General features: G+C 49.1%; 4 protein-coding genes across 4 annotated transcripts; 3 read left to right on the top strand and 1 right to left on the bottom strand.

The window, feature by feature from the left end:
- Positions 1-40,939: 40,939 nt before the first annotated feature.
- On the top strand, positions 40,940-42,315 carry LOC120701454 (putative pentatricopeptide repeat-containing protein At5g08310, mitochondrial). The gene has a single exon (XM_039985490.1). The coding sequence runs from the start codon at positions 41,025-41,027 to the stop codon at positions 42,291-42,293; it is 1,269 nt and encodes a 422-aa protein (XP_039841424.1). The 5' UTR covers positions 40,940-41,024; the 3' UTR covers positions 42,294-42,315.
- Positions 42,316-43,708: 1,393 nt separating this feature from the next.
- Positions 43,709-45,062, top strand: LOC120700909 (putative pentatricopeptide repeat-containing protein At5g08310, mitochondrial). The gene is made up of 6 exons (XM_039985108.1): positions 43,709-43,854; positions 44,030-44,082; positions 44,197-44,502; positions 44,617-44,783; positions 44,924-44,975; positions 45,043-45,062. The coding sequence occupies exons 1-6, from the start codon at positions 43,709-43,711 to the stop codon at positions 45,060-45,062; spliced, it is 744 nt and encodes a 247-aa protein (XP_039841042.1).
- Positions 45,063-46,400: 1,338 nt separating this feature from the next.
- On the bottom strand, positions 46,401-46,808 carry LOC120700908 (cuticle protein 38-like). The gene has a single exon (XM_039985107.1). The coding sequence runs from the start codon at positions 46,806-46,808 to the stop codon at positions 46,401-46,403; it is 408 nt and encodes a 135-aa protein (XP_039841041.1).
- Positions 46,809-69,195: 22,387 nt separating this feature from the next.
- On the top strand, positions 69,196-69,924 carry LOC120700907. Its single transcript, XM_039985105.1, has one exon. It carries the CDS (start codon positions 69,196-69,198, stop codon positions 69,922-69,924), a length of 729 nt encoding a protein of 242 aa, XP_039841039.1.
- The last annotated feature ends 1,222 nt before the right edge of the window (positions 69,925-71,146 follow it).

Below are 71,146 nucleotides of genomic sequence, written 5' to 3'. Positions count from 1 at the left end.
GGACTACGAGGACTTCTAGGCGTTCGTCTCCCAGTCGACGTCCCTGTGGCGCCCTGCTCATCTTCGGAGAGTTTTTACCGTATTTGTACTTCGCTTCCGCTGTATCAGACATCTTTGTCATTAATGTAATAAATAACATTCGTATTCGCTTTATTTTATCTTTTTACGTGATATGTGCTATGATATACTGTTCATTCTGTTGTATATACGTGTGACTTGATCCTGGCACGTATATGATTGCTCGGTTTATATTCTTTTATAAACCGGGTGTTACAGAGTGGTATCAGAGCCGTATCGACTGTAGGACGAAGCCTAGATAGAACTGGTCGAGTTTTAGGACTTCTTCTCACCAATCCTTGCCTGCTGAAATTATTTTACTATTATACCCCTTGACTTCTATGACTTTTTACCCGTCTTGCCTTGATTTCTCACTCTGAAGAATAGTTTTCGTAGACTTTGGCCTGAATCAGTCATTTGACCACCATGAGTAAGCTAGGTGTCCCTTATATAATAATACGATAGCACGTTCTGCGACGCGTTGTGTTAGTCGAGTCTTTTGCTAAACTCGGCTAAGTCGTGAAAATTGTTGCTTGTTATTATGCTACATGTTTGATTTGGATTTTTGACTGATTGCATAGCTTAGTAGTTTAATTTTGTTTAAAGAAAATCACTCAGATGTTAAAGTTAATTAATTAATAAAATGAGATAGATCGTTGGGGTAAAACAGTCCACTCTATCCTGTCTACTTTATCATGGCTGAGTCTTTTTTCGCAAAGAGTTATCATATCCATCTGAATTTATTCCTGCAATATCCTTACTCGTGAAATCTTTTGTCCAAAATCAGATGGTGAACACCAGGCGTGGTTCTGACCAGCAGGGGCAGAACAACCAGGGGCAGAACACCCAGGGGACCGGGATCCCGATGCCTCCGCCTTTGACTCCGGAGCAGTACTTACAGCTCCAGATGCAGATGATGGCCACCCTGAACAACACTGTTCAGGCTCTTCAGCAGGCTCACACTCAGCCTCCGCCTCCTCCACCGCCGCAGCCTCGCGACAGGCGTGTTGAGTTCCTAAGGGGTCACCCGCCGACGTTCTCTCACACGTCCGACCCTCTTCAGGCTGACAACTGGCTCCGTGCAGTGGAGCGTCAGCTGGACATCGCCCAGTGCGATGATCCTGAGCGCGTCTTGTACGCAGCAGGACAGCTGCGAGGGGCAGCTTTGGACTGGTGGGAGTCCCACCCAGTTCAGGATCGCGAGGCTCTTACTTGGCTCCAGTTCAGGGAGCGTTTCCGCAGCCACAACGTCCCCGCGGGCGTTATGAAGATGAAGCAGAAGGAGTTCCTTGCACTGAAGCAGGTAATCTTAAATATAATCATTCAGCGGTTTCTCTTGAGCTAATGCCCCTTGTTCTATCCTTATAAATCTTGAGTTAATCTTTCGATATCTATCTGTCTTTGTCACTTTAGGGGACTATGTCAGTCACGGAGTATCGTGATCGCTTTCTGCAGCTCACTCGCTACGCCCCTGCCGATGTTGCGGATGACCGCAAGAAGCAGGAGAACTTCATGGAGGGCCTTGAGGACTACCTCCAGTACGCGCTGCTCAACCTCCGCTTCGACGACTTCAACCATCTGGTTGACAGCGCGCTCAACACTGAGCGCAAGCACCTGGAGATGGAGGACAAGAAGAGGAAGGTTGTCCCAGTTACTTCCAGCAGCAACACTTGTCCTCGCCTCCAGCCACCCCAGCAGTACCAGCCACCATACCGGCCTCCCCAGCAGTACCAGCAGAGGCCGCAGCAGTACCCGCCTCGACAGCAGCAGCAGGCAGGTCAGGGCCCGAGGCTACCGGCACCTCCGGCTCGTGCTCCACCAGCTCCGCCAGCACCGCAGGCTCCACGACAGGCAGCTCCTCCTGTCGGACAGCAGGCTCCAGCACCTCCTCGTGTGTGCTATCACTGCGGCCAGCCGGGGCACTACGCCAACACTTGCCCCCGGAAGGCGCAGGCGGGACAGCAGGGGTGCCCAGCTCAGCCCAGGGCGCCACTTCAGGGCAGAGTGAACCACGTGACGGCCGAGTCAGCGGCCGAGGCTCCCAACGTGGTTATTGGTACGTTCATGGTCAACTCCCATCCAGCTACAGTGCTTTTCGATACTGGTGCTACTCATTCTTTCATCACCAAGTCATATGTTGAGGAGCATAGTTTCTTTACCACTACATTAAGGAAGTGTCTGCTAGTCTCTTCACCGGGAGGGGAGTTGAGATCCCATATTGTTTGCCCCCAAGTCAGTGTAGCCATAAGGGGGGCAACGTTCAGTGCTGATCTGAGGGTGTTAGACACCAAGGGTATCGATGTGATTCTGGGAATGGATACTCATGCCAAGTGGGGAGTCAGAATTGATTGTGCTCATCGGGCAGTTCACCTGACAGCATCTGATGGCCAAGAGGTGACAGTCAGTGCTTCAGAGCCTTCTGGATTTCTTCATCAGATGGAGGCTAGACCCACGGATGGTATTCGCGTGGTGTCTGAATTCCCGGATGTCTTTCCGGACGATCTGCCAGGTATGCTGCCTGAACGCGCCATTGAGTTTTGTATTGATCTCTTGCCTGGCACAGCTCCTATTGCAAAGCGGCCCTACCGTATGGCACCTATAGAGCATGAAGAAGTCAAGAAAACTATTGATGAGTTGCTAGCCAAGGGCTATATCCGTCGCAGCTTCTCTCCTTGGGCTTTTCCATTGTTGCTGGTAGATAAGAAGGATGGCTCGAAGAGGATGTGTGTAGATTATCGGGAACTAAATGCAGTCACTATCAAGAACAAGCATCCACTGCCCCGTATTGAGGATCTCTTCGATCTGCTTCGAGGTGCTCGTATATTCTTGAAGATTGATCTTCGTTCGGGATATTTTCAGCTGAGGATCCGTCCTGGGGATATTCCGAAGATGGCATTCACCTACAAGTACGGGCTATATGAGTATACGGTCATGTCCTTCGGCTTGACAAATGCCCCGGCTTTCTTCATGCATCTGATGAACATGGTCTTCATGGATTATCTGGATGTCTTTGTGGTGATTTTCATTGATGATATTCTGATCTTCTCCAAGACAGAAGAAGAGCATGAGGAGCATCTGAGACTCGTGTTGCAGAGATTGAGAGAACATCAGTTGTATGCCAAGTTCAGCAAGTGCGAGTTCTGGATTGACGAGGTTCCATTCCTCGGTCATGTTATCTCTCAGGGAGGCATTGCTGTTGATCCGAGCAAGGTGAAGGATGTGCTCGAGTGGGAGACACCGCAGACAGTAAAGGAAGTCAGGTCTTTCTTGGGCTTAGCTGGATATTATCGGAGGTTCATTGAGAATTTCTCCAAGATCGCGAAGCCTTTGACTTCTTTGCTAGAGAAGAATGTGGCATTCATATGGACTGATGAGCGTCAGAGGGCCTTTGATGAGCTGAAGAAGAGGTTGACTACGGCGCCAGTCCTGACTCTGCCAGACCAGACGAAGAGGTTCACGGTATATTGTGATGCTTCGAAGGATGGACTTGGGTGTGTTATGATGCAGGAGGGCAGAGTGATCGCTTATGCTTCACGGCAGTTACGTCGGCATGAGCTGAATTATCCTACTCATGATCTTGAGTTAGCCGCAGTTGTGCATGCTCTGAAGATTTGGAGGCATTACTTGTATGGACAGCGGTGTGATATCTACTGATCACAAGAGCCTCAAGTACATTTTCACGCAGAATGAGCTGAACATGCGGCAGAGAAGATGGCTAGAGTTGGTCAAGGACTATGACCTGGAGATTCACTATCATCCGGGCAAGGCCAATGTTGTAGCAGATGCTCTGAGCAGAAGGAGTTATGTCAACATGGCCGTGGCTTTCCAGATGCCTCCAGAGTTATGCGAGAAGTTCGAGCAGTTGAGTCTGGGCTTCTTGCATCATACTTCCAGTGCAGCGTTTGAGGCAGTACCGACTCTAGAGTCAGAGATCAGGCAGCATCAGAAAGATGATGAGAAGCTACAGGAGATTCGTGAGTTGCTCAAGAAGGGCAAGGCTCCTTATTTCAGAGAGGATGATCAGGGTACCTTGTGGTACAAGAACCGGATCTACGTGCCTGATGTGCATGATCTCCGGAAGTTGATTCTGAGTGAGGCCCATGATACAGCTTACTCTATTCATCCGGGCAGCACGAAGATGTATTATGATCTGAAGGAACGTTTCTGGTGGTATGGGATGAAGCGTTCAGTGGCAGAGTACGTGGCTATTTGTGACACCTGTCAGCGTGTCAAGGCTGAGCATCTGAGGCCAGCAGGTCTGTTACAGCCTTTGAAGATTCCAGAGTGGAAATGGGAGGAAATCACCATGGACTTCATTGTTGGATTGCCTCGTACTCAGAAAGGGTACAACTCCATATGGGTAGTGGTGGATCGTCTGACGAAGGTTGCCCACTTCATTCCAGTGAACACTACTTACTCCGGTGCTAGACTGGTAGAGTTGTACATCTCTCGGATTGTCTGCTTACATGGTGTGCCCAAGAAGATCATATCTGACAAAGGGTCTCAGTTCACTTCTCGGTTCTGGGAGCAGCTCCATGATTCGTTGGATACGAAGCTGCATTTCAGTACGGCTTATCACCCTCAGACAGATGGGCAGACAAAGAGAACCAACCAAGTGTTGGAGGATATGCTGAGAGCTTGTGCCATTCAGTACGGTACTAGTTGGGATAAGTGCCTGTCTTATGCTGAGTTCTCATATAACAACAGCTATCAGGCCAGTCTGAAGAAGTCCCCCTTCGAGGCATTGTATGGCAGAAAATGCAGGACTCCTCTCTATTGGGATCAGATTGGTGAGAAGCAGCTCTTTGGCCCTGAGATCATAGATGATGCAGAGCAGATGGTTCAGGCTGTGCATGAAAATCTGAGGATTGCACAGAGCAGACAGAAGAGCTATGCAGATGGCAAACGGAGAGACCTGACTTTCAGTGTCGGTGATTATGTGTATCTGAAGGTGTCTCCGATGAGAGGAATCCGCAGATTCAATGTCAAAGGGAAGTTAGCACCTCGGTATGTTGGTCCATTCAAGGTGCTAGAGCGGAAAGGCGAAGTTGCTTATCGCCTGGAGTTACCTCTCAGCCTCTCAGGAGTTCATGATGTCTTCCATATATCTCAGCTGAAGAGGTGTTTGCGAGTACCCGAGGAGCAGGCACCACTGGATGGAGTAGATGTGCAGGAGGACCTGACTTATACTGAGCATCCGATGAAGATTCTGGAGACATCAGAGAGGGTTACTCGGAACAAGCGCATCAAGATGTGCAGAGTTCAGTGGAGTCACCACAGTGAAGCTGAGGCTACTTGGGAGCGAGAAGATGAGTTGAGGAAGACCTATCCAGATCTCTTTGCTAGCCAGCCCAGCTAAATCTCGGGGACGAGATTTCTTTAAGGGGATAGGGTCTGTAACACCCTAATTTAAATTCCAGCATTTATTAATAAAATTAATTGGCTTTAATTAAATTTCTAAGGTTTATTGTGTTTAGCCTTGCATTTAATTTAATTTTGTTTCACAAGTAATTAAAATTTGTCTAAGTTTAAAATTTGTGTTGCATTCATGCTGGTGCATACTTTTATTTGAGTGTGGTTTGAATTCAAATTTGTATTTGAATTCAAATTTTGTTTGAATTAGAAATAGAGAGAGAGGAGTAGAAATAGAAAAGGCAAAACCCAAAACCCAGCCCGCGGGGCACAGCAGCCCAGCATCCAAACCCGTGGCCCAAATCAAACCCCTGGCGGCCCGATCTTTCTCTCCGCACGGCACACACCGCAGCCCAGTCTTTCCCCCAGCACATTCGGTCCGCTTGCTCACGGCCGCTCAGCCCAGCTCGACGCGCTCGGCGCCCCGCTCCCGCACCCCGGCCCACTGCCAGCGCCCGCGCCTTCGCTGACAGGGATGGCCCGCTTGTCGGCCCCGTCGTCTCCCCCGCCTCTCCCGGCCGCACAACGCCCCACCGAGATACCCGGCCGGGAATCACGCCGGACTTCCGTCCTGGGCGCGCACGCCAAGGACGCTCCGCCGCCCTATAAGTACCGCCCGTGGCCCTCCGCATCTCCTCCCATCCGTAGCCGCCCAAACCCTAGCGCTGCCACGCCCTCTGCGCTGGAGCAAATCCCCTACGCCGCCGGGATTCCGCCGCTCCGCCGCACCGGGGCCCCGTCCGAGGAGCGCACCGGCTCCGCCTCGACTTCTGGAGCTTCCCCGGGCCCGCTGCACTCCACTCCGGCCTCTGCAACAACCCATCCCCGAACACCGCCCCATCACCGCCGCCGGTCGAAGTCGCCGGGCCTCTACGCTGCAAATCCGACCACCTCAACCCCTCGGTGAGCACCGCCTCAGCATGTCCTTCCTTTTAGGCTAGCTATTGTAGTCATAGCTTGTTCCAGGGGGGGCTAGTACGCCCGTTCGGCGTAGCGCCGCTGTGCGCAGGGCCTCCGCCGCCGCGGCGCGCCCGTTCCTCGGCGCCTCAGCCCGTGCAGAGTTCCCAGTAGTGGTACCTTGCCTAGCAACCACCCCATGTCTAGTTGACGCCCTGAGTTACTCCTAGAATCACGCAAACGCTCACCCGCCGGCGAACTTCGCCGCCCCGAGCCGCCATGGTCGCCGAACTCCGTGCTCTGGACCTCCCCAAACCCAACTCGCACCCTAGGTGGATTACCCATGCCGCAATAGAGCTCCACGGCCAAACCCCATCCCAAATAGCCCACGGAGTGCCGGATTGGGCATCTCCGGTGAAGCGCCGCTGCGGGAATTGGTTTCCCGGCGACCCGCGCCGCCGCCCCCACGAGCCGAACCGCCCTGGCCGCCAGATCTCGAATGGACGGCGGAGATTAGATCGGCGCCCCTTTGATCCTAGCCATCAGATCTGAATCTAACGATCCAGATCTGAACGTACCGCTTCGCCCTGCCCACTTTACTAAAGAGCCCTCGGGCTTTTGCAATATCAACCCGCCGTCCCAGCCAGGTCAAAAATAATTACGGTTTGGTCCTGTTTTTAGCACATAGCCCCTTGGTTTTCCTAGAAATAGAACCGCCGTCCATAGCTACTATCTTTATGCATTAGACCCTAGTTTTATCCTTTAATTACGTTTAGGCCCTCGGTTTTAGCAGAAAAGTCCCTGGAACCCTGTTTTTATTACAAATAAGCCCCTGAATCTTGTTTTTAGCCTAGAAAATGCGTTTTAGATCCGTTTTAAGCGTTCTTTATGTCCGCGCGATCGTTGTAACGCGTAGAATAGTTTTAGACCAGTTTTGTGTGCTGTTTTTATGTATTGATGTACTGTTTCTTAGTTTTTGTTAGTTTTTGTTTGTATGCTTATTATTGTGCATTGTTTTGGCCATGTGTTCGTGAGTAGACATTGATCCATCTGAGGAGCCCCAGTACTAGTACCCGGAGTAGCCGTCTTCGGAGTAGTTTGAGCAGTAGCCAGAGCAGTACGAGGAAGGCAAGTATAACATGAACAACCTATCACTTTTAATTACATTTTCATACTGCATTTAATACTGTATGCCTATAAGGACTGTCCTAGCCACTTTATATCCTTTATATGTCCTTTGGGTTGCATTTTGGTTAGTTGTGCTAGGTTGCTGCGCTACAACATATTCTGGTCCTTTTTAATTAAATTGATTAATGGTTTACTTGAATTTTATTCTGAGAGTGACACTCTGTGTGGCTTGAGTGGCTCACTTCTCGTTAAAATTGGTTTTGTTAGAAACTTTCAGTGTCGGTGATTATGTGTATCTGAAGGTGTCTCCGATGAGAGGAATCCGCAGATTCAATGTCAAAGGGAAGTTAGCACCTCGGTATGTTGGTCCATTCAAGGTGCTAGAGCGGAAAGGCGAAGTTGCTTATCGCCTGGAGTTACCTCTCAGCCTCTCAGGAGTTCATGATGTCTTCCATATATCTCAGCTGAAGAGGTGTTTGCGAGTACCCGAGGAGCAGGCACCACTGGATGGAGTAGATGTGCAGGAGGACCTGACTTATACTGAGCATCCGATGAAGATTCTGGAGATATCAGAGAGGGTTACTCGGAACAAGCGCATCAAGATGTGCAGAGTTCAGTGGAGTCACCACAGTGAAGCTGAGGCTACTTGGGAGCGAGAAGATGAGTTGAAGAAGACATATCCAGATCTCTTTGCTAGCCAGCCCAGCTAAATCTCGGGGACAAGATTTCTTTAAGGGGGTAGGGTATGTAACACCCTAATTTAAATTCCAGCATTTATTAATAAATTTAATTGGCTTTATTTAATTTTCTAAGGTTTAATGTGTTAGACTGGCATTTAATCTAAAATTTTGTTCCTTAAGTAATTAAAATTTTATCATAGGTTTAAATTTGTTGTGCATTCATGCTGGTGCATACTTTTAATTGAGTGTGGTTTGAATTCAAATTTTTATTTGAATTCAAACTTGTTTGAATTAGAAATAGAAAAGAAAACCAAACCCAATATGAAGCCCAAACCCGACCAGCCTTCCCCGGGCCCAACTCTCCTCTCTTTTTCCCTTTCCCGCACTCGGGCCGACCCAGTTTTTCCCCGCGGCCCACTTCCCCGCGGCCCGACCCACACCTCTGCACGCGGCCCAGCACGCGCTCGCGCAGAGTCCGCTCACCCACCCGCACGTCGCCCTCTCCCCGTTACGCTGACAGCCCGGACCCGCTGGGCAGACTCGTCTTCCCCCGCGCCGTGCCCGCGCAACGAACCCCGGAATCCACGGCCCGGTGACCTCGCCGGCCTTCCTTTTAGGACGCGCACGCCGAGATCCCAGCGCCCCTCTTTAAATGGCGCCCCACACCCTGGGATCCTATCTCGCCTCCACAGCTGCCGCGCGAACCCCGGCAGTCGCCTCCAAGCCGCTCCGCCGCGCAGGCTCCTCTGCGCCGCCACGGACCAGCCCCGCCACAGCCTTCTGGCTCTGGCCAACAACCGCTGGAGCTCCGCCCCGCGCCCAAGACCAAGCCCGAGCTCGATTGCCCCGGTTCGAGCCGCACCTGCGCCGAATTTCGGCTCGACACCGCCGCCGGTAAGCTGTTCCGCCGGTGCAATTTCTCGCCACCAGGGGTCCTCGGCCCTTTCTAATCCCTAGCTCGGCTTCGCAGCGCCACCACTCGTCGATCCGTGCAGCCCAGGAGCCCGGAGGAGCCCAGCACCGCCCGGACCGCGAGTTCCGCCCCACCGCCGCCGCACCACCACGCCGGCGTCCGCCTTGCACAGCAACTCCGGCCACCACGAACCCCTGGTGAGTTTCAGCACTTTCTCCCGCACTTTTGCACTCGGTTTGATATGCCGTAGCCATTGGAAAAACCGGGACGGCTTGCTCCGGCGAGACCTCGCCGCGCCGAGCCGCCTCCACCGTCGAGCTCCACGCTCCAGCCATCCCCGTGCCTAGATTTTGCCTCTATTGGCTTACCCATGTCACGTAGGAGCCTCCCGACCCAAATCCGGCTCGAATCCGCCCCTGGAACACCAGATTCGTTTATTCCGGCGACCCCTCCGCCGCGGGAGCCCCGTCGCCGGCGAGTCCCGCCGCCGCCCGCGTGCCTTTTTCCCTTGGCCGTTCGATTTGAAATCGATGCACAGGATTAGATTTAGATCTCATCGAATCAGATCCTTCAGATCTCGATCCAACTGCCCATAATCGCAGATAACAGTTCGGCTTGGGATTTTTTGTTAAAGAGACCCTGAGGTTTTCTTTATTCAACCCGCCATCCTAGCCAGTGAAAAAGTAATTACGTTAGGGTCTAGTTTTTAGCACATAACCCCCTGAGTTTCTTTAAAATAGGACCCGCTGTCCAGGTTCATTATTTTTGCGGGTTAGACCCTGAAGCTTTAGTTTGTTTACGTTTTAGTCCCTGGTCTTTGCAGAAAACCCCCCTGAACCCTATTTTTCTTACAAATAAGCCCCTGAACCTTGTTTTAGGCCTAGTTTATGCGTTTTAACTCCGTTTTAAGCATTCTTTATGTCCACGCGATCATTGTAACGCGTAGAATAGTTTTAGCTTAGTTTTTCTTGCTGTTTTTATGTATTGATGTACTGTTTCTTAGTATTAGCATTTGTTTCCATGTATGCTTATTATTGTGCATTGTTTTGGCCATGTGTTCGTGAGTAGACGTTGATCCATCTGAGGAGCCCCAGTACCAGTACCAGGAGCAGCCGTCTTCCGAGCACTTTGAGCAGCAGCAGGAGCAGTACGAGGAAGGCAAGTGTAACATGAACAACCTATCATTTTAAATACATTTTTCATACTGCATTTAATACTGTATGCCTATAAGGATTTCCTAGCCACTTTATATCCTTTATATATATATATCCTTGGGTTGCATTTTGGTTAGTTGTGCTAGGTTGCTGCGCTATAACACTCTCTGGTCCTTTTTAATTAATTTGATTAATGGTTTACTTGAATTTAATTTTGAGAGTGGCCCTCTGTGCTTCGTGCTTGGGTGGCTCACGTCTCGTTAAAATATGGTTTTTGTAGAAACATGGTTTAGGGGGCCAGCACGGTGCTTAGTGCTTGGTTGGCCACTCTCCATAAGGACCGGTTTATAGAGCGACAACCTGGGACAACAGCGCTACCACAAGGCTAGAATGGGATAGACTTGGCTTACTAATTAGGTCTTTTTGGTTTGGAGTAACTTGCCTGCGGGGCAAGAGTAGTAAGCTTCAATGGTCCCTGCTCCTCCGGCTTGGTCTGTGCTTGGATTGTGCTCCTGTGCTTGTACCCCCGGAGGTGGGCCCCATCGTCGCTGACCTAACTCTTGCGGTTACGCCCTACCAATGAGATTCTTTGTAACGGCCTCGTAGTGAGTCGCTAGTCATCTCACCTAAGGAAGTGTGATGAACCTCTAGCGTAGCTCACGACTTGTGGGTAAAGATGTGCAACCTCTGCAGAGTGTAAAACTGGTATACTAGCCGTGCTCACAGTTATGAGCGGCCCAGATCCTCCTTTTGATTAGTGGGGTTGTCTCCTTCTGACGAGGGAGGTGCCTCTCGGGGTTACCTTGGTATGGTTTTGGTATGGCTCTCAGTAGTAACATGTTTAATCTTGATTAATTACTATGTAACTGGGTTAATGGTAATTCATCAACTCGTAGTAAATAGCTTTAATAAAATTTTGCCAAGACTTAAAAGCTAATGCAGTGGAGTCAGCCAACCTTAGAGCCTCGTAGTTTGTGTTATACTTGTTGAGTACAAGTTGTGTACTCATTCTTGCCTCTTTTCTACTTTTTCCTCTTGGCTACGCTACTGCTGCTCAGTTCCTGCCGACACGAGGGAGTTCGTCCAGCGCTACCAGGACTACGAGGACTTCTAGGTGTTCATCTCCCAGTCGATGTCCCTGTGGCGCCCTGCTCAGCTTCAGAGAGTTTTTATCGTATTTGTACTTCGCTTCCGCTGTATCAGACATCTTTGTCATTAATGTAATAAATAACATTCGTATTTCGATTTATTATATCTTATTCGTGATATGTGCTGTGATATACTATTCATTCTGTTGTATATACGTGTGACTTGATCCTGGCACGTATATGATTGCTCGGTTTATGTTCTTTTATAAACCGGGTGCTACAACCACACACCGCGACCTTAGCAAGTTCATCAACACATACAGGGTCTCACATAAGGTCATGATATCGAACACAACCCCGTCTGTCGTCCTTATATTGATAACAGAAAGTAAACAAGCAATTCCTATAGAGCTCGCGAGTGACAGGCAATCACTCGACTTTTACCGGTCCTATAAGCTTAGCAATTATTCGAACTCAGGTCTAGTGTTCAGTACATAGGTTCCTAGGATCATGCATCTAGGGTTTCAATTCAAATCCTAAGAACTGTAAATGCACAAGTAAGTAATAACAATAAATGGTAATAATTTGAAATATAGGTTATGTCTGGGGCTTGCCTTCTCGGTAGTCACTAACTATTTTAGCCCTGGGCTCTTCCGAACTTTAGTCCAGGGCTTCAGTTAGTACATTGGCATGCATTTGGGCTTCTGGATCACCTCCGTCAGATTCCGAGATCGGCTCGTACGTCCCGTTCGACAGAACAGTCGTATCTAAATGTAATGCAATAGATGGAATTACAATCACACTTATTTCACGATAAAGTTGTAGTCTACAAATAGTAAACAATCATATTACATGGGCAATCGTTTATAGAGTAGTTAACTAACATTTTTAACTACCCAAGGCATCATGATCAACAACACAAAAGAACTATACTAATTTCACCAAGCAAGTTGAAGTGGTTTCCTATAACAAGTAAATTATGGTTTGCTAATAAATAAACAACTCAGCACACATATAGTAGTAAATTCAGCAAAAATTACATCAAACAGAAGGTAAACAGAATGATCTACTCTGCAAATTTCATACCAAAACATGCAGCCATTTAATCAGGATAAATCATTTATTCAGACAACTCCTATAATAAGATTGAATTATACAAGTTAGACCAGAGCAACCTAGAAGCTAGAAAATTAACAGGATGTCTACACAGAGCTAACTTAGCTACTGTAAATAAACAAAACTGACAACAAACTAAAAAGATTCATTTGTATCTTCTGTTCTAGTCATTAACTGGTGCTCAAATTTTACAGACAGTAACCTATGACTAAAACAAGGCTCTACAAAAATTAGCAGGATATTCTAAGCAAGGAAACTATTTAACATGATTAAAACTCACTTAACAAGTATTAAATCAAAGAAATAGCTAAACATGAGAACTGACCACGAAAATTTTATAGCAACACTAGAGTCACATAAACATCTCACCATAAAAATTTCACACCAAGACATGGTTTCAATCATCACTTAAGAAAAAGATAAATACAACTAGCATTTAAACACTAGTAACACAAATCTATTTTTACAACAAAAACTCTCAACTAACACCCAACATATTATGATTTTACTGCAAAGATCTATTCATGAGGATTCCAAAACATAAAGATTTGCCTTTTTCTGATTTTTCTACGAATTTATATGGAATTTCAAAGTTTACAGCAAAAATCACAAAGAAGTCCCTAAAGGCACTATTCACATGAGTCACGGACTTCGCAGACAGCCCCCTGGGGTTTCTTGAATTCTAATAGGGGGGGTCCTTGGCCGTGGTCAGAGAGGGGGGGGGCGGGTTTGACCGGCCAAATCCGGCGACGGCGATCGCCGGTGGTGAGGGTGGAGGGGCGTGGGAGGTTCAGCAGGCCAAGGCGCACTTCTGGGTGGCTTGGGAGGTCGAGGGGAGGACCGGAGCTAGGGCGTCGATGGCGAGCGGCGGCTGTTGGAGCTCAGGAAGCGGCGGCGATGTTGTTCCGGTGGGGATTGGGCGAGGAGGAGGGGTGGGGGAGCTGCGCCAGGACACGGCGGAGATGCTGGTGAGGTCGAGTGAGGGCGGGGAAGGGCGGAGGAGGGGGTTCGACGGTGAGGTCGAGCTTGCCGGGGTTCGAGCGGAGCGGCGGCAATGTTCTAGAGCGTGGAAGCGAGGAAAAGACGAAAGAGCTCTCGGATTAGCTTGCTGGGGTACTTGTAGTGCTCATGCGCGCGAGAGGAGAGAGCGGCGGGCTCTACCCCGTGCTGTCCACGGTGGCGGCGAGGTGGCGGCCGGCAGGTGAGTCTGGGCTCGTGGCACGGCAGGGGAAGCTCCAGTGCGAGGCAAAAAGCGGTGGAGGAGGTCGGGCGTGACGCGTGGGGCGGTTCTGCAAGCAGGAGGTGGCCGGGCTGGCCCTCCACGGCGCGTGTCGGCACTGAACAGTGGCGGTGACAGGAGAAGCAGAGTGGCAGGCTGGAGGTGGAAGAAAAAGGACTAACTTGCAATTTCAGAAATTCCAGGGTCCCAACTATAAACCAGCAATAACTTTTAATCTAGGGCTCAAATGAAAAAGTGCCCAACATGAAAGTTGTTCAGCTTTTCAAGATCTACAACTTTGATGTTGTGCAAAAATTTATTTGATCAAAGGTTAAAGAGTTATTTTTGAAAACATAAAGAGAATTTGAATTCAAAGGACTTTTGTCTTTTTCCTAGCAAAATCACTTTAAATCTAGGCTGAATTGAAAGATTTCCTGCCAAGCAATGATTACATTGCATTTTGCAAATAAACCCTTCACAAAAGCTATAATCACACATCCTATTCAAATAAAACTGTAAAGTTGACCTTGGAACAATTCATAATTACACAAAGGTCCTTAAAGTTTTAAAATAGGCCCTTGCTCAAACAATTTCACACATGAAGCATAGGAAATAAATGTAGTTTTCTTGTGCAGACACCTAGGGTGTCACAAGCACCCTCTAGGAGGAGGATTTCCAAGATCTGGTGGAGTGCGGCCTCTGCCCCAAGAAGGCGATCTCAGGGTGGAATTGCTGCTATAGGGAGGACTTCCCGATGGAGGACCGGACGGAGACGGTGGTCTTCCGGTCCTTCTACGAGAATGGCTTCGCCTTGCCCGCGGGGGCCTTCTTCCGCGGGCTCCTTTTCTTCTTCGGGATTGAGGTAACACATCTCAAGCCGAACTCAATCGCACAGATCGCGATCTTTATCCACCTATGCAAGGCATTCCTGGGAATCGCCCCACACTTCAACCTGTGGCGGGCACTGTACCATCTGAGGGGGTACCCGTCTGCCACCCGCCGCAACGTGGTGGGCGGCGCCGCCTTCTCTCTGCGCCAGGGCCGATCGTATCCGGCATTGGAGCTCCATGATAGCAACAAGGGATGGGACAAGGAGTGGTTCGTAGTGTTGAACCTGGCTCCCTGTCTGCCCGCTCGCACCGGCTGCGCACCGGAGACTCGCGCGTGCTAGGAAGAACTGCCGACCGAGGAGGAGATGGTCTAAGTGAATCTTCTCCTCGACGAGATCGCCGGCCTGTTGGCCCGGGGGCTGACAGGCGCTGTGGTGGACCTGTCCTTTAGTAAGCGGCTAGTGCAGCTGATTCAGGACAGGGTGCACCCCAGCTTTGAGTACTGGGGTCGCCAGGACCCGACCCGGGGGCAGAACTGAAAGGTCCCCGGGAAGAAGCTTCAAACCGGGTCGCCCGCATGATGTAGGGGGCGATCCATGATAGAGGGTGCCCGAAGGAAACATTGCTTGAAGTGGCTGACTAGAGCCGTAAGTATCCTCTACCTTTCCGTGGCGTTCTGGTTTTATTCTGAGTTGTTCTGTTTTCGCCTTGGAGTTGTTTTTGCCCTGCTTTCCGTATGCAGTGCACCCGCTGGCTTGTAATCAACTCGGAACGTCTTCTTGCTTGCAGGCCAAAGTTCAGAAGTTCTGGTCTCCCACTCCCCTGCCAGAGGGGGATGTACGGAAGGACGCCGCCGCCCCGGCCAATCTGAAGGAACTGGAGGCGGCCAATCTGGAAGAGTCATCCGACTCGTCCGTTGGGGGCGAGTCGGATATTGAAGTTGTGGGGGGCACCGTCCCTCCTAACCCATTCGCACTGGGACAGCAAAGGAGGAGGCAGGCCATCCACAAAATCTCGGCCTCCAAGGCCGGCATGAGGGGTGCCCTGCCCAAGGGGGGGCCCGCCGCCGCCTCGAGGTCGGGCAGCAAAGAGCCGGGGGTGGAGGACGCCCCCGAATTGTCTGGAGAAGCACCGGTGCCGGCGCTGGTAGTGCGGAAGGAAAGGTGGCACTGGGACTAACGCGCATGGGGGGCATCGGGTCTCCTCTGCTTGTGCCCCGGACGCAGCCGCCCGCCGCGCCGTTGAAGATGTCCTTCGCCGCGCGCCGCAACAGAGGGTAAGTGAAGTTGTTTGCTTTGAATCTTGAATTTCTTCTTGATGATGCAGAAATTCCGACTTCGCAGGAAGATGAAGGTGGAGGAGTCTTCTGATGAGACCCGCTGGGTTGAGGCGGCTACGTCCCCTCAATCGGTTTGGAGCCCACCACGGACCCGCGTTCCCCGGGAGGTAGTGCGGGGTGAAGATGAGGCGGCCGAGGAGGCCACGCGATCCGTGACTGAGAAAGCCGTGCCATTGGAGGTGATGGAGACATCGCCCACGTCGCCGTCGAGTCCGCCACTAGAGAACCCAGGCCGGGAGCTATTTCCCGCTGGCCAGGATCCCGTCCTACCTGGGGCCGACCGCACGGAGCAGCAGGAGGCCGGGCGGGAGGCATCTGCCCAGCTGGCGGAGGACCTCCTCGCCGCTGCGCATCGCACGAAGGAGTCGGCCGAGGTGAGTCGTCACACTCTGGCCGTGTTATTTCCCATGTGATCTAGGCTTCGTTACTGATTGCCTTGTTCTTGTCAGGCACTGGCCGGCCTGAGCCAGCAGGCCGCCGAGAGGATATGGGCAGCTCGAGTCTCGGCTGGCCGAGCTAGAGGCGCAGAACCGCTTGCTGGAGAAGCAGCGGGCGGAGACCGAGAAAGCCCTCGCGGATGAGAAGCGGGGTAAGGAACGTGCCATGCTTTACGCCAACTCCTTTTTGTCCAGGCTAATCGGTACCCTTTCAGGGCTGGAGAAGGAGGTCCGCACCCTGAAGTGCGACCTGGCGGTCTGTGAGAAGGCCAATACCAACCTGCAGAAGGGTGGGGAGGCCGTGGAGGCCAGGGAGGATGCCACCGAGGGCAAACACCACCTGGAGCGCCAAGCGCGCGAAGGTATGGTCTGGAAACCACCCAGTTTTCCTTTGGAATGAACTCACGTGGAGTTGAAGTGAGACCTTGCTGGCAGGTGCGGAGGCTCAGCTGGCTGAGGCGCTCACGGCCCTAGGGCGGCTCACCGGCAAGGTGGATGCTGTCCTCGCCGCCTTTGAGCTGGAACGCACGGCCGCAGTGGAGGAGCTGGAGGCGCGGCTAAAGGCGGTGCGCAGGCGGCTGGAGGTCTTCGCCGAGAAGGTCGCCGAGGATGCGTCCCAGAACACCCTAGGACTTGTGAAGTCCCACTACCCGGAGGCCGACTTGGAGCCGGTGGGTGATGGGATGGCGCCAGACACCTCGGACCTTGCCTGGTCCGACTACCTCACCAACGCCCGGCCGATTGCGGAGCGCGTGGCGGCCGACCTCAACCTGTAACTGTAGAAGCTAGGAAAATGGTCACCAGATGGCCAATGAACTACATTTATTTTGTATGTAAATAAATTTCATGTGTTTGTGTTTGATTCCGCAATCCGAGAAGTTCCCGAGTTGGCCGAGTAGTTAGGAAAGACGGGTGTGCAGAGCACCAAAGGCAATATCGGTCGGGAGGATAGCCTCAGAACCGTAGACCATGAAGAAGGGGGAGTAGCCGGTGGCCCGACTTCTCTGCGTGCGCAGCCCCCATACTACTCTGGGTAGTTCTTGGATCCATTTGGAGCCGTATTTTTTGATCGGGTCGAAAATCCTGGCTTTGAGCCCCTGGAGGATCAAGCCATTGGCGCGTTCCACCTGGCCATTGCATTGTGGGTGAGCCACGGAGGCGTAGTATACGTCTATGAAGCTTTCCTGGCAGAAGTCCCAGAATTCTGATCCGGTGAAGGAGGAGCCCAAGTCTGTGATAATCCGGTTGGGCACTCCGAACCTGTGCGTTATTTCTTTGATGAACTCAACTGCCTTGGGTGCTGACGTGGATGAGACCGGCTTCACCTCGAGCCACTTGGTGAATTTGTCAATGGCAACGAATATATGAGTGTAGCCGCCATGTGCCGCCTTGAGTGGTCCCACCGAGTCGAGTCCCCAATAGGCAAATGGCCAGGATGGAGGGACTGTCCGCAGGGCCTGAGCCGGGACGTGTTGCTGCTTTGAGAAGAACTGGCACCCTGGGCATCGTCTAACGATGACCTAGGCGTCGACCAGGGCCGTCGGCCAGTAGAAGCCTGATCTGAAGGCTTTGCCAACCAGGGTTGATGCTCCTGCGTGGTTTCCACAGATTCTCGAGTGGATCTCGCCAAGGAGTCAGACTCCGTCTTGCTAGGAGATGCACTTGGAAAGGGTTTCAAAGGAGGCCGAGTGCCTGAACAACTCGATTCCGATAACGACGTAGTTTGCAGCTCGGTGGGCAAGTCCCTCTTGCTCCTTGTCCTTCGGATAGGACTTGTTGTTGTTGATGAAGTCAAGTATTGGGGCTCACTAATCTGGATCGGTGACTAGTACTTCCTGGACTAGGGCTGGCGCTAGGTCAGGCTTGGTGGGAGGTTCCTCCTCGATCTTGACAGTGGGGGAATTGAGAGCCAGCACGAAGACTCCGGCCGGGACGAGTGCCCGCTTGGAGCCCATCTTGGAGAGTACGTCGGCTGCCACGTTGTAGTCCCGGAGGACGTGGTGCAATTCTAGGCTATAGAAGTGGGCCTCGAGCTTACGTATCTCCTTGCAGTAGGCATCCATCTTCTCCTGAGTACAGTCCCAATCCTTGTTTACTTGCTGGATGATGACTTTGGAGTCACCATAGGCGATGAGCCTCTTGATGCCAAGGGAGGCCGCGATCCTGAGACTGTGGATGAGGGCCTCGTACTCATTCGTGTTGTTGGTGGCCTTGAAAAGTAGCTGCAGGACATACTTTAGCTGCTCACCTCTTGAGGAGATGAAGAGGATGCCTGCACAGGCACCGTCGAGGTTGAGGGCACCGTCGAAGTACATGATCCAGTGCTCGAGTCGTTCGTCTGGTGGAGGGTCCTGGATCTCTGTCCACTCGGCGATGAAGTCGGCCAGGGGTTGAGACTTGATGGTGGAGCGAGGGAGGAACTCGATGGACAGGGCCCCTAGTACCACCAACCACTTGACGACCTAGCCATTGGCGTCTCTGTTGTGAAGTATGTCGCCGAGTGGGAAGGAGGAGACCACCTTGACGTTGTGCGCCTGGAAGTAGTGGCACAGCTTCCTTGATGTGATGAGGATCGCGTAGAGGAGTTTCTGCTCCTGGGGGTAGCGCAACTTGGACTAGCCGAGTACTTCAATGATGAAGTAAATGGGTCGTTGTATCCTGTAAACATGGCCTGGCTCATCTTGTTCAACGACCAGGGCGATGCTGACCACATGAGTAGTTGCCGCGATGTAGAGGAGTAGCGTCTCCCCATCTTCTGGAGTTGTGAGGATGTGTGGAGTTGTGAGGAAGTCTTTGAGCTGCCGAAAGGCTACGGCAGCTTCCTCATTCCACTCGAACTTGTCCGACTTCCTGAGAAGTTTGAAGAAGGCCAGGCCTTTGTCGCCGAGCCGGCTGATGAACCAGCTCAAGGCTGCCATGCACCCTATAAGCTTCATCAGGTCCTTCTTGCACCTGGGTGGCTTCATTAACCTGATAGCGTTGATCTTCGGTGGGTTGTCTTCGATGCCCCGACTGCTTACGATGAAGCCGAGTAGCTTCCCGGATGGGACGCCAAACACGCACATGGTGGGTTTAGCTTCCATTTGAATCTCCTGAGATTTTTAAATGTTTCTTGGAGGTCGGCAATGAACATAGGCCTCGGCGTTGCGCCCGATCTGCCCTTGGAGGCATTTCTGGATGGCCTTCTGGTAGGTAGCACCTGCGTTATTGAGGCCGAACGTCATGGTGTTGTAGCAGTAGGCCCCAAATGGCATGATGAAGGAGGTCTTCTCTTGGTCCAACTTCTTCAGGGCGATCTAGTGGTAGCCTGAGTAGCAATCAAGAAAAGAGAGGAGTGTGCACCCGACTATTGAGTCAACAACCTGGTCGATGCGCGGGAGAGGGAAGGGATCTTTAAGGCATTGCTTGTTGAGATCTGCATAGCCAACACACATTCATCATTCACCATTTTTCTTTTTTACAAGGACTGGGTTTGCCAGCCATTCTGGATGTGTGACTTCACGGATGAAACCAGCGGCTAGGAGCCGGGTTACTTCTACCCTAATAGCATCCTTCCGATCTTGAGCGAAGCGACGCAGCCGTTGCTTGATGGGCCGTGCCTTCTTGTTGAGATCCAAGGAGTGCTCAACCTCCTCCCTTGGTACGCCTGGCATGTCGGAGATGTCCCAGTTGGCGTGGAGGAAGGAGGTGAGCGTGAGTTCCTATGTGGAGTCGAGCTCGGCCCCGATCAAGGCAGTCTTGTTGGGGTGGTCGTCACTGAGGATGATCGCCTTTGTCTGGCTGTCAGGGTACAGTTGGGACCCTGACACCAGGTCGTTGGAAGGTATCTGGAGTTGATCCTTCGCGAGGGCCTTTGCCGCGTGGGCGACCAAGACCTGGTTGCTGCTCCTCTCCATAGCTTCGGCGGTATTGATGTTCTCCGTCTCGCAGGAGTGAGACATCTAGATGTCACCGTGGATGGAGAGGACTCTGTTTGGAGCCAGCATCTTTAGCAGAAGATACGTGTGGTTCGGGATCGCCATGAACTTGGCGAGGGCTGGTCTCCCAAGTATGGCGTGGTACGAGGTCTCAAACGGCGCCACCTCAAAGATGATGGACTCCATGCGGAAGTTGTCCCGAGTGCCGAAGGTGACCGGGAGGGTGACCTTGCCGACCAGAGTCGAGCCGGCTCCCGGGATGATGCCGTAGAAGGCCTGGTCCAATGGGACCAACTTGGTCATGTCGAAGCCCATGTCCTCCAGGGTCTTGGTGAAGATGATGTTGAGGGCACTGCCCCCGTCGATGAGCACCCTGGCCAGACGGTTCTGGAGGATCACCGGATTGACCACGAGTGGGTAAGCACCCGGCCTGGGCTGGTGTACCTAGTGATCGCGTCGGTTGAAGGTGATCCTCCAAAGTCTATGATTGTATTAACTCGAATGGTTCATTAATCAAACTCGACACCATGTCTTATTTGATCAAAGAAGACTTTTTTTAACATAAGCACCATACTTAATTTAAAAATCCTATAAGTGTATGTTGCAACATACACTCAAACCCAAAGCATACGAGCAAAAACAAAGAAAGCATGAAAGCATGAACAAGCTAAACTCATAAAGAGATGAACATGAGTAAACGACAGGTGAACATTTTCTTACCTTTGCACATACCTGAGTGTTCTTACTGGCAGGCATATGTGATAGAAGTACTGAAGTTGCTGCAGTGGTGGCGTGGTTACAAATGGTTGTCAATTATTCCTCCATGTTGATGCAGGCCGAAGAGGAGGAAGGCACGTAGACCATGCCGACTCAGGTGGACAACAAGGCCAGATCTTATGCATAGGAAATTTATAGTGGATCATGGACCTTGGTGTCATGTTTGTGGGCACAATGCTCCGGGATTAGGGATGCAAAGTATACCAGCAAGTGCCAATCGGAATGGAGCAGCGGAGGCCTAGAAGCAGAAGAGGAGCAATTCCTCTTGCTTGAATGCGTGCAAGAGCTGCTAGAGCGAGGCTATGCAAAGCTTGAACTGGATGAGAATTATGGGCAGGCTATGCAAGCATGAGCGAGAGCTAGGTGATGGGATGATATCTATTAGCGTGCAATGTAATGGTTTGGAGGCACACATATAATGCAGCCTCTGTCCTTGTAGAGTCTGCTAGCGCACTCTCACTCCCTTTCTCTCTTTCTTTTTTTATCTCTTGCTATTCTTTTTCTCTTTTATTTTCACTCATATATTTTCTCTCTTTTTTTTTCTTTTTATTCATCATTTTTTTGTTCTTCTCTCTCTTTTTTTCAGCAAGGACCATCCTTGGTATGGAATGAATCTGTTGCAGGGTGCTCACCGATCTCCCCCACACTTGGACTTTTGTGCCTTACGACACCAAAAGACAAGTGTGTGATGTTGGTATCTCCAAGTGTATTCCGCCAACTGGAGGTACCAAGTGTGCAGTTGGTGCAGTTCTCATGTCCTCGTGCATCACATGCCCCTTGTCCTGAAAATGGTTAGTGACAAAGAATACCCGAGGGTGCATGCAAACCGACAACATGTTCTTGCTTTTATTTGTTTAGTAGAAAGATTTTTTTTTTGAAAGATCCGGGCTACCTCCCGGCAGTGCTTGTTTATGGTCACAAGCTCGACCATGGGGGTTTCCCAGTTGTAGCCATGACAGGTGATGTAAACCCCAGTTACACCACCAATTGTTGTTCCATCGATTCTAGCTGCAAGGTTAGTGCCAAAGTGCAACAAGATGTGCAAAAATTTTGATAACCATGAGTAATTACATCCAACCATGATAACATAGATTTCTAAAAAGGATGTAAAACTTGTTGCACTTCCCTAACACAAGGGGGTGATGAATCTGGAGATTCATGAGAGTGTCTTTGGGATTTTTGAATAGCGGAACTCTCATGCTCATGAAAAAGGATCTCGTTTTTATGGGACTCCAGGTTCGATCACGAAGATTGTTCATGGCCCTTGAGTTCTGTAAAGAACATTAAGATAGGAGTTTGAGGGCCAGAGGAACAATGTTTAGGAGGTGATGGCTGCTTGGAATAGAAAGGGCAACAACGGTGAGTGCAAGGACATTACCTCCTCGTGGTGTCACCATTGGGAATTTTGGTTAAGATTGTGGTGACACTTGATCTCGATCCCTTCTGAGATTGCTCAAGAAGGTTTAGCTGGTGCTAAAAACTCCTCACATAAGAAGGTGAAACCAAAAGGTTTGGGTGACGAACTAGCATCAGCAATGAGATTGCACAAAGCATCCACTCCAGTTCCTTGAATGTGGCATCGAGTGATTTGAGAGTGGGTGCGAACCTAAATTTCTTCAGAAGAAAAACTCCCCATATTTTTACCACTCTTTGCAAAAAAAAATGGTCATTAAACCCCTCGAGGTTTCTTCCTGGAAGTACTAAGGTCAGGAGGGATTTCTGGAACTGGTGGTTTGTTCTGGCAGGGATAATTCGAGGTTTTCTTTATTTTCAAAAAGTTTTTCCTCGAATTCACAAAGGAACTCCGAACAAAGCGAGAACGTTCATGGCCCCATAAATGAAAGAGAATGTGTAACTCTGTGGGCCGTATGAACGATTCTGAGTTCAGGTCCCGAGGGGAATGAGTTTCTTTCGACTCATCCCCTTCTTAGGTGGAAAGCCTTGCGTTTCATCAAAGATGAATGTGGTGACAAAGCAATCCATCCTAGGCTTCCAATAGAAGTACAAATTATATGAAGAGTGATTGTAACTTCTATTGGGCATCAATCAAAATCAAGGAGTAATATTTGAATTTTGAATCACTTGATTTGATTGGCATCAATCAGTAATCGAGGATAAGAATGTGAGTTTGGTTCACTCGATTCGATCGGCATAGCCCCTATGATTCCTTGACCAAAGATGAGTCCTACGAACTATGACACGGTGGTCAACATCGAGGCATATTCCTTGGTGGAAACACCTCAGATGTTACCTCGACACATGAACATGATGGGCTTTTTATTTTCTTTTATTTTATTTTTTTGGTTTATTCCGTTCCTTTTTTTCTTAGTGCCTCTTCCCTGAAATTTTTGGTTGAAATAGTTGAGTCATAAAAATATAATCCTCTTATTTCAACCACCCTCGAGACATGGTTTCGAGGAAAAAAATGGGTAGAAGGCACTATAAGGGAATCTGGGCTGTTGGACCTGCATGAAGTACTTTTGCCCCAAGATTCCTGCTGTTCAGGAGAGGTACCCTCAGCAGATCGAGATGAAATCTCGAATTCTACTAATGATAAACCTCGGTTGCTCAATGCACTTTCCATCAAACGGGGCATCGTTATGCAGATTGACGAGGGAGTAGTTTCTCAGATGAGATCCAAGATTTCCTTCCCTCAAGTCGGACCTTTAAGCAAAAATGAGCCTTCGGAGAGAGCGTCAAGCCGTAGGCAAGCATGACCAAGCTCATGCTATGCCTATCGATTTCTTCTCGTGAGGGTTCTCATAGCTTAACCCTGAGAAGGAATTTTCCTGAACTAGCGCTATGAGAGTGGGATGAATCTCGTAGCCGGATGAGAATGAGTTCCGGAAATGATGGCTCTAAAGACTCACCCCGAAGGGTTGAAAGCTTTGTACAAGATTAACCTTTCTGGGGTAGCAGGGGTAGAGGTAGAGATAAGAAAAGAAAAAAAGGAGATGAGGGTAATTTGGTAGCGGGGGTGACGGTAGAAGAAAGAAAAAGAAAAGATTGTTTTAAGATACAAGGGCGTACTAGGTTCGAAGACAACTACAGCAACCATTCCGCGGCAACGGCACCAGAAATACTTGTTGATATTTCTTAACTCTTATAGAGAAGTCCACAAGCTCACGGAAATACCGTTGTAGCATTTCACCCGGGAGTATTCAGGGCATTGTATTTTCCACGAGGGGCGGAGGTGTAACGATTGTAGCGAAAATGGCCTCTCATGCCATATTTCAATATAATGTTTTGGCGATTGATGACACACACAACACTTGGACTAATATATGTGTAAAGATGACCATTCTCAAGCTTTTAGGTTCAAGTGATGACAAAGAGAAGATAGGCGTAGCTAGGCCCGAAGGGCCGCCCCTACGGTGGTTCCGCTTTAGTATCAAAGGACGAAGGACGAAGAATTGAAGAGACCGTGAAGAAAACCAAGTCAAAGAAATCGAGACAGAGATACTTTAGTATCACCGGTTAAACCGACGCTGAGAAAATCATATATGTCGGTGCATTGACTTGGAGGAAACCAGGAAGTTTTAGTATCACCGGTTTAACCGACGTTAGGGAAGTTGTATACGTCGGTGCAATGGACCCAGAAGCTAAGGCAAAGTCTATACACCGGATGAACCGACGATAGGGTCCTGGTGAACGTCGGTGCAGTTGTCCAAAGAGTTTGTTTTTTAGAATTCACGGGACAACTACACTCACCAGTTAAACCGACGTAGCATCGGTTGATTGCCCATACACGTAACGGCTAGTTTTTGAGGCAGGCAGTTTAGTATCACCGGTTGAACCGACGATGGCTTTTGGAGGTGCGTCGGATTAACCAGCGTTAAGTGTTTTTCTGGCAGCTTTTCTCCAATGGCTATATTTGCTTGGGCTGCCTATATATACCTCAAAGGCCGGGTCATTTGAGGTTGCTGGAGTTGCTGAAAGTCTACTACACCTTAAGAACATCTCCAACCACCATAGAGCTTCATTGTACATCATATAGGCTTAAGCACACTTGTGAGAGTGCTTAGTGCTTGTAATAGGGATTAGTTCTTGCGAGAGCTCCCTTGAGAGAAGTCTTGCTGCGGCAAGCATCTTGTGTACTCGTCGTGTGACCCTCCGACTTGGTGTGGAGCGGCAACGACACTTTGTGCGGGGAAGGAGACCACTCTTGGTGAGAAGCTCCAATAGTGAAGATGGTGCCATTGGTGACGCTTCGAGAGAGACGGTGGCGGTGGCCTTGTCTTGGTGACTTGGGGTCACTTAGCCTTTGCTTGTCGGACGGTGATCAAGCGAAGAGACTTGGCATCACACTTGTTCGTGTTGGACAAGTGGCCGTGGACGTAGGGAGGGACTTGGTGTCCTAACTGAACCACGTTAAATCGTGTGTCTTGGTGTCTTCACGGGAGTTTGCATATTCTCTCCCTTACCCCTTTATTTACATATTACGTTTCCGCATTTACTCTACCTTGCGTGCCTTTACTTTCCTAGTTAGTTTGATTAGGATTGGCTATAGGTTGCAAGTCTTTTAGGGGTAAGTAGAGAGTAGCATAGATAAACCTTAGTCATAACTAGCATGTATAGGATGTGTTAGGTTTATTTCATGCAAATAGATTGAGCCCTAGGATAGAAAGCGATTAGCGACCCTATTCACCCCCCTCCCCCTATAGGGTCGGACACCCCGGTGATCCTTACAACGGTCTTTGAGCTAGTTCACACAGGAGAACAAGAGGTAGGATAGCCTAGGCAGCATGGTTTATCTAAGGAAAAGGATCAAGGTAGGCTATGCTCTGCTGCTATTTGTTTACTTCGGTCACCAGTCTAACCCTAGTCTACCAGGGACCTCCAGTATCGCTCTATGTCGAACCCAGTGGGGGGGAGTACACTAACCACGCAGACTATCTCCGTAGCGGACGGACAGGGCTGTCACCACCTGCCGTCTACCCCACAATGCCAGCTGAGCTCGAGACAAACAAAGGTAATCTAGGGCCTAGACACCACATCTAATCCTTCGATTACTACTCTAGCGGCGATCAGGGTTTACCCGTCTTTATCAGGGGCCCTCTACAAGAGTATCCGTCACAATAACGGACGATGAACCCGCAAACGAATAACAACAGAGAATAACTTTTCCAAGAACATAACCAAAAGGTAAACTCAGGTACTTACTCAAATGATTCGTACTTGTCGAGGTACAAGTAGAAGAAGGATGCCGACAAGCCTGGCACTCCTCCACACATCTCCTCACACACTCCCTATCCTAATCTACATCTTTTCCCCACCAAAGTGTATCTTCAATTGTGTTGTTGTGTTGAATGGGGGGCTCTCCTCCTACTTATATAGCCTCTCCAAGGGTGGATCCACGGTTAGACTTGCGAGGTGGCACTATGCACATCTGGGATAGATGTAGGGGAGCCGTGGGAGACTACTGAAGAAAGCTGGGCCTCAACGGGCCCAACAAGGGGTCGGCCAAACCCTTTTTGTGGCCTTTTGGGCTGATCTTCGGTCGATGTGTTCCTTGTGGGCTCCTTGTGGGGATTGCGGGGTGCATTCCTGTAGATATTTGTATTTGGCATGTCATTTGGGCCCTAGGATCCATGTGCGCATAGCTGTGTTTGTCGGAAGTGTCTCTTCTCTTGGGCTTGGGCTAATTTGCTTCAGGATGTAGGCCCTCTAATTCTCTTGCTCGCGTAGAATGCTCTGATGTGTACTTTTCCCTTTGTATGAGCACAGTTTTCACCCGTATGCAGACATGGCTTCCTGTAAACAACGATTCACCAAAACTTGTGGAAATGATTAGTATCAAAGTCCTAATTCTAGTTTGGTGTTTGTTTTTAGCACAGATGCAGATGATGGCCACCCTGAACAACACTGTTCAGGCACTGCAGCAGGTTCACGCGCAGCCCCCGCCTCCTCCACCACCGCAGACCTGCGATAGGCGTGCGAAGTTTCTTAGGGGTCACCCGCCGACATTCTCCCACACGTCTGACCCACTTCAGGCAGACGACTGGCTCCGTGCAGTGGAGCGACAGCTAGACATCGCCCAGTGCGATGATCGGGAGCGTGTCTTGTACGCAGCAGGACAGCTGCGAGGGGCAGCTTTGGACCGGTGGGAGTCCCACCGAGTTCAGGACCGCGAGGCTTTCACCTGGATCCAGTTCTGGGAGCGGTTCCGCAGCCACAACGTCCCCGCGGGCATGATGAAGACAAAGAAGAAGGAGTTCCTTGCGCTTAACCAGGTAAACTCGGATATAATCATTCAGCATTTCCTTTTGAGCTAAGATCTCCCTTGTTCTATCTTTCTAAAACAGGAGCTAATCATTCGTCATACATCTTTCTTTTTCCACTTCAGGGGACTATGACGGTCACGGAGTATCGTGATCATTTCCTTCAGCTCGCTCGCTACGCCCCTGCCGAGGTCGCGGATGACCGCGACAAGCAGGAGCACTTCATGGAGGGTCTCGAGGACTACATCCAGTACGCGCTGCTCAACCTCCGCTTCGACGACTTCAACCATCTGGTTGATAGCGCGCTCAACACGGAGCGCAAGCACTGGGAGATGGAGGATAAGAAGAGGAAGATCACTCTAGCCACCCTAGCAGTAGTACCGGCCTCCCCAGTAGTACCAGCAGCGGCCGCAGCAGTACCCGCCTCGACAGCAGAAACAGGTGGGCCAGGGCTAGAGGTTTCCAGCACCTCCGGTTTGTGCCGCTCCACCAGCTCCGCCAGCACCTCAGGCTCCACGGCAGGCAGCTCCTCCTGCCGGATAGCAGGCTCCAGCACTTCCTCACGCGTGCTATCACTGCGGCCAGCCGGGGCACTACGCCAACTCTTGCCCCCGGAAGGCACAGGCGGGACAGCAGGGGCGCCCAGCTCAACCCAGGGCGCTAGCACAGGGTCGGGTGAACCACATGACGGCCGAGTCAGCGGCCGAGGCTCCTAACGTGGTTATGGGTACGTTCATGGTCAACTCCGACCCCGCTACAGTGCTTTTCGATACCGGTGCTACTCATTCTTTCATTTCCAAGTCATTTGCCGGGCAGCATCGTATACTAGTTTCTTGTATGAGGACAGCTATGGTAGTTACCTCACCTGGGGGCCAGATACATACATGCTCTATATGCTCCAGAGTTAGTATTGTCATAAGGGGGGTAGAGTTCCGTACTGGTTTGATCGTCATTGATTCCTCGGGGATAGATGTGATTTTGGGCATGGAGACCCTTACCAGATGGGGAGTCCGTATTGATTGTGCTCAGCGGACAGTTCACTTGTCAGCATCTGATGGCCAAGAGGTGACAGTCAGTGCTTCAGAGCTCTCGGGATTTCTTCATCAGATGGAGGCTAGACCCACGGATGGTATTCGCGTGGAGTCTGAATTCCCAGATGTCTTTCCGGATGATTTGCCAGGTATGCCGCCTGAACGCGACATTGAGTTTTCTATTGATCTCTTGCCTGGCACAGCTCCTATTGCAAAGCGGCCCTACCGCATGGCACCTATAGATCATGAGGAAGTTAAGAAGACCATTGACGAGTTGTTAGCCAAAGGCTATATCCGTCGCAACTTTTCTCCTTGGGCTTTTCCGTTGTTGTTGGTAGATAAGAAAGATGGCTCGAAGAGAATGTGCGTCGATTATCGGGAACTGAATGTAGTTACCATCAAGAACAAGCATCCACTACCCCGTATTGAGGATCTTTTTTATCTGCTTCGAGGTGCTTGTGTATTCTCGAAGATTGATCTGCGTTTGGGTTATTTTCAGCTGAGGATTCGTCCTGAGGATATTCCGAAGACGGTATTCACTTGCAAGTACGGTCTATATGAGTACACGGTCATGTCTTTCGGCTTGACTAATGCCCCGGCTTTCTTCATGCACCTAATGAACATGGTTTTCATGGATTATCTGGATGTCTTCGTGGTGATCTTTATTGATGATATTCTGATCTTCTCTAAGTCAGAGGCAGAGCATGAAGTTCATCTGAAGCAAGTGTTGCAGAGATTGAGGGAGCATCAGCTGTATGCTAAGTTCAGCAAGTGCGAGTTCTGGATTGACGAGGTTCCATTCCTCGGTCATATCATCTCCAAGGGAGGTATTGCAGTTGATCCGAGCGAGGTGAAGGATGTGCTCGAGTGGGAGACACCGCAGACGGTGAAGGAAGTTCGGTCATTCTTGGGCTTAGCAGGATATTATCAGAGGTTCATTGAGAATTTCTCCAAAATCGCGAAGCCTTTGAGTTCTTTGCTAGAGAAGAATGCAGCATTCATATGGACTGATGAGCGTCAGATGGCATTTGATGAGCTGAAGAAGAGGTTGACTACGGCGCCAGTCCTTACTCTGCCAGACCAGAGCAAGAGATTCACGGTGTACTGTGATGCTTCGAAGGATGGTCTTGGTTGTGTTCTGATGCAGGAGGGCAGTGTGATTGCTTATGCTTCATGGCAGTTATGTCGGCATGAGCTGAACTATCTCACTCATGATCTTGAGTTAGCCGCAGTTGTGCATGCTCTGAAGATTTGGAGGCATTACTTGTATGGTTAGCAGTGTGATATCTACACTGATCCCAAGAGCCTCAAGTATATTTTCACATAGAATGAGCTGAACATGTGGCAGAGGAGATGGTTAGAGCTGGTCAAGGACTATGACCTGGAGATTCACTATCATCCGGGTAAGGCCAATGTTGTGGCAGATGCTCTGAGCAGAAGAAGCTATGTCAACATGGCCGTTGCTTTCCAGATGCCTCCAGAGTTATGCGAGGAGTTTGAGTAGTTGAGTCTGGGTTTCTTGCATCATACTTCGAGTGCAGCATTCAAGGCAGTGCCCACTCTAGAGGTAGAGATCCGGCAGCATCAGAAGGAAGATGAGAAGCTGTAGGAGATCTGTGAGTTGCTCAAGAAAGGCAAGGCTCCTCATTTCAGAGAGGATGATCAGGGTACCTTGTGGTACAAGAACCAGATCTGTGTGCCAGATGTGAAGGATCTCAGAAAGTTGATTTTGAGTGAGGCTCATGATACAGCTTACTCTATTTATCCGGGCAGTACCAAGATGTACTATGATCTCAAGGAACACTTCTGGTGGTATGGGATGAAGCGTTCAGTGGCAGAGTACATGGCTATTTGTGACACCTGTCAGAGTGTCAAGGCTGAGCATCAAAGGCCAGCAGATCTGTTACAGCCATTGAAGATTCCAGAATGGAAATGGGAGGAAATCACCATGGACTTCATTGTTGGGTTGCCTCATACTCAGAAAGGGTACAACTCTATATGGGTAGTAGTGGATCGTTTGACGAAGGTTGCTCACTTCATTCCAGTGAACACTACTTACTCCGGTGCTAGACTTGCAGAGTTGTATATCTCCCGGATTGTCTGTTTGCATGGTGTGCCCAAGAAGATCATATCTGACAGAGGATCTCAGTTCACTTCACGGTTTTGGGAGCAGCTCCATGATTCGCTGGATACAAAGCTGCGCTTCAGTACTGCCTATCATCCTCAAACAGATGGGCAGACGGAGAGAACCAACCAAGTGTTGGAGGATATGCTGAGAGCTTGTGCTATTCAGTATGGTACTAATTGGGATAAGTGCCTGTCGTATGCTGAGTTTTCCTACAATAACAGCTACCAGGCCAGTCTGAACAAGTCCCCCTTTGAGGCATTGTATGGCAGAAAGTGCAGGACTCCTCTTTATTGGGATCAGATTGGTGAGAAGCAGCTCTTTGGCCCTGACATTATAGAAGATGCAGAGCAGATGGTACAGACTGTGCGGGAGAATCTGAGGATTGCACAGACTAGGCAGAAGAGCTATGCAGATGGCAAACGGAGAGACCTGACCTTCAGCATTGATGATTATGTATATCTGAAGGTGTCCCCGATGAGATTAATCCGCAGGTTTAATGTGAAAGGGAAGCTAGCACCTCGGTATATTGGTCCATTCAAGGTGCTAGAGAGGAAAGGCAAAGTCGCTTATCGCCTAGAGTTGCCTACCAACCTCTCCGGATTTCATGATGTCTTCCACATTTCACAGTTGAAGAAGTGTCTGCGAGTAGCTGAGGAGCAGGCACCACTGGATGGGTTAGATGTGCAGGAAGATCTGACCTATATTGAGCATCCGGTGAAGATTTTGGAGACATCAGAGAGGGTTACACAGAACAAGCGCATCAAGATGTGCAGAGTTCAGTGGAGTCATCACAGCGAAGCTGAGGCTACATGGGAGCGAGAAGATGAGATGAGGAAGACATATCCAGATCTCTTTGCTAGCCAGTCCAGCTGAATCTCGGGGACGAGGTTCCTATAAGGGGGTTGGGTTTGTAACACTCCAATTTAAATTCCAGTATTTAATAATAAATTTAATTGGCTTTATTTAATTTTCTAAGGTTTTATATGCTTAGACTTGCATTTAAATTAATTTTCTTTCACAAGTAATTGAAAATTTTCTATGTTAAACTTGTTTGTGCATTCATGCTGGTGCATGGTTTTATTTTGTTTGATTGTATAGGAGTTTGAATTCAAATTCATTTGAATTCAAATAGTTTTGAGTTGAGAGGAAAAAGAAAAGAGGAAGAAAAGGAGAAGACCCAAACCAGCCCAAAGCAAAAACCCAACCCAACAGCAAACCCAGCCCAGCACCGCGGCCCATTTCCCTTCTTGCAGTGGCCCAGCCTTCTTCTTTCCGCAGCCGGCCCGCTCTCTTCCCCGCTCAGCCCAGCGCGCGCCCTCTTCCCACTCCCGCACCGGCCCAAGCGCCGCGGCCCAGTCCCTCCTCCGCGCGCTCAGCGCCAGCGCCGCGCACGGCCCACTCGCCCGCACGCCGCTCAGCCGCGCCCCGCGCTCCGCGCCACGCTCCAGCTGACAGCCCGGACCCCCAGGTCAGCGCCTTCCCCTCCCCTTCCTTTCTCCCTCCAACGCAATGCTGCACCCGAGATCACCAGCTAAACCACCGGGGATCCCCTTCCCCAACTGCGCCCCGCGATCCCTGGCTCCTCCCTTTAAACGCCACCCCGGGCCTCCCTGGCTCCCCATCATCCCATCCCACAGCTGCCACCTCTGACCCCAGTACCACCTCCGCGCTGGAGCAGAGCCCCGCGCCGCTGCGGCCACGCCGCTCTGCCGCACTGGAGCCTGGCCAAGCAGCGCAGCAGCACCGCCTCGCCGCCTTGAATCTCTCTGAAGCATCCTACCTCGACCCCAGCCCGGACCTCGCCGAATTTCGCCAGGAGTGCCACTGCAGGTGAGCTCGGAGCTCGCCACAATTTGCTCACTGCCGGTGGACCACAGCCGCCCTAACCCCCTGTACACCTCCACAGGCCCCGCCCGGACTTCCTCGATGAATCAGCAGGCCCGGAGGACCACCGCAGCAGCCCGTCCCCGAGCACCGCCCGCGACTCGCCACCAATCTTCGCCACCGAACTCCCTGCACAGCTTCCCTGCTCGATTTCGTGCCTCGGTGAGCACCCGCTACCCTCCCCGGTCCTTTTGACTCTAGATCTTGTAGGCCGTAGCCCCGGGCGCCCTTAGAACACCGCTCGCCGGTGTTTCCTACCGCCGCCATCGCCGTCGAACCTGCCGCTCCAGGCTTCCCCATGCCTCGCTAGGGACACCAGAGGATTACGCATGCCGCGCTCGTGCTGCACGGCCAAACCGCAGGCCAAAAGACCCACTGTAGCCCCCAGACCGCCTACTCCGGTCGAGCGCCGCCACGGAGCAGAGCTCCGGCGAGTCGCGCCGCCGCCCCACGCGCCCAACCGCCCGTGGCCGTCTGATCCTAGATCCATGGCCCAGAATAGATCAAGCTCGAGGTCAACCAGACCAAATACCGATCAGCGTGCGTATTTTTTGCTAAAGAGCCCCCTAGTTTCTCGGAACTAACCCGCGGTCCTATATAGTGTAAAAGTATTTACACTGAGGCCCAGTTTTTAGCACTTAGACCCCTGATCTTTTTCTTTTTGAACCCACGATCCAGTCAGCATGTTTTTGCGTGCTAACCCCTGCAGCTATGGTTTAATTACGCATAGGTACCTGGTTTTTTGCACATAACCCCTAGAACTTTTAGTTTTCTAACAGTTTAGCCCCTGGACCTTGTTTTAGCTCTAGATTTCACGTTTTAGCTCCGTTTTAGCCATTCTTTATGTCCACGCGATCGTTGCAACGCGTAGAATAGTTTTAGCTTAGTTTTGTTTGCTGTTTTTATGTATGGTTGTAGTGTTTCATAGTGTTTGCTCTTGTTTGCTTGTATGTTTATGTTGTTGCCTTGTTTTTGGCCATGTGTTCGTGAGTAGACGTTGAGCTACCGGAGGAGCATCAGTACTAGTACCCGGAGCAACCACCATCTTCTTAGCAGTTTGAGCAGCAAGAACAGTTTGAGGAAGGCAAGTATAATATGAACAACACCTATCACCTTTAAATACATTTTCATACTGCATTTTAATATTGTATGCCTATAAGGACTTTTCTAGCCACTTTATATCCTTTTTATATATCCCTTGGGTTGCATTTTGGATAGTTGTGCTAGGTGCCGCGCTATAACACACTTGGTCCTTTTTAATTAATTTGATTAATGGTATATGCAACTTAATTCTGAGAGTGGCCCTCTGTGCGGTGTACTTGAGTGGCTCACGTCTCGTTAAAATATGTTTTGTTAGAAACATGGTTTAGGGGGCCAGCACGGTGCTTAGTGCTGGGTTGGCCACTCTCCATAAGGACCGGTTCATAGAGCGATAACCTGGGACAACAGCGCTACCACAAGACTGGAATGGGACGGTCTTGGCTTACTAATTAGGTCATTTTGGTTCGGGAGTAACTTACCGACGGGGCAAGAGGAAGGGTGAGCTTCAATGGTCCCTGCCTACGAGGCTTGGTCTGTGTTATCTTGTACCCCCTCGAGGTGGGCCCCATCATTGTGGAGCCTGAATCCTTAGCGGTTACCCCTTACCAACGTGGTCCTTTGTAACGGCCTTGTAGTGAGTTTGCTAGTCATCTCACCTACGAAAGTGTGATGAACAACTAGCGTAGCTCATGACTTTTGGGTAAAGATGTGCAACCTCTGCAGAGTGTAAAACTGGTATACTAGCCGTGCTCACGGTCATGAGCGGCCCAGATCCTCCTTTTGATTATTGGGGTTATCTTCCTTTGATTAGGGGGGTTCCCCGGGTGGTTTGGTTTGGTTCTCAGTAGGATCATAATAATTTATGATTAATTACTAAGTAACTGGGGTATGGTAACTCATCAACTTGTAGTAAATAGCTTTAATAAAATTTTGCCAAGATTAAAAGCTAATGCAGTTAAGTCAGCCAACCTTAGAGCCTCATAGTTTGTGTTATACTTGTTGAGTACAACTTGTGTACTCACACTTGCCTTCTCTACTCTTTTTCCTCTTGTCCTTTTTGGGGATACTCTACTGCTGCTCAGTTCCTGCCGACGCGAGGGAGTTCACTCGGAGCTACTAGGAGTACGAGGACTTCTAGGCGTTCGTCTTCCATTCGACGCCCCTGTGGTGCCCAGCTTCGACGAGAGTTTACGTATATGTATTTACGCTTCTGCTGTATCAGACATTTTGTCATTCATGTAATAAATAACATTTGTACTTGCTTTATTATATCTTTTTACGTGATATGTGCTGTGATATACTGTTCATTCTGTTGTATATACGTGTGACTTGATCCTGGCACGTATATGATTGCTCGGTTTATGTCCTTTTATAAACCGGGTGTTACATGTATGAAGCGAGCATAAGAATTATTCCACACCATACCTTGCACTTGTGAACTTTGAAGTGTCTATCATGCCATCTTGGGTAGTTGAGGAATGGAATGGTCGCGAATCAAATCACTTCTACTCCTCATGTCAAGTAGCTTGGGGTTTTTCAATAAGTTTTCAAAACAAACCTTGCTTAGCTCCTCATTTGATTCTCTAGATCGCTCAATGTGTATGTGTCCTTACCAAGGCATTTAACTTGCCTTTTCTTCATCCTACTTCTAGTGATGGCTATACGTGGAGCTTAAGGTAGGGTATGAAGGATAAGGCATACTTGTATTACATATATTGCAAAGTCAAAGACCGGATCCAAAGAGAAAAACAAGTCATACAATCAGATCAAGATGTGCATGTGTACGGATTGTGGTGGATGGAATGAAAACTCCTTTTGTATGATCTCTCTCCCTACATAAATTCTTTTGAGAGCATGGATATCTCTTTTTTTTTCTTTTTCCCTTTTTTCATGGACCTTCATGTGCCCACATTTTTTTTTCTTTCTTTTTTTCAATACTTGGACCTTCATGTGTCCATTTTTTTCTCAATAGCCCATGCCTCTCTTTTTTTATTAACAAAAACTGGAGAGAGAGAGACCAACACATATGGTGGAGCATTTATTTTGTGGAATAAGTGGATGGTACAATGCTAACTTCTCAAAGAAGCATAGCAAGGGGGTATGTGGTGTACACGATTTTGGGTGATGAGCCAAATGAAAGATTTGCATTTTGGCGGTGCCCAAGTCCTCTAGAGTGCGTTTGGCCGCACTGCCTTGGTGCATCCAATGAACTGCGCTTCATAGGTTGACGCAGCTGTGTATGTTCCTGAGGGCGTGAATTTCCAGCAGATTTGGTCTTCCTGACCAGGTAATAGTCGTACATTCCGCACATGCTCCCAAAGCTTACAAAATTCTAATAGGTGAGTAGTGGTTAGATCACTATTATGACGTATGTCCCTGTTCCACGCGTCTCCTGCGAGTGCCTCAAATATTGTTTTTCGTTTGCAATTTGATATACTGAAGAGGTTTGGCGCTACATCTCTTGGTCTGCAGTCATTGATCCACCCAGAGCTCCACAAGCTTTGTTTTCTTCCGTTGCCAATTGTGATTTGTGTGCAGGCCGAAAAAGTAGACTGTCCGTAGTGTCACATGGGGTTTCTGTCCCAACCCAAGCTTTTTGCGGCGAGACCCATTCGTCCCAAAGCCATCGAAGCCGTAGTGCCCTAGCGAAGTGTTCCAGATTAAGTATGCCTAGGCCACCATTCTCTTTTGGCAGCCAAGTACGGGTCCAGTTGACCTTGCATTTGCCCCCCTTCAGGGCCGCATCCCCTGCCCACAAAAAGCGCTTCCTGAATTTGTCAAGATCCTCCAAAGTTACCTTAGCTGTCCTGATGGCTGGTAGTACGTACACCGGCTGTGAAGAGAGGACTACCTTGGTGAGACATATGCGGCCCGCCTGGGGAAGATGTCTGTCGTGCCAGCCCAAAATGCTACCCACTGACTTCTCAAGTAGTGGGAGGAAGTCGATTTTCTTTAGCCGTCTGATTGATAGTGATAGACCAAGATATTTTATGGGGAATGTTGCTCTTGCCATAGGCAGGCCCACCAACACATCATCAAGGTTGATATTGTTGCAGCTAATTGGGGTGACACTTGTTTTCTGGAAGCTTGTTGTCAGTCCTGTCGTTTCTCCGAGGAACTGCACTGTTTTCCTGGCATTTTGGACATCCTTTCTTTTGGGTTTGATAAAAATCGCCATCATCTACATACATGGATACTCTGAACCGCATCATGCGTCCCCCCAACTTGCTAAGCAGACCTCGATCAATTGCTACTAAGAGTAGGCGTTGCAGCGGGTCGATTGCCAAGATGAATAGTAAGGGTGACAACGGGTCCGCTTGGCGCAGTCCGCAACCATGTTGAATGGCCTCGGATGGTATCCCATTCAGCAGGATTTTGGACGTAGAAGATGTTAGTGTTGCTGCAATCCAATTCCTCCAGCGCAGAGGAAAACCTCTCCACTGTAGGAGATCCAACAGGTAGTCCCATCGAACAGAGTCAAAGGCTTTGGACACATCTAGCTTCAAGAGTAGGGCAGGCGTTTTGTGGCGGTGAAACCTTCTCGCAATGTTTCACACGTAAAGGAAGTTGTCATGAATAGTATGACCCTTTATGAAGGCACTTTGACAGGGGGCAACTAGCTCATTCATAAAAGGGGCCAGCCTAAGCGCAAGTAATTTGCTGATAATTTTTGCGACGGCATGGATGAGGCTGGTCGGTCGGAAGTCCTGTATACTTTCTGCGCCCTCTTTTTTGGAATCAGTACGATGTTAGCCTTGTTCAGCAGGTTTAGGTCCGCACATCTCAGGCTATGGAAGGAGTTAACTGTCGCGACCACATCCTACTTAATAATGTTCCAACAGCTCTTGAAGAAGAGCCCGGTGAATCCATCCGGTCCCGGCGCCTTGTCTGATGGTAATTGCTTAATGGCATGCAGGATCTCTTGATCAGAGAAAGGGTCGTCTAGAGATGTTAAGTCTGGGTTCTGTAGCTGGAGCGCATCCCAATTGAAGTCTCTAGTCCTTTCCTGTGGGCATGCCATTATATTTGCAAAATGATTGACAATGATTGTTTGTTTGTCTTGGTGAGAGACCACCCAGCCTAGTCCATTTTTGAGGCGTTGAATAAAGTTTTTGCGCCTTCTCACGTTTGCCTTTAGATGAAAGAATTTTGTGCTTGCATCCCCCTCTCTAAGGTATGTTACTATGGAGCTCTGCCTTCTCCTTGCCTTTTCAATTGCTGCCCAACCAAGGATTCGTTTCTTGAGGCTGACCCTTATTCGGTATTCAGCGTCTGATAGGCTCCTATTCTCTTGTGCGATGTCCAATCTAAGTATGACTTCTTGGGCCATGTGCAGCTTGAGTCTGGCATCTGTAATTAGATTTCTACTCCAGTCCCTTAAGGCCCTTGCCGTAGTAAAAAGCTTGTGGCCTAATATGTGGAAAGGCTCGGTGTGCGGTGTTTGCTGCGACCAAGCCTTGTGCACCACCTCTTGGAACCTTGGCAGTTTGACCCAGAAAATTTCAAACTTAAAAGGCGATGGCCGTCGCAGTCCGGCAGCACGAGCTAGGAGTAGCGGGCAGTGGTCCGAGTGTCCTGAGGAAAATAGCGTGCGCACTGACCTCTTTGTGAAAGGTGCATTGCCAACTGATCCAAACAAGCTTGAAATGATGCTAAAAACTTTAGTCAGGTTCACATTATTGTCTCTTAAGTGTTTGATTAGTTGCTTTGTGTGTGAGTCAATATGCCGATGAGAACGCCACTTTTGCTTCTCAGTGAAAGCACCTGACAAATGGTGGTTATGTTCTGCTACATGGTCTTTAACATGCCAACCCCCATTTTTTGAACGTGCAATCCGCAACTTAGCTGGACAACCACATCAAAGAGAGATTTTACTTCCTTTCTTTACTTTACTCTGCAAGCATCAATTGAAGCAACATTATTTTGGGCAATGAGCAGTAGTTGTGATGCAAACTGTTTCCGTACTAGGCAAAATAACTAACATAAACAGCATTAAGAAATGGTGAACACTTACCGAACAAATGCACACAATGTCTTGAATGGTCTTTGTCTGTTCACTATTACGACGGCTTCGATCGAAACGGATCCCAAAACCAACCTCCCAAGAATAAAGTTTGTAGAACTCGAATGCTTCAACCATTGAATCAAAGTGCGTTCCAACGCAAGGCTGCACCAATCAAAGTGCGTTACAACGCAAGGCTGCACCACTAACTAATGTTTCCTTGTGGCAAAACTCTTTAGTGCTTTCTCTAGTGCAGTAGGGTTCTCTGTCGTCTCTTCCTGATCATCAGCCAAATATCCTAGACGAGGTCTGCACATGAATTTGTAATTTCGGTGATCATTACTATAACTTGATGTTTCTGATTTGAAACATTGAGAGCCCATGTAACCAACAAATCTAACTATGCACACTAAATCCTACCTCTTCTCCCATCCCTGATGTCCTTGTACTTCAGCTTCCTGCTGATCGGCGAGCAGCTCGTCCCTAAAAGAATCAACTGAACCAGAAGTACACTCTCCCCTTCCAATCCATGTATTGCTGCTGCAACCACTAATATGCACATTGAACAGATCAAACTGAAAAATAACCACTTAAGAAACAAATGCACTGTTAAAACACTCTTCTAATGTTGTACACATCACCAATTAACTTTTTGAGCCATTGACATAAAAAGGAACACGAGCGGATACGCATAAATCAGAAAACCAACGGAGGTTAGTGAGATGCATGTACATGGCAATTCCATTTGCTTCCTTTTCAGACCCAGCATCTTCGACTTTCAGAGTACACTCACTACTCTCCGAAAACACAACTTTATTCAGATCTATAGAACTTGAAGCACAATCTTTGACTTTAAGAGTACACTCGCTACTCTCGGGAAATACTTTTCCATTTGCGCACATGTACCTGTCGCTCGAGCTCCGCAGTTCCCCGCCGAAGCCGCTGTCCAAACAATCCATTGAAGCGCATAACCCACGATTCTCAATCCACTCCATCCCCGCATGTAAGCCCCCTGGAATTTCTCCGCTCCTAATCTCCTCCATCTCAATTGCCGCCCGCAAACAGAATGAGCACTAGAAGAAGCTAGATGCTCCTGTACGACTAAATCTAACTTAGACCGCACCACCGATGTGTCATTACCACATTTCTTTATTGTTTTCCATGGGCCCGTATCCCACCGTATTTCCCGATTGCAAAATGGAACGTATCTCGCGGTAAATAAAAAGGACGCGCCTAACTTACGGCCGGCCGTAAATTAGAACGGTGGTACGGTCGCCCCTGTCGGTGATGTGTGCATGCATATGACAGACAAGAAAAGGAAAAAAAATGCACATGCATGTACATAATTTTAAAATAGAAATTATCATAGTTTCAACACCGAGCATCAAAATCAAAATCCGATTGCACAGGTGTATTTCTTTCGAGGAGACCTTTAAAACAAGACCCCACTTGAATATATTTCGACAATACTTTTTAAAACACATAAATTACTTTATGTGCAATGAAAAAATATCAAAATCAATTAGTTAAAGTGCTCAGTCGATCTGCTAAAATTATCTATTATTGATCATGCGATAAACATTCACCTACCTAAAAAAATTGTTTACTCTTATCCACTATTAACACTAAGCATTCTATCTTCACAATATGAACACCAATATCCACTTAACTGAACTCGGGCATGCAAAAGCAACATGATGTAAATCCATAAACAATTTTTGCAAACATCATAGGCAAATTAGAATACGCGAAAAGTATTTTCTCTCAAAAAAAATATGTCATCAAAACATAGTGGTGTGAGATCTTGTTTTGAGGCTTTTATTGAACCAAATACACCTGTGCAATCGGATTTTAATTTCGATGCTCGGTTTAAGAATTATAAATTTTTTAGTTTTAAAATTGATTGCGTGTGCTACTATCCCGCGGTGGTGAAAGATCAACTTAAACTGTCGTACAATAGTACAAACGTACGGCCGTACGTAATAAAGTCATTACCAAATAAAAAACTTAAAGTCAGTAGTGCCAATCTCGAGACTACGTGACAACGCGCAGACGATGGGTGCGCTGTTCGTATTATCGGCGCACCCGTCACCCGGGGCTACATCAATTTACCAGTGGAGAGGGGGGCGATTGGCCGCCGGGGGATGCGGCGGTGGTAGGGCACCCCGATCTTTCTCCTCACACGCGTGGAGCGTTGTCAAGAGGAAGCCTAGAAAAAAAGAAAAATATCCCTGTCCCTATCGTCCTCGAGAAGGAAAGGAGCAGGGTCGCGCGCTGGTCTACAGCGTGATAGGTGGCGCTAGGGATGTAAATGGTACGGATATTTTCCGATCGTATTCGAATTCGATGTGGTCTGAAAGGGTTTTCATTCGTCCGTATCCGATTTCGAGTATCCAATATCTGTAACCGATCCGTATCTGAATGCTCAAAAATTATATTTTTATGATGTCGATATCTATTACAATCTTATCCGACAAAAACTAACACTATCTATATCCGATCCGTATTCGAACACAAATATAAAAACAAATACGATATCAGTGATATTCGTCCGTATCCGATCCGTTTTCATCCCTAAGTGGCGCGTTCTGTACTTCTGTCCGTCTTCCTCCCCTCGGCCAAGTCCCAAAACTTGTCAATTTGTCGCATACTCGTATCGCGCTGCACGTATCAAATTAGAGCCGCCCCGCCCCCTGCCCCCGGCCGCGCTCTCGCCGCCAATACACTGCCCAAGCTCGACGCCGGCCATCCCCATGTCTCTCCGCCGCTTCGGCCGCATACGCTCGTCGCTCTCCCTGCTCCAGCCCTTCACCACCACCAGAGCAGCCGCATCCCCACCCGCGCCCGTCCCCTCCTCCCCGTCATTCCTCACCCTCCACCTGCTCGACGAATTCTCCCGCCCGAGCTCCACCCGCGATGCGGTTCGTCTCCGCCGCCTCGCCGCGCATCTCTCGCCGCCCGCCGCGGAGTCTGTCATCCTGCCCCTCCCCTCCTGGCGTCATGCTCTCGACTTCTTCCACTGGGCCGCCAAACAGCCGGGCTTCCGCCACTCCTGCTACTCCCTCAATGCCATGGCATCCCTCCTGCCCCCACACCAGCGCGCGCACCTTGACCGCCTTGGTGGAGACGCGGTCTCCTCGCGCTGCCCCATGACACCCGGGGCACTGGGGTTCCTCCTACGCTGCCTTGGGGCCGCTGGCCTCCCCGACACTGCCGCCCGCGTCTTTGATGCGGCAAGGACTACACTTAGCTGCTCCCCGAACTCATACACGTACAACTGCCTCCTCTACGCGCTTGCCAAGGCTGGTCGCGCGGATGATGTTGAGGCAAGGTTGCGTGAGATGGTAGCGAGGTGTGGTGATGAGAGCGTTGATAGGTACACGCTCACCTCACTCCTGCAGTGCTATTGCAACGCGGGCCACCCTGAGGAGGCAAATGCCGTTTTCCAGAGGATGAGCGATAGGGGATGGGTTGATGAACACGTGCTGACGATGCTTGTGGTGGCGTTCAGAAAGTGGGGGAAGGCAGATAGTGCGGTTGAGCTGGTTGGGAGGATGGAGGCACTGGGGATGATGCCAAGTGAGAAGACATTGAGTGTTCGGGTCCATGGGTTTTCCAAGCAGGGCAGTGTCGACATGGCCATGGAGATGTTTGACAAGATGGGCACATATGGATTCTGTGTGGATTTGGCGTTGTACTGTGTGTTAATTGAGGGTCTGTGTCAGGGAAACAAGATCGGGAAGGCAGTGCACTTGTTCGAGGAAATGAAAAGGAACGGGGTCGTTCCTGATGTCCGTTTACTCAAAAAGATAATTGAGACATTCTGTAGTGAAGGACATTTCACTACTGTATTTCCATTCATCAATGGAAATGCAGAGCATATGAAACCCGGTAGTGTTGTCTCATTATATAACGTAGTTCTAGAAGGGTTTGTTAATAGTGGAGACATAGAAGCAGCTTATCAGTTGCTCAGGTCTATGGTGCGTGGTGGTCAAAGGGTTAGTAATTTTTTTTTGAAATAAAAGCAGGAGCACTGCTCTGTCATTTAAGAAGGAGAAACATTCGTACATAACGCGCCGAAACGTACACCACACAAACAAACACACACACAACGCTACACCACCACCACCTGGGAGGGAAGCTGAAAGTAAGCCATCAAAGCTGCGCCGTCGTCACCAACGCTGGGCCACGCCATAAGCCGCAGCCCGCTGCAAGCCCGAGCAGCCACCGGGACTCCTCCACCACAGGACTATCACCCTCAAACCGCACACCCACGATCGTCGATCCCTAATCCAACATTGCGACAGCAGGAAACTCCCATCACGGCACCAATGAAAAACACTGATCCCGGCCACTCTGCGTGGGGGCCTCGCCTCTCCCACCGCCTCACACTCCTCTGCCAAGGACTCAGATATCTGAAACCGCTTTGAGAGCATCACTTCCGCCCAACCGTCACCAAGGTCACCACTGCCATGCGTGCCGATTCAAGACCTCTAGCACCCATAAGCCCTCTGCACCTTGCCACCAACACAAAGACCTTGCGCACCTCCTCTGCCACTGCACATGGGCCATCCAAACCACCCCCCACACTGCCACAAGCTGATATGAATCTCCGTAAGCGGCGCCTCCAAGGAGGGTGCGACGCTGATGGCGCCGCCGTCGCTCGTCCAGTAGCCTGGACCGAGTTTTCACCCCAAGACCCCATGTTTCAGGATACGGCTCCTCATGTTGATGCCCCCAACGGGGAAAACGACGCCCCAAGGCCGCCGTCACCACTACCACCCGCAAGAGTGCCGATGAAGGCTTTCACTCGGATCAACACCGCACCTTACGCATGTATACAGACAAGCAACAGCAAACGAGTTCCTCGCTGCCTCCGCAACTCCTCTGCTAGGAAGATGGCCCGGAACATCCCAACAATGCCGCCATGGCACCGCGAGAACATACTAGTGCTGGGAGCATCCAGCGCAAGCCACCCGGCCCCGCCACCGAGGCGACGCCGAAACCGCACAGCCGTCGAGGAGAGGAGAAGGGGAGCACCACCATCTCACCTCCGTCCCCACTGCCGCCATGCAGATGTCCGCCGGCACCACCTCCCGACCACCATGGCCAAGAGCGGCCAGCCACATGGCGTCCCCCACACAGGGCCTCCCGCGGCATTGAGCCTACCATGCCCTGCACCTTGCAGACCGCCGCCACCGCCGTCCCTGCGCATGGGCCGCGCCGGTGCGCCCCGGCCCCTACACTGACCGCCGTCCATGTCCTGCGCTGGCCACAGGCACCACAAGAGCCACCGCGACGGCACCACCGCCAGCGCCGGCCGAGGCCGCCGCCGCCGCCGTCTTTTAGTACCTCTTGCCGCCGTCGAACCCCCACTCCGCGTCCCACCACAGAAACGCGCACCCCCGCCGCGCAGTCCCCAGATCCGCCCGGGACGATGCCGGATCTGAAGGCCTCAGCCTCCGCCGCCGCGGGGGCGGCCTGTACCAACAAGCTCGCTCCGGGGGCCCTGGGAGGTCGCGCCCGCCCAGAACAGCCGGAGAGGAGGGGAGAGGCCACGCCGCCGGCTTCCCCACGGGCCGCGTGAGTTGCCGGCGGCCTGCTCAGGCAGCGGTGCGGCGGGAGGGAGCAGGAGAGAGGGGCAGGCGGCTAGGGTTTGGGTCTCCCGCGCTGCCCGCGCGAGGATGATGCGAGAGACGCGAGCCGGGGTAAGGGTTAGTAATGATAACACTGGTGGTTTGCATCTGTTTGTTTTCAGTGAAGGTGTTAAACCGAACTGTGATTCGTTCAACATTGTTGTGTGCGGCCTTTGTATGTTTAAGAAACTGGATCTGGCCTTGGCTCTCACCAAGGAAATGATTGGGCTCAATTACAAGGGAAAGCTTTTGATGTTTAATGATTTGATACTTGAATTGTGCAATTTAGATAGACTTGATGAAGCATATGAGATGTTTAACAAAATGAAGGATCTTGGTTTGAAACCCTCGGTGTTCACATACAATTCTTTGTTTCATGGAATTTCTAGAAGAAAAGACCCTAGTGCTGCCATTGATCTACTGAGGGAGATGCGGACAAATGGGCACAAACCATGTATTAAGAACTGCACAGAGATGGTGCAGCAGCTTTGCTTCAGTGGCAAGATAACTGAAGCCTTGCAATTTCTTGATGAAATGCTTATAATGGGTTTTCTTCCTGACATTGTCACATACTCTGCAGCCATGAATGGAATGTGTAAAACTGGAGAGATAGACAATGCACTGGAGTTTTTTCGTGACATTTCATCCAAATATTATCTTCCTGATGTGGTAGCACATAATATCTTCATAAACGGATTTCGAAAATCAGGTAAATTTGATGAGGCACAAGAAATTATGGAAGAAATGTTGAGTAAGGGTCTGTTCCCTTCTGTAGTTACCTACAATCTTATGATTGATATTTGGAGCCAGTCTGGCAGGATTGACAAAGCAATCGCTTGCTTAAATAAAATGAGTGATGAAGAGAAGCCACCAACGGTTGTTACATATACAACCTTGATAGATGGACTTTGTAGTGCTGGAAGACCTGATGAAGCCATTGTTTTGTGGTGCAAAATGAGGGAAAACAGTTGCGCTCCTAATGGGCATATACTGCTTTTGTAACTGGATTGTGCAAGTGTGATCGAATAGAGACAGCACTGAGCTACTATGAAGAGATGAAGGCGAAAGGTTATGACTTAGATATTTTTTCCCTATTACATTTCATAAACTTTTTGATATCACCTGGATATGCCAGCAAAGGATGTGATCTTTTGAAAGAAGTTCTCCAAAAATATGTGGTGCACAGTAATAATATGAAAATGATAGGCTTTATAATTAAAGCAGTTGAGGAGCTGTCTAAAGATGGAAGAATGTCTTCACATATCAAAATACTTATAGATAAGTATTTAGTTTCAGGGGATCAAACTATACACAATGAAGATGGAAGCAAATGAGATCTGTTGCTGGTACGGGTTCTGTATTTCTCAAGTTTATCTCTAACTAAAGAGTCATGATGTCAGCTTTGAGATTCCAACTTGTGCATATTTTACTTTGTTTTTGTCTACACGTGTTGATGCTTCATGCAACATCTTTATGTGGGAAGAACTTTCTTAATCGACCTTCAAGGTATGCCCAATCCTAAACAACTTTTCTGACATCATTCCTTGTGTTTTATCAGCGAAATGAGTAGTAAAGGGAATGCTCTCCTCTTCCTGTTCCTCACTACTGATGAGCTTACTTTGTAGGATAGCATTGGTCATTCTTGGTCGATATTTTGGTAAGGTCATGTGCTGTTGTGTTTTGGTCTTCTCACCTCTTAATACAGTGATACGCAGATCTCATGCGTATCTGAGAGAGAAAAAGAGATGAGTTTACTCTACTCCTTAACAAAAATGGTTTTATCAAATATGTAAATAGGTACATATCTAAATAGGTGGTTTCATGGTCATGTATCTTGATTTGATGGGTACATTCTAGTAAGATTGGACTAGTTATCATGTTTTGATCATACTATATCTGAGAATAGATGTCTGTTTTGAAATACTATGTAATGTACTGCCCCTTTTACTTTAGCTTGAGTTAGTTTTAAGTAATTAAAACTTGAATAATACCCCTTTTAATTCATCATGATTCAGCTTGTTGTTTTGTTTTCCTTGATGCTTGTATCCAAACTGTAATGAACATGCATCAGTTAGAATAGCTATACTACATATTCATCCATTCTCTTCTGGTTGCTTAAATGCAGAGTACTAAGTCTTTCTATTTGTTGGTGTATATTGAGCCCATGTGTATAGAGGCCCATCTAGAGGCCCATGTATAGGAATTATATACACCCACCCTTCTAGGGTTGGAGGAATACATCCATTATTCCCTCCTACATGGTATCATTATCCTAGGGTTAGCCTCTCTCTCTCCTCTCTCCTCCTTCCCCTGCCAGCCGCCGCCGCAGGCAACCATGGCTGGCCGCCGGTGCCTCCCCCCTCCTCTTTCCCTCCCCTCCCCTCCTCCTCTGCTGCTGCTGCCACCGCCGGCAATGCGCCAGGTGCGTGGCTCGTGTCGGCCGCCGGCCCGGCCGCCTGGCCCCAGATCCGGATGCCCCGACCTGCCGCCGCCCTAGCCCTGCTCGAACCTGTGCCCGACGGCGCTGCCGTGGCCGTTGCAGGGGCGGGCGCCGGGGCTGCGTGCGCTGGAGGCGCGGGGGCCGCAGTCGCATGCCCCTGCAGCCGCTCCAGGCGCCGCCCCCTCCCCTGCTGCAGCCCATCCGGCCTCTGCTGCCGCTGCAGGCAGGGCCGCGGGCGCCGGGGGCGCGGGGGCCGTGGCCGTGGACCGCCTGCAGCCACCCCAGGCGCTGCCCCATCCCCTGCTGCAGCCCGATCCGCCTGCTGCTGCCGCTGCAGGTAGCGCCGCGGGCGCCGGGGGTGCCAGGACAGCGGTGGGCCCCCTACAGTCGTAGGTCGTCGACCCGACTACCGCCGCCGCTTCCGCAGTCGCGGCCGCCACCGCCTCTAAGGCCCACCGCATCGCGGTCGCTGCGGTCAAGTGGGCCATCAACGCCGCCGTCGCCGATCCCGCATGGTCTGGCCTCGGGATGTCTCCCGCGGATGCGCTGTGGCGGAACCACCCAAAACTACTGGGCCCGGGTGCACTGATCTTCGTTGCTAAGCAACTCTGACCCAATTTGGCACTCACCGGTAGTTCCTCGAGTGAAGCCTCGATAAAAGCCACGCTATTCCAGGATCAGCAGACAACACTCACACAAAGGTGAGCCCAGAGATTACAACACAAACCATTTCATACATCTCAGAGTGATTGCAGCGGAAAGAAAATTTATTACAAACCATGTTCAGAGTAGCACAGTACTACGGAGTTCCAACTACTCAATTATTTAAGTCTCATGTTCAGCGGAAGCATTAAAAGATAATTAACGAAATAACGTGACGCATCGGTAAAGCCCGTACGAATGCGTCACTCAGCGGGAGGGTGATTAGCACTAGCTGAAGGGCCATCCCACTCAACCGACCAACCCGGAGGCAGAGTACAAGGCCAAGTAAGACTCGCAAACAGATCTTCAAAGTTAGTACCTGAAAAACAGTGCCACAAGCAAGGCTGAGTATACTAATACTCAGCAAGACTGACCCTTCTCCGGATATAACATAGTCCGATAACTAGACATGCAAGGCTTTTTGGTTGGTAGGGTTTGTTTGCCAAAAATTCCGCTAAGTGTTGATCCTTACTTTCAGGTTTTACTTAGCCAGATTCTAGTGGAATTAACCATTCTAAATTTGCAACTCACTCTACTCAAACATGGTAGAGCAACCATTTAATCAACCAGCAGTATTATCATCATCCTGTTCCCCTTGTTACTCTATGTGACCGAAATCATTAAGCAATCTCATGCCGTGAGAGGCGGACGATTCCGAATCGAATTTCAACCTGGCCAGGGGAACCTAGACCACACGCATGGGGATTGACTTCGCTCCCGCCCACGCTACTTTTCCCCTTTCTTTCCAGTCCGTGGATCCGGGTCACCCTCCCCGACTACAGAGTCCGACCACTCTGCACCCGTACGTCGCGACAAAAAAAAATATAACCCTACTTCTACCAAGAGGGTGAATGGTCGTTCCACTCGCCGGTCCAATCAGGTACTTAAGCTTACCGATTACCATATTTCTCGGTATGTGGCTAGTACTTTCAAACGCTTAACGAAATGAGCCACACACCACGACCTTAGCCATTTTTGATTATACCAGCGGGGTATCACAACTACACAACCCCGCCCGTTGTCCTTACATTTCAACAGGAATTAAAGTCAGTACAAATCCTATTTGCTCGCGAGAGGCAGGAAACCACTCGACTTCTACCGTACCTATTTAGCATGGCAACTAGTCGATAAAAAGATCCGGTATCAAACATAGGTTCCTAGGGATCATGCATCTATGGTTTTCGATCAACGCCTAGAAAACTTAAATGCAGAAAAACAAAATATTACAGTACATTAATAAATAGATAGCTGAATGATAATTCGGAAAATAGTGGGATTATGCTCCGGGGCTTGCCTTCTTGGGCACTGTCAGGCAGAAAAACTTCGGGGGCTTGGCCCAGGTCTTGAGACAAGTTAGTACAGTTCAGATTAATCTCCTGCTCCGCACGAGAGTCCGCGGGCACCAGTTCGTAGCCTCCGTCCGCGAGATTAACCGTTTCTATATGCAATGCAAGATTATGAGTTATTCATGGATAACAATTTCTTTCCTTCACGATAAAGTTGTAGTCCACTTAAGTTATTTTAGTGCCGATTTCACATTTCAATGCATGGGCAATCGTTTATAGAGTAGTAAGCATAACTATGGTTATTCATGAATGAGTGGGGTTTTGGGTTTTCATTTTTAATTTCAACACATAACATGCTTTCATTATTTCTTAACATCACAGCTACTAAAGAGCTAGTGATGAACACTAAAGTAACTCAGATTCAAAATAAGTAATTATGGTATACATTTCAACATTTAACCATAAAGCAAAAACTATAACTAATCATGCAAAAGGATTACTCTAGTTACTTCATATTTTTGTACAGAATGTTCCACATGGATTCTGATGCTACAAATTTTATGCAAGCAACTTCAAAGCATGAACTCAGTACTGCAATTTTTCCAGATTTTATACACTTATATAGCAGAGGTGATAAAAAGATTAAAAACAGCAAGCCATTTATAAAGATTAATTCTACAGAAAGTTTTACTGAGGATTTGGTTCTAAAATTTTTACCAGAGACTATTCATGAGATAAACATACTTCAGAAAATTTTTCAAGATTTAACTCACTATGATAAATTAATTATTCAGTTAACTTAGCATGAGTTTGCATAAATTTATCAAGGTGCATTTGACCAGTATTGCATCTGAACTTTTTATCAAGGGTAGAACGTACTCTAAGCAAGATCATGCCCAAAAATAAAGATCAGAAACATTGTAGATTTCTCAGAACAAAAATAGTAAATCTAGCCCTAAGATGTTAAGCACGATTATTCACCAAGGCAAAATTCTGTAACTGCAGCTCAAAATTTTTATATAGGGACACAGAGCTAAAAAGAGACTCCAGAAATAAACATGGATTTTTCTGAGCATAACAACTATATATGAGGAATTAAGTTGATTAAACAAGCATAAATCATGGTATATAGCAAATGAACTCTAATAAATTTGAATTTTTGAGATTTGCAGGGATTCAGTGGCACAAGACTGTAGTAAAATTTTCAGAGCAAGTTCATGCACATATTTTCCAGAATTAAATCGAGATTGCTAACAACAGATTAGAGAATCTTGATTGTTCTAACCCGATAACTGTTTTGGTTTGGTGTCATCTTTTTACTGTGATCTTAGCATCCCATTAGTTATAACATATCCAAAAATCAATGTCCTTTGATGAGCAGAACTTCATGAACATGCATAAGGTGGTTTTCTTAATCTTTTCCCTAGATTAAATTCGGTTGAGTTTCTGCAAATGTGAATGTTACAAAATTTGTAGATTTTGTTACAAGGATTCCAGATCAGTTGAGTTTGCATTTTTCTGATTTTTCTGTGATTTGTTTCGCATTTTAGAAGTTCCCTGGTATACACTGTAAATCTTGCAGAGACACCCTTGAACGAAAAAAACAAATTACAACCGGGTCCTTCGCCGGCCTTCTCCGCCGTGGCATCTTGCCGGTGGTGTTCTGCGGTGCAGGGCTTACCGGGGCTGCCACGGGGAGGCGCGTGGGGGAGAAAGGATCGAGGAACACCTACCCTGGTCGACGTTCGAGCGTTTGGAGCACAGGTTCGAGCTCGTCGGCGTTGATGGCGGGTCGGTTGTTCGGTTCGCCGGCGCTGGAGGCGAAGGAGGGCTTGGGGTAGGGGAACAAGGCGCGCACGAGCACCGCGTGAGCTCGTGGATGCTTCTGGGGTAGCTGTCGGGCTCGGTCTTCCCCGGAGATGGCCGGTCCGCGGTGAGCCTGAGCTCGCCGGCGGCGGCGCAAGAAGGGAATGGCGTCGGGAGGGGGTCTGGGTTCGATTCCGCGCGCGGGGAGCGTATCTAGGAGGTGGCGAAGCTATTGCGGTGGTCGGAGGGAGCAATGTGGGGCTGGGCTAGCCGGTCCGCGCGAGCGGGATCTCGGCGGCCATGGCGGAGCGGCGGGAGGAGGAAGAAGGGGAAGAAGGGGCGCGTCTGTGGGGTTCTGTGGGTCTTTATAGGCCAACGAGCTCCTGGGTGAGGAATGGAGCGACCGGGGGCGGTCGATTTGGGTCAGGGGCGCACGACGGCGAGCGGGCGGAGCGGCAGCGGCGCGGCGCATGGCGGGGGTGTCGTGGCGGCTCGGGAAGCGGCCTGGGACGCGTGTGGGCGTGGGAGGGTGCCAAGGGGCGGGCCAGGTGGCGCGGAGAGGCTTCCCCGGGTCCATTTGGCCGCGGGCGCGCGGTGGACGAAGTCCACCGGCGGCGTACGGCGGGCGGCGCGAACAGAGCAGCCGGGGGAGAGAGAGATGGAGATAAGGGCATAAATGTGATTTCTGAAATTCCAGGGACCTCTCGGTAATCTAAAATTATCTCCTATTTGGAGGGCTCAAATGGAAAAGTGTTGAATACCACTTTTGCATAACTTTTCAAGATCTACAACTTTCGTGTTATGCAAATTTTCATTTGAAACTCACATTTCGAACTATTGGTGCATTTGCATATTTGCACAAAAGGACTTTAGTTTTATTCAGTTTTTGAATTGATTTTGGCTGAAGTTCAATTGAGCACATGTCAATTGAAACACCTCTCATGAGCCAACAAAATTTTTGTGCACATTTTTGAATTAATTTTGAGTAGCTTTTCACTCCTTTTTCTTTTTCCTTTAATTTCTTTTGTATGATTTGTCTTTTATTTGATCCTTTCTCTTTAAATTAATTTCTCAAATTTTTCTTTTAACTTTAACTAAGGTACATTGATTGGATTTAAAGGTGCTAACACCTGAGGTGTCACAACCTACCCCCCTTAACAAGAATCTCGTCCCGAGATTGGATGATTGAATTTGAGGTGGGGAAAATGATATACCTGAGGTAGAGCTAAGGAAACCCGGATAGTGTCGATTAAGATAATCCTCCGTCTCCCAAGTGGCTTCTTCTTCAGTGTGATGAGACCACTGAATTTTATACATTTTTACCACCTTTCGACGAGTACCTCTCTCTTTTTGATCCAGAATTCTGAGTGGATATTCGGTATATGAGAGATCGGGCTCCACTAAAATTTCCTGTTGATCAATGATTTCCGTAGGGACTCGAACACATTTCTTGAGTTGGGATATGTGGAAAACATCATGGATGGCGGCAAGTCGTGAAGGAAGTCGCAAGCGATAAGCCACGGGTCCACATTCTTCAATGATTTCATAAGGCCCGACGTAGTGGGGTGCGAGCTTACCCCTGACTCCGAAACGTTGAACGCCTCGAGTTGGGGATACTCGTAAATAGACGTGATTACCAACCATGAACTTCAAAGGATCCCTTCTTTTATCGAAATAACTCTTTTGCCGAGACTGGGCTGCTCGGAGATTTGCTTGTACTATTTTTACTTTCTCTTCAGCCTCGACCACTAATTCAGGTCCAAAGATTTGACGCTCTCCAGTCTGGGACCAACTCAAAGGGGTTCGACACCGTCGACCGTACAAGGCCTCTAAGGGTGCCATCTTCAGACTGGCCTGATAGCTGTTATTATAGGAAAACTCCGCCAAGGATAAACATTTGTCCCAGTTCTTGTCATAATGAATGACACATGCTCGAAGCATATCTTCAAGAATTTGATTAACCCTTTCGGTCTGTCCGTCAGTCTGTGGATGGTAAGCTGAGCTTCGAATTAATTTAGTTCCGAGAGCTTCTTGGAGTTGCTCCCAAAACCTTGCCACGAACTGAGGACCACGATCCGATACAATTGTTTTGGGTATACCGTGTAGGCAGATAATTCGATCCATATAGATCTCAGCATATTTCTTGGCTCTATATTCAGTATGCACTGGAATAAAATGAGCAGTCTTTGTGAGCCTATCAACAATGACCCAAATGGAATCATGGTGCTGAGAAGTATTTGGTAAGCCCACAATGAAATCCATGCTGATATCTTCCCATTTCCAGGATGGAATTGGTAGAGGTTGGAGAGTTCCAGCAACTTTCAAGTGACTAGCCTTCACTCTCTGACAGGTGTCACATTCTGCGACATATTTGGCAATCTCTCTCTTCATGCGAGTCCACCAAAAATTTTGTCTGAGATCTTGGTACATCTTGGTGCTACCCGGATGAATAGAAAATTTAGAGAGATGTGCTTCGTCTAGGATTTGTTTCCGCAGATCAGGATTCTTGGGAACGACTAGGCGATCCTCGAACCACAAAATTCCTTTATGGTCCACTCGGAAACACTTATATTTATTTTCACCTGCTACTACTTGCTGCTTGATGATACCAACACTTTTGTCGTGTAATTGTGCCATGATGACCTGGTCATAGAGTGTCGGTTCCACCGAAATATGATTCAAAGAACCTTGAGGGATGATCTCTAATTTCAGCCTTTGCATTTCAGCACACAATGTGTCATTATATGACTCCATTGATAGGCAATTGCAGTGAACCTTGCGACTGAGCGCATCGGCTACAACATTCGCCTTGCCCGGATGGTAATGAACCTCCAGATCATAATCTTTGATTAATTCCAGCCATCTTCGTTGCCTCATATTCAGCTCACTTTGAGTGAAAATGTATTTGAGACTCTTATGGTCGGTATAGATATTGCAATGAGTGCCCATAAGATAATGTCTCCAAAGCTTGAGAGCATGAATAACGGCGGCTAGTTCCAGATCATGAGTGGGATAATTCAGCTCGTGCGGCCGAAGAGCTCGGGAAGCATAAGCTATCACCCGATTGTCTTGCATTAGAACACAACCAAGACCAGTGCCTGAAGCATCACAATAAACGTCGTATGGTTTATTGTTGTCAGGTTGAGCCAAGACCGGTGCAGTGGTTAGATGTGCTCTCAATGTATGGAATGCTTCATCACACTTTGTGTTCCACTTAAACCTGACATCTTTTCTTAGTAGTTCTGTCATGGGCTTAGCAATTCTGGAGAAGTCCGGAATAAATCTGCGGTAATACCCCGCCAAGCCGAGAAAACTGCGGATCTGATGAACTGAAGTAGGAGGTTTCCAGTCCATCACTTCTTGTACTTTGCTGGGATCAACTGAAATGCCTTCACTAGATATAGTGTGACCCAGAAATTTGACTGTGTCCAGCCAGAATTCACACTTGGAGAATTTTGCGTACAGCTTATGATCTCTGAGACGTTGAAGAACAATGCGCAGATGTTGCTCATGTTCCGCCTCATCTTTGGAATAGATCAGAATGTCGTCAATAAAAACAACGACAAACTTGTCAAGTTCCGGCATAAATACCGAGTTCATGAGATACATAAAATAAGCCGGAGCATTGGTGAGACCGAAAGACATAACCAAATATTCATAGAGACCATATCGGGTTGAGAAGGCGGTCTTGGGAATATCACAAGGCCGGATTTTAATTTGATGATAACCCGAACGAAGATCAATCTTGGAGAAAATCTTTGCTCCAGCCAATTGATCAAACAGTACATCAATGCGGGGAAGTGGATATTTATTTTTGATGGTCACCGCATTGAGAGGCCGGTAGTCAACACACAACCTCAGACTGTCATCCTTCTTCTTTACGAACAATGCTGGGCAACCCCAAGGTGAAGCACTTGGGCGAATAAAACCCTTGTCCAAAAGTTCTTGTAGCTGGATTTTTAGTTCAGCTAATTCTTTAGGCGGCATTCGGTACGGCCTTTTTGAAATAGGTGCGGTACCAGGCTGAAGTTCAATGATAAATTCGATATCCCGGTCTGGCGGCATACCAGGTAAATCGTCCGGAAACACATCTGCATATTCACGGACTACCGGAATATCTTCGAGACGAATATCTTTCATGGCATAGGCACAAGAGTTGTTGCATTGGTGATGAGGTAAATATAGAACCGATTGACCATGAGTTGGAGAATTTATTTCGACAGCTCGGGAAGTGATATCTAACACTACCCCATGTCTTTTCATCCATTCCATTCCCAAAATAACATCAATTCCTTCTAGTGGTAATAGGATTAACTCGGTTGAAATCGTTCTACTACCCAACTTAAGCGGTGCTGTTCTAACCATTTGGTTGGATGCTATTTTACCACCAGGAGTAGATATCATATAAGAGCCTTTGGTGTGGCAAAAATCTAAACCAACTTTTGCTCCAAACTTAGAATTAATGAAGCTATGAGATGCACCAGAATCGAATAAGATAACTGCGGGGTGATGGTTTATAGAGAATGTACCCGACATGATTGGTGCTCCCTCGGGAAGTTCAGCAAGATTGGTGAAGTTAAGTCGGCCCTGCCTGACTTGAATGGTTTGCCTCTTGCCCTTATTCTGATCGTTCCTGCGAGAAGCCTGCCCTTGAGTTTGTCCCGCCTGGGGGCACATCTTGGCAAAGTGATCTGGACTCCCGCATCGGAAACAGCGGTTATTGTTATCAGGGCGAGCGGCTGGCTGAGTATTCGGCCTAGGGCCGTTCTGCTGCTGCTGAGGTGCAAATCGAGCTTGCTGAGGAAACCCGAATCGAGTCTGCTGCTGCTGTTGAGGAGGCCTAATAATCCAACGCCCTGGCTGAGGGGCCTTCTGAGAGGATGCGGGTGGGTTATTTTGCACAATACGATACCTCGGTGCAGAGGCACTCGAGGGTCCAGCAGGTGCCTTGCGCTTCTTTTCAGCGCGGTGTGCAGAAATCAGATCCTCCTGAGATATAGCCATATTCACCAATTCATTGAATGAGTCTGCTCGGACAAGATTTAGCCTCTCCTGTAACTTGGTACTAAGGCCCCGACGGAAGCGTTCACGCTTCTTAGCGTCGGTATCCGCGTGATGTCCAGCATACTGACACAATTGATGGAATACTTGGGCATACTGCACCACAGTACGAGTGCCCTGAGTCAAGGCCAAGAACTCGTTGAGCTTACGGTTAAGAAGTCCAGCTGGAATATGATGATCTCGAAAAGCCAATTTGAATTCATTCCAATTCACCACATGATCAGCCGGTAGCATCCCGTGGTAATGATCCCACCACATACGAGCTGATCCGCGAAGCTGCTGCGCGGCATAGCGAGTCTTGTTCGCTTCGGAACAAGGAGTAGTCAATAGAGAAAACTTGGACTCGATCGTGCGAATCCAAGCGTCAGCGTCCAGAGGCTCATCCGCTTTATTGAACAGCGGAGGCTGAGTACTGAGGAAATCTTGGTAGCTCGCCTCTTGTGCGTGATGAGCATGATGCCCACCCCGCGGTTGCTGCTGAGCTTGAACCAGCTGCCGCAGAATTTCCGTCTGGGCGGCAAGAACCTCAGCAATACCCACTGGTGGAGGAGGTGGAGGTGGATCGCCATTCCCTCCGGCTCCAAAACCACTAGGGGTGCCTCGAGTTGATCCAACCATCTGAAATGTGAGTACTTTTGCATTAGGCTCATCATTATCATCATTTCAAATGGAATATACAACTCAAATGACATGGAAATACTGGAAGTTGCTTAATCAGGTTGTGCAGCAAAACCAGCGATACGAAAACGCTCATAACTGGAGTTCGGTACATGATATGGACTTGAAATTTTTACAAGAGATAGGAAATTTCATGATCTACAACTTTGGTAGTCATCACAAAGTCAGATTTCCAAAGTAGGGTAGTCGAAAAATTCAATTACTCCTCCTCTGGTTTTTCTGCTTCACAGAAAACAGAGCTTCTGTAATTTGCGATTATCTCCTGCAATACCAACCCGTTTGGGCTGAAATTTTGCGAGCAGGTTCCTGATGAAATTTGGAACAACTTTGGTATTCAACTCAAGAGCTAAATCAGAAAGGAAAAGAGGATAAAAATTCGAACTAGCTGCTGCCTTCAGCCTTTTGCAGATCACTGATAATTAACACTAGTAGCATTAGGGGTTCATTACATCCATCGTGCTCTCATTTCTGCTTGGTCACTCCTAACATCAGTACTAAGGGGGTTACTCAACTCTAAGTTAGCCCAGTAGCCATGATCCAAAAGTAGGCCACACTAAGAGGAGTCTACAAAAGCTAAGAAACAGCGCCTCGGTCTACATGTTGACCGATGCCTCACTCGCCGCGGGAGTGTGAACCTCAACCGGTACGGGCTGCGGCGCCTGGTCCTCGGAGTCCATCTCTGAAACGCCCTCTATCTCCTGGGGCTCGTCCTCCTCGTCCACCTGCATCTCGTCGGGAGGTGCGTGAAGGGCATCCTGCGCGTGCTGTATCGCGTGGAGCTGCCCCTGAGCCTCGTCCACCTCAAGCTGCAGGTCGTGAAACTGGTCCTCCAGGAAGTTGATCGTAGCGTCACGATCCGACACAGTGTCCTGAAGCTCGTGAACCTGGCCGTGGAGCTGGGCGATAAGAGTAGCCCTGCTCTCGAGCTCGGTACTAGCCTCCTGAAGCTGCCCATCTCTCAGCTGGACTGCCAGGTGCAAGGCCTGAGCGTGGTCCACCAACTGAGCGACGGCGTAACTCTGGTAAGTGTGAAGCCTGTAGAGGCCGTCCAAGCACATCGCTGTCGTCCGAAGTGCCCCGACCGGGTCAAGGGTAGCGACCACGTCCACGTGTGCCATCCGGTCGAGCCAAAGCGGGTCTGCCGGGTCAGGTGCAGGGAACAACCCGAACGCGGTCAGAACTACCTCCAGAGGGCGCAAAGAGCAAAAGGTGGTCATCGCCCTCATGGCGGTAAGCTCCCAGGTGTCCAACAGGTAGTGACCGACCATCTGAGTCACGATCGGCTCCCACCCGTTGAGCGGGTGCTGTGGAATCACCATCGTCACACTGCAGCGACGAACTCCGTCCTCCACAAACTCGTGGCCATCGTAAACCGGTGGCTGGAGGTATCCGGCTGCACTCAAAAGCTCCCAAAGACGGCGGGGAAACCCGTCCCAGTGCAGGCAGGCGGAGTGCACGTGCCCCTGCGCGTCAACGACCAGCAGCTCTTCCATCTGTCCCAACAAAAGACCGATGGATCAGCTGATGGTAACAAGAACTACTAACTCTGGAACAGTGAAAGAAATGGCCAAAACTGTAGAGAACTTGCTTCAAAAATTCTCAAAAATTTACACAAGATCCCTCTGATATTAAGGAACAATTCACCTAGTAATCACTAAGCTCAATTCGGATTCCATGGGGGTGATATGCTCAGGTATTCAGAGTGATGTCAACCAGGAAAACTGAGTGTCCAGAGAGGGTGTATTTTGACTATAACTCTCAACCCAGACGTCAAAATTTTTTCAAATTTTTATGGTAAGCTCATCACTTAGTTGTCTACAACTTTCATGTTGAACGATTTTTAGTTTGAACAACTTATAATGGTCGAAAAATTTCGTCTGTATAGACTGTTCAGAGTTACAGTTTTACACAGGGTTGATCCAAAAATACAAATACCATGCTAGAAGGCTTCAAAAATTCTCAAATTTTTACAGCAGCTTGATAACTTAGGAAACATCATTTAGTCTTACTACCCCAAGTCGATTTGAGTAACTTATCAGAAGGTTAAAATTCGTGGAAACCAGGTTACAGACTTTCTGGATGCTCCGTAGGATAGTATTTTCGCTGATTTACTTGCGATTTCTCCAGAGATTTATTTGCTAACCTTTTTGAGAATGAATGCAGAACCTATACGTCCTCACCAAGGAAAAATTGCCAAGTAACCTTGGTCTTACGCGATGACTTTGGTGGCATACATATTACGTCTCTCACTATATAGCTACTCGATATAGCTAGATAGCCTATAATTCGATTTCGAGTTAGCGTACCTGCAGAAGATTGACAGTATATAAAATGAACCTTTCGTGCCAGCACTCACGAAAGCGTCCCCATACATTACCGATCACTATAGAATCGGCATCCATACCATTACCGCCGTATGGACAACGTTAAGCATACGTTATCGAAACAACGTATTGACTGAGTACCGTCTTTGACGGGGAATTGAATTCCAATTTCGAACCATTACTCCCCATATACTTAACCGAAGTTGGTATATGGGCAGCAGCTCAAGTAGGCCACTGCTTGAGCTCCAGCGTTCGGCTCGCATCACCGACGGGAAGGTCAGACTCCCTCAGCTGACTGAGTAAGCATACCTTCGTGGCGATGATGTAGTTGCAGAATTTAGATTACAGAATTTAAATACTGAAAAGTAATGTGCTGGAAGTTAGCCATACAAAATAAGCCACCTGATTATACCCATAAGATCCCATAGGGCTTTACGTTCTAGACTTGTCCTTGGAGATCCTAAACTCTTTCAAAAACTTTAGTAGTTTTGAAGTCAAGTTTTAAATTGTTGTTTTGAAAACCGAGGTTGCCATCTCTGGTAGGCTGTCTGCGAGCTCTGATGCCAGCTGTGGCGGAACCACCCAAAACTACTGGGCCCGGGTGCACTGATCTTCGTTGCTAAGCAACTCTGACCCAATTTGGCACTCACCGGTAGTTCCTCGAGTGAAGCCTCGATAAAAGCCACGCTATTCCAGGATCAGCAGACAACACTCACACAAAGGTGAGCCCAGAGATTACAACACAAACCATTTCATACATCTCAGAGTGATTGCAGCGGAAAGAAAATTTATTACAAACCATGTTCAGAGTAGCACAGTACTACGGAGTTCCAACTACTCAATTATTTAAGTCTCATGTTCAGCGGAAGCATTAAAAGATAATTAACGAAATAACGTGACGCATCGGTAAAGCCCGTACGAATGCGTCACTCAGCGGGAGGGTGATTAGCACTAGCTGAAGGGCCATCCCACTCAACCGACCAACCCGGAGGCAGAGTACAAGGCCAAGTAAGACTCGCAAACAGATCTTCAAAGTTAGTACCTGAAAAACAGTGCCACAAGCAAGGCTGAGTATACTAATACTCAGCAAGACTGACCCTTCTCCGGATATAACATAGTCCGATAACTAGACATGCAAGGCTTTTTGGTTGGTAGGGTTTGTTTGCCAAAAATTCCGCTAAGTGTTGATCCTTACTTTCAGGTTTTACTTAGCCAGATTCTAGTGGAATTAACCATTCTAAATTTGCAACTCACTCTACTCAAACATGGTAGAGCAACCATTTAATCAACCAGCAGTATTATCATCATCCTGTTCCACTTGTTACTCTATGTGACCGAAATCATTAAGCAATCTCATGCCGTGAGAGGCGGACGATTCCGAATCGAATTTCAACCTGGCCAGGGGAACCTAGACCACACGCATGGGGATTGACTTCGCTCCCGCCCACGCTACTTTTCCCCTTTCTTTCCAGTCCGTGGATCCGGGTCACCCTCCCCGACTACAGAGTCCGACCACTCTGCACCCGTACGTCGCGACAAAAAAAAATATAACCCTACTTCTACCAAGAGGGTGAATGGTCGTTCCACTCGCCGGTCCAATCAGGTACTTAAGCTTACCGATTACCATATTTCTCGGTATGTGGCTAGTACTTTCAAACGCTTAACGAAATGAGCCACACACCACGACCTTAGCCATTTTTGATTATACCAGCGGGGTATCACAACTACACAACCCCGCCCGTTGTCCTTACATTTCAACAGGAATTAAAGTCAGTACAAATCCTATTTGCTCGCGAGAGGCAGGAAACCACTCGACTTCTACCGTACCTATTTAGCATGGCAACTAGTCGATAAAAAGATCCGGTATCAAACATAGGTTCCTAGGGATCATGCATCTATGGTTTTCGATCAACGCCTAGAAAACTTAAATGCAGAAAAACAAAATATTACAGTACATTAATAAATAGATAGCTGAATGATAATTCGGAAAATAGTGGGATTATGCTCCGGGGCTTGCCTTCTTGGGCACTGTCAGGCAGAAAAACTTCGGGGGCTTGGCCCAGGTCTTGAGACAAGTTAGTACAGTTCAGATTAATCTCCTGCTCCGCACGAGAGTCCGCGGGCACCAGTTCGTAGCCTCCGTCCGCGAGATTAACCGTTTCTATATGCAATGCAAGATTATGAGTTATTCATGGATAACAATTTCTTTCCTTCACGATAAAGTTGTAGTCCACTTAAGTTATTTTAGTGCCGATTTCACATTTCAATGCATGGGCAATCGTTTATAGAGTAGTAAGCATAACTATGGTTATTCATGAATGAGTGGGGTTTTGGGTTTTCATTTTTAATTTCAACACATAACATGCTTTCATTATTTCTTAACATCACAGCTACTAAAGAGCTAGTGATGAACACTAAAGTAACTCAGATTCAAAATAAGTAATTATGGTATACATTTCAACATTTAACCATAAAGCAAAAACTATAACTAATCATGCAAAAGGATTACTCTAGTTACTTCATATTTTTGTACAGAATGTTCCACATGGATTCTGATGCTACAAATTTTATGCAAGCAACTTCAAAGCATGAACTCAGTACTGCAATTTTTCCAGATTTTATACACTTATATAGCAGAGGTGATAAAAAGATTAAAAACAGCAAGCCATTTATAAAGATTAATTCTACAGAAAGTTTTACTGAGGATTTGGTTCTAAAATTTTTACCAGAGACTATTCATGAGATAAACATACTTCAGAAAATTTTTCAAGATTTAACTCACTATGATAAATTAATTATTCAGTTAACTTAGCATGAGTTTGCATAAATTTATCAAGGTGCATTTGACCAGTATTGCATCTGAACTTTTTATCAAGGGTAGAACGTACTCTAAGCAAGATCATGCCCAAAAATAAAGATCAGAAACATTGTAGATTTCTCAGAACAAAAATAGTAAATCTAGCCCTAAGATGTTAAGCACGATTATTCACCAAGGCAAAATTCTGTAACTGCAGCTCAAAATTTTTATATAGGGACACAGAGCTAAAAAGAGACTCCAGAAATAAACATGGATTTTTCTGAGCATAACAACTATATATGAGGAATTAAGTTGATTAAACAAGCATAAATCATGGTATATAGCAAATGAACTCTAATAAATTTGAATTTTTGAGATTTGCAGGGATTCAGTGGCACAAGACTGTAGTAAAATTTTCAGAGCAAGTTCATGCACATATTTTCCAGAATTAAATCGAGATTGCTAACAACAGATTAGAGAATCTTGATTGTTCTAACCCGATAACTGTTTTGGTTTGGTGTCATCTTTTTACTGTGATCTTAGCATCCCATTAGTTATAACATATCCAAAAATCAATGTCCTTTGATGAGCATAACTTCATGAACATGCATAAGGTGGTTTTCTTAATCTTTTCCCTAGATTAAATTCGGTTGAGTTTCTGCAAATGTGAATGTTACAAAATTTGTAGATTTTGTTACAAGGATTCCAGATCAGTTGAGTTTGCATTTTTCTGATTTTTCTGTGATTTGTTTCGCATTTTAGAAGTTCCCTGGTATACACTGTAAATCTTGCAGAGACACCCTTGAACGAAAAAAACAAATTACAACCGGGTCCTTCGCCGGCCTTCTCCGCCGTGGCATCTTGCCGGTGGTGTTCTGCGGTGCAGGGCTTACCGGGGCTGCCACGGGGAGGCGCGTGGGGGAGAAAGGATCGAGGAACACCTACCCTGGTCGACGTTCGAGCGTTTGGAGCACAGGTTCGAGCTCGTCGGCGTTGATGGCGGGTCGGTTGTTCGGTTCGCCGGCGCTGGAGGCGAAGGAGGGCTTGGGGTAGGGGAACAAGGCGCGCACGAGCACCGCGTGAGCTCGTGGATGCTTCTGGGGTAGCTGTCGGGCTCGGTCTTCCCCGGAGATGGCCGGTCCGCGGTGAGCCTGAGCTCGCCGGCGGCGGCGCAAGAAGGGAATGGCGTCGGGAGGGGGTCTGGGTTCGATTCCGCGCGCGGGGAGCGTATCTAGGAGGTGGCGAAGCTATTGCGGTGGTCGGAGGGAGCAATGTGGGGCTGGGCTAGCCGGTCCGCGCGAGCGGGATCTCGGCGGCCATGGCGGAGCGGCGGGAGGAGGAAGAAGGGGAAGAAGGGGCGCGTCTGTGGGGTTCTGTGGGTCTTTATAGGCCAACGAGCTCCTGGGTGAGGAATGGAGCGACCGGGGGCGGTCGATTTGGGTCAGGGGCGCACGACGGCGAGCGGGCGGAGCGGCAGCGGCGCGGCGCATGGCGGGGGTGTCGTGGCGGCTCGGGAAGCGGCCTGGGACGCGTGTGGGCGTGGGAGGGTGCCAAGGGGCGGGCCAGGTGGCGCGGAGAGGCTTCCTCGGGTCCATTTGGCCGCGGGCGCGCGGTGGACGAAGTCCACCGGCGGCGTACGGCGGGCGGCGCGAACAGAGCAGCCGGGGGAGAGAGAGATGGAGATAAGGGCATAAATGTGATTTCTGAAATTCCAGGGACCTCTCGGTAATCTAAAATTATCTCCTATTTGGAGGGCTCAAATGGAAAAGTGTTGAATACCACTTTTGCATAACTTTTCAAGATCTACAACTTTCGTGTTATGCAAATTTTCATTTGAAACTCACATTTCGAACTATTGGTGCATTTGCATATTTGCACAAAAGGACTTTAGTTTTATTCAGTTTTTGAATTGATTTTGGCTGAAGTTCAATTGAGCACATGTCAATTGAAACACCTCTCATGAGCCAACAAAATTTTTGTGCACATTTTTGAATTAATTTTGAGTAGCTTTTCACTCCTTTTTCTTTTTCCTTTAATTTCTTTTGTATGATTTGTCTTTTATTTGATCCTTTCTCTTTAAATTAATTTCTCAAATTTTTCTTTTAACTTTAACTAAGGTACATTGATTGGATTTAAAGGTGCTAACACCTGAGGTGTCACATGCGCCGCTCGCCGCCGCCGCCTTCCGCGGGCAACAGGCCGACGCCGCTCTCGCCGCGGCCCTCCTCGCCGCCAACTCGGAGGCTTTGGCGGCCCAGGAGCGGATCCGCATGGCAGCCCTCGCCTGGGAGCGTGAGCGCGTCACGACCGACGTCCTCACTCTCCGGGTTGCCGAGGCGGAGCGCTTCCTCCGTGTCTCCTCCGGCCAGCACGTCGACCCCGAGCACGACGCCTCTTCCTCCCACCAGGCCCGTCCACTGGATCTGGAGTCCGGTACGACCCGACTGACCCCATGGTCACCCAGCTCCACCTCCAGGCCACCAGCGTCTAGAACATCAGGGCCCTGGTCTCCGTCCTCCTCGACCCCGCGTCCTCCTCCTACGGCCACTGGTGGGACCAGGTCCTCCTCACCCTCCGCCGCTACGCCCTCGACGACCCCATCCTCGTCGACTCGCCGATCGAGACGCGGGTCATGGTATGGCTGCGCCTCGATAGCATCGCCCTGTCCTGGATCTTTGGGACCATCTCCCTAGATCTTCAGGACCTCGTCAGGACTCACGGCGGCACCGCGCGGCAGGCCTGGGTGGCGCTCGAGGGGTAGTTCCTCGGCAACGCCGTGTATCGCGCCCTCCAGCTCGACGCCACCTTCCTCACATTCATGCAGGGGACCTCTCCGTCGGTGAGTACTGCCAGCGGATGAAGGGCATGGCGATGCTCTTCACGACCTCGGGGATTCGGTGTCCGATTGGGTCTTGGTGCTCAATGTCCTGCAGGGCCTGAGCAGCACCTATGACCACCTGAAGAGCTGGATCGCCCGCTAGAGGCCCTTCCCCTCCTTCCTGCAGGTCCAGGACGACCTCACCCTCAAGGAGATCACCAGGGGTCTCACGCCCGGATCGCCCTCGTCCACCTCCACCGCGCTCGTCGCTGCTCCACCGGCTTCCTCCACCGCCCCTGCCACCTCTCTCCTTGGTGCTACTCCCGCCGGGTAGTCCGGAAGTTGGGGGGGGGGCGAGGACGTCGGCGGCGGGGGGGACGTGGTGGTGGTGGCACTGGTGGCCCTGCTTCTAGGGGTACCGGTACCGGTGGGGGCCATCAGGGCGCGCCGACTCCGCCGGCTCCGGCTTCGACTCCCTCTTCTGCACCTGCCCCTAGAGGTACGCCCTGGCCATCCTTCAGCAACTCATGGTCAGGGCACATCTCGATGTGGCCATTCTAGGGTCTGGGAGGGGGGCCTCGTCCTCTGCTCCAGCCGGCGGTCATGTTCACCGGCGCTGCTCCACTCTTCGCGATGTCCTGGACCCCGCCCGCTCAGCCCAGCCAGCAGCCGACCTGGCCTGGGGGGTGGGACCAGGCTGCTCTGGCGCAGTCCTTCAGCACTATGGGACTGACACCGCCGGTCAGCACCGAGTGGATCGTCGACTTGGGTGCCTCGTTCCACACTACTCCTGATGCAGGTATCATCTCTTCTGTCCGACCCCCACACCCCTCTTGTCCTTCTTCCATCATGGTTGGTGATGGGTCTTGCCTTCCTGTCACCGCCGTGGGTTCTGCTCTTCGTCTTCCTAATGTTATTCTTGCTCCTCAAATGGTTCACAACCTTCTTTCCATTCGCCAATTTAATGCTGACAACTCATGTTCTATCAAATTTGACTCTTCTGGTCTTACTGTGAAGGATTCGGCTTCCCGGCGTCCTCTCCTCTGATGTGATAGCCCAAGGCCCCTTTACACTCTTCGGCTTCCTACTTCTGCTGCCTTGTCCTCGACTTCTTCATCGTCTACTGCCTTTGTCGTGACATCTTCTTCCACCACCTGGCACCGCCGACTTGGACACCCCGGCCGCGACGTTTTGGCTCAGCTCAGCCGTAGTACCGATGTTCCATGTACTGGGGCTCCTGCTGAGCACCTCTGTCATGCGTACCAGTTAGGTCATCATGTTAGACTTCCATTTTCTTCTTCTTCTTTGCATGCTACACATGCTTTTGATCTTATTCACTGTGACTTGTGGACATCTCCTGTACTCAACATGTCTAGCTACAAATATTATCTGGTCATTGTTGATGATTTTTCTCATTACTCTTGGACTTTCCCTTTGCACGCCATGTCTGAGACCTTCCCCACCCTCCTTCACTTCTTTGCCTGGGTGTCCACTCAGTTCGGCCTCACCGTTAAGGCCGTCCAGTGCGACAACGGTTAGGAGTTCGATAACTCCACCTCCCGTTCCTTCTTCCTGTCTCGGGGTGTTGAGCTGCGTATGTCTTGTCCATATACCTCTCCTTAGAATGGCAAGGCTGAGTGGATGATTCGCATGATGAACGACGTCGTGCGCACCCTTCTGATCCAGGCCTCTCTGCCCCTGCGCTTCTGGGCTGAGAGCCTCCATACCGCCACCTATCTGCTCAACCGCCTTCTGTCCACTGCTTCCCCTGCTCCCACTCCACACCACGCTCTCTTCGGTACCCCACCTCGCTATGACCACCTTCGGGTCTTCGGGTGTACGTGTTACCCTAACACCTCCGCCACCGCTTCTCACAAGCTGGCGCCCCGCTCGACTCGTTGTGTGTTCCTCGGGTACTCCCCTGACCACAAGGGGTACCGATGCTTTGACCTCACCTCTCGCCGTGTCCTGATCTCCCGACACGTCGTCTTGGACGAGTCGGATTTCCCCTGCTCCACCTCCTCCACACCTTCTCCTGACCCCGAGCTGGAGTCTCTGTTTCCGACTGACCCGGTGGTTCAGCCACCGTTACATGTTTGTCCTTTCCATGCAGGTTTTCCCGGCGCACCGGCACCGCTTCCGGTGATCCCTGCTGCACCGAGCGCAGCCCCGGTGCCCGCGATCGCGCCACGCACGGCCCCCGGACCTCCGATCGTGCCGCGCGCAGACCCGGTGTCTCCCGCTACGCCACGCATGGCCCCGGTGCCTTCCCTTGCACCTACGCGGTATGCTCAGCCGGTGCAGGTGTACCGGCGTCGGTCGGCGTTGACACCGGCGCCGCCTCCTACTCCGGAGGCTCCTGCGACGCTTACACAGGAGTCATCGCCGACGCCGCCTCCTCCGGCTCCCTCTCGAGCCAAGCTAGAGGTGTACCACCCGCCAGTCATCCATCGGGATCCTCGGCATATTCATCCCATGGTGACTCGGCGGATGGCGTCTCAAGCCGCGACTCTCACCGCCACCGAGGGAGAGCCGCGAGTCTCTCCGGTACCCTCCTCTGTCCGCGACGCCTTGGCGGATCCTCACTGGCGTCGCGTGATGGAAGAGGAGTACGTGGCTCTCCTCGCCAACCAGACGTGGGACCTTGTGCCGCGTCCGTTTGGTTGCAATGTGGTGACTGGCAAATGGATCTGGACACATAAGCATCGGGCTGATGGCACACTGGAGCGCTACAAGGCCCGCAGGGTTCTCCGGGGGTTCACCCAGCGGCCTGGTGTGGACTATGATGAGACCTTCAGTCCAGTGGTGAAGCCCGCTACGGTGCGCATGGTCCTCTCGCTTGCGCTCTCGCGCTCTTGGCCTGTGCACCATCTGGACGTGAAGAATGCATTTCTTCACGGCACTCTATCAGAGACTGTCTACTGCTCTCAGCCAGCGTGATTTGTGGACTCGAGTCGTCCGGATATGGTCTACCGACTCAATAAGTCTCTCTATGGTCTGAAGCAGGCTCCTCGGGCTTGGTACTCTCGGTTCGCCACGTTCTTGCTGACATTGGGGTTCACCGAGGCCAAGTCTGACACGTCACTCTTCGTCTACCACTGTGGGGATGAGACTGCATATCTGCTGCTCTATGTCGATGACATTGTGCTCACCGCCTCTAGTCAGTAGTTGCTTCAGAGTGTCATCTCCTCTCTGCAGCAGGAGTTCGCTATGAAGGATCTTGGTCAGCTCCACCACTTCTTGGGCGTCACTGTTGAGCCTCGCCCATCTGGTCTTCTCCTTCACCAGCGGCAGTACTCACTTGATATCTTGGAGTGGGCTGGGATGACTGATTGCAAGCCCTGCTCCACTCCTGTCGACACTCAGGCGAAGCTGTCGGCTGATCTGGGTGATCCGGTGGCTGATCCTACTGCCTACTGGAGTTTGGCCGGTGCTTTGCAGTACCTCACCTTCACCAGGCTGGACCTCACCTACGCTGTCCAGCAGGTCTGTCTCCATATGCATGATCCCCGGGAGTCACACCTTGTTGCGCTGAAGCGTCTCCTCCGCTACGTCCGTGGCACTATGGACCTCGGCCTGATGCTTCACTGCTCGTCCTCTGCTGAGCTGGTGGTCTACACTTATGCTGATTGGGCTGGCTGCCCGGACACTCGTCGCTCCACTTCCGGCTACGCCGTCTTCCTGGGCGGCAACCTGGTCTCCTGGTCGTCCAAGCGGCAGCCGGTTGTCTCCCGCTCCAGTGCTGAGGTGGAGTACCGGGCTGTCGCTAACGGCATGGCGGAGGCGTCCTGGCTACGACAGCTCTTGACGGAGCTCCACAGCCCGCTCGCCAAGAGCACGCTCATCTACTGCGACAACGTCAGCACCGTGTATCTCTCCACCAACCACGTCCAGCATCAGCGGGCGAAGCATGTGGAGATTGACCTGCACTTCGTGCGCGACAGAGTCGCCATCGGCGATGTTCGGGTACTCCATGTCCCGACTACCTCCCAGTTTGCTGACATCTTCACCAAGGGGCTGTCTTCCTCGACCTTCTCGGAGTTTCACTCCAGCCTCAATGTAGCCGGTGGCTAGTTGTGGCTGCGGGGGGGGGGGGGTATTAGCCCTTTGTTGTACTCTCTTTGTACTCTCTTCTTGTCCAGTCTTGAACACCGCTGCGCCGGTTGTTCAGACTGCGGGGGGGGGTGTTGGCTTTCTTGTTGTCTAGTCTTGAACACCGCTGTGCCGGTTGTTCAGACTGCGGGGGGGGGGGGGGGGTGTTGGTGTATATTGAGCCCATGTGTATAGAGGCCATCTAGAGGCCCATGTATAGGAATTATATATACCCACCCTTCTAAGGTTGGAGGAATGCATCCATTATTCCCTTCTACACTATTTACCCCCAGACATAATAGCTTTTTCAGTACCTTATGATTATTTCTTTATCTTTGTCCTGCATATATTTGGCAGATGTTTGTCTCTTTGTGTATTTCTGGGTTCCATGGAGAAGTGCTATTTTGATGCTATATAGACTATCAGAGTCAGCTTATCATAATTCAACCAACCATCATACCAGTACTGGGAATTCTTTTTAGTTTTATCAGTTGTTTAACAATACATGGTTGATGGAATGTAAATGAGAAATGCTTAATCTTATGCATCCGGTGGGGGCGTTGAAAATGCATTTTGATATAAGGCAGGGGGACTTGGAGTGAACTGTGAAGGGTTCAGAATTTGTTTGGCAACCCGTACAAATGTTTTGGATAATAGGTCTACAATGAACTGTGTTATTCAGATTTAATTGATCTGGATTTAAAATCAAAATCTAAAATTTGTTATTTGACTAGCAATGGTCAATCGATGCAATTAACGTTTAAAATAAAGTTCCACTCAAAAAGTTAGAGGTATAAACCATCTGAAATCTTTGTATTTATGGTCCAAGTTTGAAATCGGCTACAAGCCTATCATATGATGCTTTGTAGACAACTCTCTTTTGGAAGTCAATGTTTATTCCGGTCTGTACTATATGAAGAGAGGGGAGAGGCAGCAGGGGGATAGGGAGTGTCCACCAAACGATGGGAGCTGTATTCCAGCCTGACTTTCAGGCTAAATGAACTGAGGAACTCATGTTCCTTGGTTCCCATCTCCAGCGCCGTCCGATCTGGATGGATGGTGGGTATACAAATTAGGTCTGAACACTCCTGGACACTTTCCACAAACAACCCTGAAGAAACCCAACAATCTCATGTATCTACAGGTTTAGAAGACATTTTTTGACTAACCCCTTGGCTTGTTCTGCCTTCTCATTTCAGCTCCATCCCCAATCTGGAACACACAGACCGTGAAGACAAGAAGATTAAGCATGGCTGCTCCATCATGACTGATGCTTGGACGGATATGGAGAGAAGAAGTATTATAAACCTGTGCACAAATACTAGTGAGGGAACAACATTTCTCATGTCAAAGGAAATGTCAGATCAGTCACACACTAGTGAGGTTATATATGAGCTGGTTGACAAGGCAATTGAGGATGTAGGTGCTGAAAATATGGTGCAGATTGTGATAGATAATGCTTCTAACAACATGGGAGCAAAGGCATTGCTGCATATCAAGAGGCCAAACATATTTTGGACTTCTTGTGTAACTCATACCATCAATTTGATGCTGCAAGGTATTGGTAATGTTCCAAAATTCAAGAAGACAATTGATGTAGCAAAATCATTCACTATCTTTGTCTATGGCCACCACCGAACCTTGGCATGTTTGAGGTCCTTCACCTTGAAGAGAGAAATCATAAGGCCAGGGGTAACCAGATTTGCTACAGCCTATCTTACACTGCAAAGTATGATGGAAAAGAAGGATTGTCTAAGAAAGATGGTGGTTGATTCCAAGTGGTATGACTTACCTGATGTAAAGACCAAGAAGGGCAAGGATGCTACAGCCACGGTGTTGAACATTCGTTTTTGGAAAGATGTGTCCCTTTGTTTGAAGGTCTTTGAGCCCTTGGTGAAAGTTCTACGTTTGGTTGATGGGGATGTGAAGCCATCTATGGGTTATGTGTATGGAGAACTTCTTAAGGCAAAGAGGGAGATCAAGGAGCCATTTGGAAATGTGGAAAGGAACTAGAAAGAAGTGATGGCTATTGTTGACAAGAAGATGAAAAATAGGCTTGATTCTCCATTGCATGCTGCTGCATATATGCTGAATCCATACTATAGTTACAACAATCCAGCAATCTTCTCTGATTCAATTGTAGTGGAAAAAATTCATGCAATGTGTGGAGACCTTTTATTATGGTGAGGATGGTAAGGAATATAGGACTGTTAATGAGGACTTGGAAAAAATCCAAAAGAGACATGGATCCTTCTCAAAGAAGATGGCAAGGAGCTGTGAACGCTTTGAGTTCAATCTGGGTAAGCTTTTGCATCATTCTGTCCAGATTATTTTTCAGCAATCAATTCTGTCCAGATTTTTTTGCAATCAGTTTTGTACATGTTTGATACATTTTACTTCATTTTGTAGCATCTTGGTGGAGGCTTTATGGAGGAGGAGCACCAGATTTGCAAAGAATGGCTATTAGAATCCTCTCACTGACATCTAGCTCTTCCGGATGTGAAAGGAATTGTAGCACCTTTGAATAGGTCAGTTTCTAGTCTCTACTAATTGCTCTCTAGTCCCAATTTAATGTACATGTGCTGATGTTGGAATTTTGGTTTTTGGTTTCAGCATCATACAAAGAGAAGGAATAGGCTAACAATAGAGTGCCTCAACTCTCTAGTATTCATCCAATTCAATAATAAATTGATGTCCAAGAATGAGAAGATTACCAGAAAGAGTAACTATGAAGTGCTGCTAAGTAGTGATGCTTCTGAAGCTCAAGGATTTTATTTGAGGGAGGAGATGATCTTGCATTGGTTGTCTTTAGGGATGAGGAAGATGATGGAGAAATGCCGGGGACAGGGATATCATGCAGTGTCCTTTGAGAAGCAATGGGAACTAATGAACAGCTTGAACCTAGCAGAAGTGCAAGAGTGGCTAGAGAGGTGGATGAAGAAGAGTGGGAATCTGAATCTGAAGATCCTGGTTATGAGGAAGATGATGTGGCCTATGATGATGATCAGGATAAAGAATCAATTATAAATATATATTAATATCTAGTTATCTACTTATCTTTAATTTGTGTGTGGACCATAAGACCATTATTGTGTGCTGTACTACTATTTAATCTCTGGACCATTAAGGCACGTGATAAACTGCTAATGTTGTTTGTATATTTTATTGTGATCCTTTGCCTTGTGCTACTGCCATGTTGTTTGGAAGCTTGGCTGTGCATGTACAGTATTGAGCT

This window comes from Panicum virgatum, chromosome 3K (assembly GCF_016808335.1).
Source record: "Panicum virgatum strain AP13 chromosome 3K, P.virgatum_v5, whole genome shotgun sequence".
NCBI lineage: Eukaryota > Viridiplantae > Streptophyta > Magnoliopsida > Poales > Poaceae > Panicum > Panicum virgatum.
The sequence above is the reverse complement of the archived record's forward strand: the minus strand, read 5'-3'. Positions and strand labels throughout refer to the sequence as shown.

Bases quoted from the DNA above. Each gene is read 5' to 3' on its own strand.
- LOC120701454 (XM_039985490.1), top strand. From the start codon at position 41,025: ATGTCTCTCCGCCGCTTCGGCCGCATACGCTCGTCGCTCTCCCTGCTC.
- LOC120700909 (XM_039985108.1), top strand. From the start codon at position 43,709: ATGCCGGATCTGAAGGCCTCAGCCTCCGCCGCCGCGGGGGCGGCCTGT. The intron at 43,855-44,029 runs GTGAGTTGCCGG...GTTTGTTTTCAG, and splicing joins CCGGCTTCCCCACGGGCCGC to TGAAGGTGTTAAACCGAACT. The intron at 44,784-44,923 runs GTTGTTACATAT...GGATTGTGCAAG, and splicing joins ATGAAGAGAAGCCACCAACG to TGTGATCGAATAGAGACAGC.
- LOC120700908 (XM_039985107.1), bottom strand. From the start codon at position 46,808: ATGCGGTGGGCCTTAGAGGCGGTGGCGGCCGCGACTGCGGAAGCGGCG.
- LOC120700907 (XM_039985105.1), top strand. From the start codon at position 69,196: ATGGAGAGAAGAAGTATTATAAACCTGTGCACAAATACTAGTGAGGGA.